Source organism: Somniosus microcephalus, chromosome 12 (assembly GCF_052327205.1).
Source record: "Somniosus microcephalus isolate GS21.2 chromosome 12, FLI_Smic_1.0, whole genome shotgun sequence".
NCBI classification, from domain to species: domain Eukaryota; kingdom Metazoa; phylum Chordata; class Chondrichthyes; order Squaliformes; family Somniosidae; genus Somniosus; species Somniosus microcephalus.
In genome coordinates, this window is record NC_140998.1 from 188,310,900 (window position 1) to 188,382,988 (window position 72,089).

Here is a 72,089-nt window from a genome sequence, read left to right on the forward strand (position 1 = left end):
TACTCAACGCTGGTAAGGGTGCAGACCTCCAGACAATTTGGGTCACTCTTCAGATAGAAGGAGTCCAAGTAAAACTGGAATTGGACACTGGATCGGCATTGACGGTCATAAATAAGAAAGATTACGGGAAGTTATTCCAACATATTCCCCTACAGGATACGGGGATTAGATTGAAAACATACACGGGGCAAAGAGTGTACCCCATCGGGAAAATAGAGGTTGCAGTGGTCCACAAGGGCGAAGACAGTCAAATAATGGACTTATATGTGATATCTGAAGGAGGTCCTCCACTACTAGGACGGGAGTGGATTAGGAAAATGAATATGGACTGGCATTTCCTACAAACAATAACGAGTGAGAACTCGGTGAAGATAGTCGGCCCAGACTCTGGAACGGATGATGGTAAGCCCAACTCAGGTGCAAAAGACAAAGTTTCAGCACAGAATTCCACTGAGCAACAACAACATAGTTTAACTGTGGATTCTGAGTCTGGCAAGTCTACTGATGTGCCCATTTCTGAGGGACACCGGGCTCGAACTCAACTCCATTTCAAACTACAACAGCAATTAGAACAAATGCTTCGCCGTTTTGAGCAAGAGTTGAATGCAACGAAAGAGTTCTTTGATATAGAGTTGGAGAATCTGGAAAGACAACAGAAGCAGCTGATGGAGAAAATGGAGCAGGAGCACACAAAACGTCTGATGTCAGAGGAGTTAACGGTCAGCCAACTCCTGCATATGCTGAAGGACAGGACTCTGAAATGGGAAAAACTTGAACATGAACTTCAATATTCAAACGAAAGGGGTTCGGAGCTCTCAAAGGTTATTGGAAGAGCTGAGGTGGCAACACAGACTGAGATGACTGCAACAGAGCAGCCATTGGATGCCAAAAGTACGCTGACTCACGTCAACGTAGAACAACAGACCGCTGAAACAGCTGCTCCGGTAGAGGGATTGCATAGTCCGATCAATCAATCTCCAAAGGAAGTTGAAGTATTAAAATCACAAATGAGGTCACTAGTAAACGACTTGCTGAAAGCCCAGAAAAAGCTGGATGCAGAGGTACACATGAAGAAGTCTCTTCAGGAAAGATGTCTGGATTTGGAACAAGAGCTGGCTAACGTCCAGCTGGGTATGGAGGAAATAGACGACCCTCTCACTGGTCTAGCTCAGGACGACACCGAATATTACGATGTCCTGTCCTGCCCAGCTTGTAACTTCGACTCCCAAAGTGCAGAAATCATGGAGGAGCACCAAAAGTCTACGGAACATCGGGAGAAGCTGGCTCTACGACGGAAACAGGAGGAAGAGAAGGAGGAACTGCGCATGCAGCTGGCAGCTGTGGCAGCTGACAATGGAGCCCAGAGAGTCTCCAAGAAGCAGAAAAGGAAAAGTAAAAACAGAAGATGACCCATCTGAACCATTATCACCTCTACCAGATCACACACGTGGTCCCTCCGAACGGAGCCAATTCAGTTCGGAAGTTCAAACTGTTAAATCCATGGAAGGACTATTGAATGAGTCACTCCAGCAACGTGAACCGACTACACCACAGAGATTGAATCTGTGAACTGTTTTCCGCAGAGACTGAATCTGTGATCTGTTTTGACATGAAGTTATCTATGTATCTATGTTATTCTGTTATGTAAACCTGAAGTTATATATGTATATATGTTATTACGTTATGTTAAATGGGGAGATGACTGTAAAGCTAGGAAGGGAGGAATGTTGTGTATGTAATATGTGTGCTACTTTGAACCTATGGACAGGACTGCACTACTTGTTGGGCGTAGTGATACGCAGTACCACTCCTGGCCATAGGGGTATAAATAGTACTGTGGGTACTGATTCCCCTCAGTTCCCGCCTGTGGGCATGAAGTAAAGACCTATGTGCAGTCCCTACCTCCAACCAGTAAAGGCCTGTTTGAGTTATACGTTTAAGTCTTTGTGTTAATTGTTCAATACAATACACATACTTAACAGATAGTAGCCCCCCATGCAGAAACAATCAATACAATTATTGATCGACTTGACAATGCTTCTCGCCAAACCCATAAGGAACTAGTATGTGCCATGTATGGCTCATGGCTACTGTCAAATGCTCAGCACAACATGAGGCAAATAAATAATGGACAGATCCCTGACTGGATTACTAATGAGGATCTGAAACCTTGGATTGACACAAATAAAAGCCTATGTAAGGGGCGTAAAATGGGACAAGTATACCGGGCAGGCAATTGTCTGACCCCATGGACTAAGGCTTTGTACTAGCAATCCCACAACTCCCGAAAGAGGGACAGCCCCTATACGATGTGATTAATATAAGAGAAATACAAAGGGAAAGTTGGGTTAAATATCATGATGTCCCTACCAAGGCACTTTGGGAAGGGGATGAAGATAATAAACAGAAGAATGGAACCTTAAAGGGGGTGGTAATGGACGGGTGCCACCACAAGGGAAGGACATGGGTGCGCACACCACCCCCCCACCGTGGGAGACACATCCGAGTGCGGATTCACAAGAACCACCAATTGCACCCTTGAGGTACACCCAAGGGGGATACACCGGACAAGGGTAGCACCAAGGAACAACGGGACATGTTGTGTCACCACAACTGAACAGAAATATGAATATCAAGATCTGGCTTGTCCCATTCCCCAACCAAACTTTTGTTTTGATCCAAAGATATCTACACAGATAGGACATCAATATATACACCCACCAAGACCGCAGGAAGCGAAAACATGGTCACTTGATAGTATGGTACTTAATAAAGAGGTTGAAGCTCATGTCATACCAGAGCCCAAGGCAATTCCTAAGTTAGAGGAAGAGGAGGCTTGGAAGAAATTACGGCAGGAAACAAAGGAAATTTTAAAATATTATCATAAAATAGAGGAAGACTTAAAGAAACAACAAAAAGACATTAGTACAACATTAGCGGAAACTCCTTGGTACAATAAGATCTGGAATTGGGGGCTAAATGTCGATATACACCCCTGGATCAGGATCATGTCACACGTGCTGGTAGTTGTGCAAGGCGCCATATTAATGATCCTTTTGTTCTTACTTTGTGGATATTGCCGATGGCGAAAGAACCGCAACCTAGCACAGGCCATAACCAAACGAATAACAAAGGAAGAAGAGAAAGAAACACTGTTGCTAACCACCAACAAGCAAGGGGTAGGGCGTGAGGAGAATTATTATGAAGATTGTGTTTAGGATTGCGGAAGTATGAGCACTAGACACCCTGGCTTGGTACCACTAGGGCGACGGTCCTCATAGCAAACAATCTTAAACTGCAGCATATTGGCCGTATTGGGTCAAAATGACCAATGGGCATAAGGGGGGACTGAAGTAGCCAAATTACTGTTATACCTTAGTTTGTATGTTAGCCATAGGCGTAATTAGTTTTAATATTAGAATATGTATAATGCAGCACCAATGTACAAGGTGGAGATAATGGGTTAATCCCTACCCTGAGTTAAACGATATAGAGGTCTGTATTTCCTTTGTTCAGCTAAAGGTTTAAACGTGATTAAATGACTTCAAGGCTGGAAGATTAGACTGCAGAGGGAAGATGAGGGAGGAGTTGGGTATTCAGGCGAGCAAACACATATGCAGATAACGCCATTTAAAACTGGCTGATAGTAAATCACACAATAAGGTTCCAGTCTTCAAAGTCTAATTAGGATATGCTTGCTTTGCAGAAAGTCACCCGAGACGAGGCCGAATGTATGGGCCTCGCACCCTTAACCAAGTCTGCTATCTTAAGAAAACATTCAACAAGCGAAACCACCTGGCTATGGGCAAATGGCTGGCTGTAAAGTAATAAAATGAGGCCCATGGTCAGGAGGTGACAGAATTAACTGATAACAGAAATGTGGGAATATGAGCGCAGGAAGATGAAATGTCACGGTTTATAATTGCCATTTGGCTATAACTCTGTATATACTGATGAGCTTTATCCCTGCCCCTAGGGAGGGGAGTTTGATTTTTGTATAACTGTGATTGTTGCTCGGGAACCGGTGGAGTCGGATCTGAGGAGAGACTCAGAAGGTTCTCCCCAGTACTGTGAATAAAGACCGTTTTGAACCATCCTTCACTCGAAGTCTGTCATCTGTACCAAAGCTAAGCGTCGACTTTGTATATCACTTAGTCCGCTCTGAGGGGGAAAGGGTTAAGTGTCGACCTGACAACACCAGGTCCACTTTTCAGGTTACAACACAAAGCAAAATAATGCTGAACAAATATACAATTGTAAAGAAAAGATATTCAAATTCACAAGTCTTTGGAACAAAAGCACTTGATATTTTGCTGAAATGGCTCTGCAGACAGGTTATTTTTCAAGCACACTTTGTGGAAGGGAAAGAGCAAACGCTTAGTTCAAAAGCAGAGCAGCAAATTATTCTTTAAAATGTTATTACCAAATGGAGGGAGGTCTTTAAATTGCACGTTCTTGTGTGATGGATACAGTGATACAGCTGGGACCTGGAGGGCCTGATTTACTTTCTGCTGCTGCTTCTGATGCTGTGCCCCTGATCTGGGAGCAACTGGAGATGTATCTGAAAGTTTCCCTGCTTTCTTTTCTCCTCTGCTCTTGGCTACTAGATACCAATGAAGAAAAAAATTACATATGTACAGATTTCATTGAAAAAGCAAGATTCCAACTGACAATTTTTAAATCACTTAACTTGCTGTCACTTATAAAGATATGTATTTCTTGGAATGGGGGAATGAAACATGCTGCAATTCAGCTTTGTTTCAAATGCTTTGGTATTAGTTGATTTATTTTTATTTTTGGTCCCTGCGGTTTTTGTTTCAGAAGTGTAACATCTCGTGCAACAATGTCATCACGCTGCAGGTCACAAGACTCACAGCTGCAAAGGACAGTTTGTAAAACTATAGTTGTCCTTTAGTTTTACAAGTTGTGGAAAGGAATAAACACAAAAAAGGTTGAAAAATCTTTTCCTCCACCTCAGGTGGAATAAAAAATATATAGTTTTCAGTTTTACGTTTTAAAACATTGTTGAACTGGTGCAATGAACTGGAGCACCAGTGAGCTGTACCAGAGTGAGCTTTTAATTCCAGCCATGTACTCGCTTCAGAGATACGTCCTGAGCAGAGTGAAGACAGTTTTCTAACCCAGTGAACTACCTATTCTCCATACTTTTGCATCAAGATATATAAGAAATAGTGCATATCGCACATGCCCCTGTCCTCATATCTTGGGTGTCACAATTGCACCTGATTGGCTTAAATTTCATATTCATATATTATGGTCGATTTTAATGTTTTTCGATTTACTGTTTTAGCCTTACCTATTTTTCTCTTTGTGTCTCCATCTTTTTTCTCTGTAGGGAACATGCGTGTGGGCCAGGGGGGTCACGCAGCTGTGGACCAAGGGGGGTCACGCAGCTGTGGGCCAGGGGGGGTCACGCAGCTGTGGGCCAGGGGGGGTCACGCAGCTGTGGGCCAAGGGGGGTCACGCAGCTGTGGGCCAAGGGGGGGGGGGGTCATGCAGCTGTGGGCCAAGGGGGGGTCATGCAGCTGTGGGCCAGGGGGTCACGCAGCTGTGGGCCAGGGGGTCACGCAGCTGTGTGCCAGGGGGGTCACGCAGCTGTGAGCCAAGGGGGGGTCACACAGCTGTGGGCCAAGGGGGGTCACGCAGCTGTGGGCCAAGGGGGGTCACGCAGCTGTGGACCAAGGGGGGGGTCATGCAGTAGTGGGCCAAGGGGGTCACGCAGCTGTGGGTGAAGTGGTTTACGCAGTTGTGGGCCAGGGGGGTCACACAGCTGTGGGCCAGGGGGGTCACGCAGCTGTGGGCCAAGGGGGTCACGCAGCTGTGGGCCAGGGGGGTCACGCAGCTGTGGGCCAAGGGGGGGTCACGCAGCTGTGGGCCAAGGAGGGTCACGCAGCTGTGGGCCAGGGGGGTCACGCAGCTGTGGGCCAGGGGGGTCACGCAGCTGTGGGCCAAGGGGGGGGTCACGCAGCTGTGGGCCAAGGGGGGTCACGCAGCTGTGGGCCAAGGGGGGTCACGCAGCTGTGGGCCAAGGGGGGTCACGCAGCTGTGGGCGAACTGGGTCACGCAGCTGTGGGTGAAGTGGGTCACGCAGCTGTCGGCCAGCGACCACCGATGAGAAATCAAACCTGATTTTATTCTTGGCACATCTGGAGTTAGTCTTACTTTACATGCAACCCTTATTTGTTTCTTTCTTTTCACAGCAGTTTCAAAATGTTTTTTCACTGCAGTCTTTACAATTGTGCAAGTCTGCAATGGATTATATGCAATTTGTTTCTATGGCATGCAGAGAGCCAAGTAGCCAGGAAAAGGGATGGGCAAAACAAACTCCACAAAGACCAGCACAGAAAACAGCCAAGTACATAAACATTGAATAATTTTTTTTGAAACAGCAAAAATATACCTAAAAATAGTGCAAGGAATAAATTATTTTAAATAAATTATTTTACATTTATTTCTTGCACTTATTGTATATTTTTGCTAGTATATTTTTCTTTTCTATTTTATGCACCTTTTTCTGTTTTCAATGCTGATCTTTGTGGGGTTTTTAGCCGACCCGTTTTCTTGTCCAATATCCCGTGTGCTTTGCCATGGACGTCTTACATCCAGTGAGAATGTATCAGAGTTAAAAGGTTGCACTTCAAAAGTGCCAAAAGTATTTTAAAAAAAAGAAAAAGAAAGCTAGCCAAATCCTGCTCTTTTTTTCCTAACAGGGCCTACCCTCAGTGCAAGAATCAGGGATTTACAAACACGGTCAATTTTAAGCAACTGCAACCAATAATTAGCCTTTAATTGATCTGAGGATGTGACTATTCTAAACACTTCCTCAGAGGATGTGTCTGAGCAGTGGCCTTAAAAGGACGTTAAACACAGATCCACATAAGAATCTACACATTACAACCATGTGCCAGACCTTGGACTACCCATAAACAACACCATTGGAAATCAGTAGTTACCTGTTAAAAATCAAATCCTGGGCCATGTATTTCACTGTCTGGTACTTTTGTGAAGCCACCATAATATGTGTCAACCACTCCAGGTCTCATGAGCAAATTTTACTGAATTAATGAGTGCAGCAATAGAATTTATTAACTATACTGATTTGTACTGTTTTCAAGAGACACATATTCTGGTAGATGCTAATGGTTTAAAGGAAATCGAGCTTTAAAGTGCTATTTGTGTCCAAATGCTATGGGGCATTATTTTTCAGTCACATCAATGGAAATGTGAACTAGAGGCCTGCAAATTATTGACACAAGAAAAACTTTACCAAGGGCCATTTTTTCCAACTTAGTCCCAATACAGCATTTCTGTTATTTTCAAGTCTGGTTATAACCTTTTCATGAAATAAAGATTCCATTGCAAACATTCGCTGTGCCTATTTGTTCCATGGAAGTAAGCATTCTGCCTTTTTGTGTGTACTATTCAGCCTTTATATAACAATTTACTGAAAAAATGAATCATGCTTTATTTACAATATAAAATCTCTTTTGTGGTTCTCCAAACTGCAAATCCAGTTGGCTCGAGAATTAATGTGGATGTGTATTGCTAATCCAAGTAACTCATTGTTTTCTCCTCTTTGCAAGTCACATTTTATGGATACAGATGAAACACGTTTTCATTTTACTGCATAATCCCATTTGAAATATTGACCGCACTTCTCCATGATTGAAGACATCTGTTACCCGGTCCCTTAGGTTTACAGCTTGCCAATTGATACACCATCAGCAATGTATAATATACTCAAATGTGTTTCTATTAATTTTTTATATAAATTCCATGGCTGAAACAAAATTCCACATAATTAATGCAGCTACAGTACAAGACAGTCAATGAATCTGCTCTGTAAGCATTATCTTAACCATTTAACTATCAAATAATCCAGAAATTGAGATTTTAAACGTGTACTTTTGGCAGTATAGCATCTACAATTACAATATAACCTGTCTCTATATTACTTGTTAATTGTAATACTTACAAAAAAATAAAATAATTAACAAAAGGGTTAGTGTAACCATATTCAGAGCCCATGAAGATAATTACATTAGATAGTTTCTACCCTTGTCATTATATTGGTCCTCACCAATTTGGAAAAGTATCACTCTCAGGACCTTTCGAAAAGAAAAACTTTAAAGGATTTCTCATTAACACATTTTTGCATATTTCAAATCTATCTGTAGGTATTATGGACATTGTGTTGAAATAGTCAAGGGATCTGACTTGGAGTTGTTGAACCTGCACATGTAAATGAGATTATCGCAGCCTCATTAATGATCAATGCTCACAAGAAGATAAAACATGGAACAAGGAAAGGTAATACGTCCCATTTCGCCCATTCCTTTCTAAAACCATGTCAAATCTGCACTACTGTGGACTCAACCCAACCCATGCAACTCCCCAAAGGAATGTCCTGCAAAGTTTCATCCAAAGGTAAAGGGAAAAACACCAGAACACCGATGTAATCTTACATCCGATGCTATACACTATGGGCAGGATTTTCATTGGGCCGTGGAGGCGGGATTGGAGGCGTATGGGGGAGTTAAATTGCAAAAACTGGCGTGCGGGCCAAACCCGCCTCCAAGCAATTTTCATTAATTCGTGTCTAATGGTCAAGTCTCCGTCCCGCCTCCAAGATGCGGGATAGGCCATTAAGGCCCTTACCAAGCACTAAATTGCCTCTATAATGCCATTTTGAAAGGCCTTTGCAATTTTAACCTTTTTCCCACGTGAAACACGCCTGTTCTGAAACACGACGGTGAAAGCTGGTGGGAGCACAATTGGATTGCTGACTATCAGCTGCAGCTCAACCATTTAAGTGGAGATTTGATCAGCCATCATTTGCAGGTGGTAGGACTTTGTAGTCTCAGGTCTGGGGGAACTTTTAGAAGGCATAACCACAGCTGTGGAAGTTTGGAGCCTGACACCCATCTCCAGTGTGACCTCCTGGGAAACCCCTCTCGCCACCTTCACTGAGCGCTTCCTCAACTGAGGCATATACCAGAAGCATGGGAGCCATTTATTTCCTTCCCTTCTGGACATTAGATGAGGACGAAGACCAGCCGCAGCACCAGCAGAACCAGGAACAACAGCAGCACCAACAGCAGCAGCAACAACAAGAGCGCCAAGCTTCTGCTCACCCACCTGAAGATGCACAGGCCAGAAGGGGCCAGCGCATGGAAGCCTGTCAGCGCAGGAGATACCACCCAAACAGGGTCTACAGACACAGGGTCAGCTATCTCAACATGTCTGAGCAGCAGTGCCAAAGGCGGCTCCGACTTTCACGGGAGGTAGTGGGTGACATCTGTGCAATGCTGCAAAAAGACCTGCAGGCCAGAGGACCAAGTGGACAACCCTTAGCAGTGGCCATCAAAGTCACCACCGCACTCAACTTTTTTTGCCTCAGGCTCATTCCAGGGATCAGCAGCAGACATCAACGGCATCTCTCAGGCGGCCGCACACACTTGCATCACGCAGGTAACCGATGCCCTCTTTGCCATCGCACACAATCACATCCATTTCACCAATGATCAAGCAAGTGTCACGGCACGTGCGGTTGGAATAGCTCATCTGGCAGGCTTTCCAAGGGTGCAGGGCGTCGTTGACTGCACACATGTGGCCCTTAAGGCACCCCATCGCAATCCAGATATTTTTGTCAATCGCAAGGGCTTCCACTGATTTAAAGTTGCTCGGAGTTGGGAACCAGGCGGCGGGGTCCCGCCCGCCAGTTTTCGCGATTTTAACCCCCCCCCCATGCCTCCAATCATGCCTCCAGGCCCCATTGAAAATCCAGCCCTGCGTGTCTCAGTGAGGATTCTTCAATCTGATTGGTTGAATAGCCTTGCTGTTACCTGACCTGCTCACAGACGCCACAGATCCCCTGTAGTGGGCGGTGCTCTGGGAAAAACGTCGCATTAGAGCAAATCTGTAGTCTAAAGCTGGTCAAAACTTTGTGGGCAGATGTCAGCAAGGTGAACGGCAAGTGCTGTTCCTTCGCCGCTGATTGCAAAATCCGAGTCCTCATCATGCTTTTTATAGGAAGATACTGCTTTATCATATCTCTTAAAATCATCCAAAAAACATTTTTTTGGTTTTACTTCAAAATTGGTCCCCATGGGAATACTTCTCATTAATACCATAAATAAGAATTAAATATTTAACATCGTATGTTTTTAATTAAGTGTTGGTTTATTGCAGCCTTTCTAGTGTTTAAACTGTAATATTAGTGCTAAATACTTAAACCAGTTCACCCAAGGTGATTGTCATTTCACTGGACCTGCAAATTGAACAGCAATGACAGCAGCTTCAACCTGCTGAATGGGATTGGCATATTAGTCGTGAATCGGGAGCACTCAATTGATACTTAAAGGTTGAAGTTTTAAGTAAACATTCAGGCATTATTTTTAGTTAAAACACTGCATGTGAAAGAATGTTATAGATTGCTCCAGATGTTCTATCACAAAAAGAATTTAAAATCCTAACTTCATAATGGATTATCTCATTTTAATTATACAGAAGAACCATATTATAAATTATTTCTTTTGTAACAAAACATCATATTTAAAGTCAAGACTACTAGTATTTTAATAAACCATTTCAAAATTGTTATTTATTGTTTTTCACAACTGGAAGGAAATTGAATGTTTCCTTTAACCCACAGCCTAATGAAATCTGAACTACTGGTTGCTTCATTTGTTGATACAATGCAAATTAATTAACGTTTTCTCAAAGAATATAAAAAAGTTCCGTGACTTACATCTTTTAGTACTTGGCTCACACTGCAGTGACAAGGCCTGCAGGCTTTCTTCATCCATGTCAAGGTTAAGGTTTGCAAGGTACTGTTTTACTTTCCGAGCCATCTTTGCATCTTCGTAGAGATCCTTTGCATTGAGAAACAAGCTGCGACGTACCCGTTTCTCGTCTAGCATTGCAGCATTTGTATTGCCGTAGCTCAACAACCTGCTGCAGGGGAAAGAGAGATGCCGCTGGTTTCAGCATGGAAGGTCAATGACTGGGACATGCAAAAGTCAGATTGAGGTCAGTCTTGTTCAAGCTCAAAATAACACTGCCTCATTCCAGTAAGTCAGACAGACAAAAATGAAGGAAACGGAATGAAGAGTGAAAGGGAAATAAAAACCAGCAACTACTCTGCAGATAGCCCTATCCTGCTTCAACTTGGCAATCAAACTTTACAGCACTATAAGCATCTCTGCCCACTGGTTTAAAAGAAGCTAAGACTCCGGCAGAACAGTTGGAGCAGGAGTTGAAGCTCATGCAGGGCTGATGTTAAATAGCAGTTATAATAAATCCTGACAATATTAAAAACAAAATTAACTCAATATTTCTCTACACCACTTTATGATCAGAAGGAAGGTACAATTTAAGCAGCCAATCTCTTCCACTCACAAAGAATGGAACTTTTCCCTCTACATAAGATAGATAAAGAGATACTGGGACTGCAATCCATCAGCAGCTTAGCCCAAAAATCACTGAATGCTGAGACTTCAAAAATCACTCCCATCATCTGAGCTACCAGGATGCCAATAAATACAGATAAATATTTAGAATAAAACTTTTCCACTACAGTGGAAGTATTTAACAAATTATGTATAAATATGTGGTTATTTTCCCTGTAAAAGTAAATTAAGTTAAAAAAATAAAATCCAATTTTCCATTTATAAGTACCTAAAGTTTATTAAAATGTATCTCTATCAACTACTGTCAAGGGAGATACAAACCCAACATTAAGCTGAACCACTGATGAAACCAGAAGTCAAACTCAATCCCTAATGCTGTAGGAAAGGGGAAGTATATTGTAATTATAATACTTAATTGTCCACATAATTATGACTGTCAATTTTTTTAAATGTCTATCTTTAAAAAGACTTTTTAAACAGTTACTGTTTTTCAGGGCTAAAAATCTGACAATTTATCATATATATTGGCCCAGAAATTCGGGTCCCCACGGGTGAGTACGCGCTGGGTACTCACGCGTAGGCCCAACGGAAGTGCCAGTTTCGTGCATGCACAGCGCATGCGTGGGAAACCAGAACTTCCGTTCCCTTAACTGAAGGGGTTCAGAGGTCGAACACGTGCGCCGGAGAGGCAGCGCGTGCGCATGGAACTTTCGGGGTTTTTTCAGGTTTTTCCGGGAGTCTAAGGGCTAAAAATTCAGTTTGGGGTGCCAAGCTTGCCTGGGCGCCGGAATTACCACTGCGCGCGGAGCCACTTGCGCCATCGGGATATTCAGTTTCTGCGCCCCAAATGGAAGCCGGCCGCTAAACGAGGCTTCCCGCGCCCCGCTTGGGGCGCTGAAACTGAATATCGGCGCGCAAAGTGCCGCAGCGCCACCCGCTGCGGCACGGCACGCAGCGGTACTGCAGGCCTTCCTCCCACTGTTAAGGGGGAGGTGGCTGCAACAGCGCGATCCCCGCTCGCGAGTGCCGGCAAATGAGCCCGGCACCAAGGAGAAGTGCCGGGCTCTCGGGAAACAGCCGGCAATGCCGCGGGCGGGGGGGTGTGTAGGAGGCCGGGGACGGAGGTGCGGGCAGGCGGCCGCCAAAAAAGCGGCCGGCCGCACCTCCACCTTAACTCGCTCCACTACCGCCACAGGTTGGCCCCTGTGTACCGGTCGCTATTTGCGGCCGGCGCGGAAGAGGCGGGCGCGACCTAATATGGCGTTCGGGGCGGTAGCGGGGCGCTGCGCACACCAATGACGTCATTGGTGGCGGCGTAGCGCTACAGGCTAACGCCGCCATTAGCGCCCCGCTAAATATCGCGGTGGTTGTGGCCAATGGCGCTGAAGCCTCTGAGTGGCCTCTTTGGGTGCAAACTGGTGGCGCAAGCAACTGAATTTCTAGGCCTAAGTCTCCAGCAGTTACACTTTTAAAAAGCAGGCGCAAGGCCTGCTTTTAACAAGGTAAGTGGTGAATTAATGAAAATTAAAACATTTTTTCCACAGGTTTATTATTTTTAAATACTTTAAAGAAAGGTAAGTTTATTTTTAGCCCCGTTAGAAACTGTAATTAATTTTTCAAAAATTTAAAATATTGTTTAAAATAGTTATTTTATGTAATTTATAGTGATTTTTAAAATGTGATTAAAAAAAAAATTATTTGAAGTTTTAGTTATGTTTTGGGGGCTTATAGTATTTATACTTTTGACAGCTCTTCCTGTCAAATTTATGAATGGGCATTCCCTGCTACCATTGGTTCTCCATGGCCCACGTGATCCCAGGGGATGCATCGAACTAACTGCGCCCCTGGGTTACGCAAGCACTGCGCGTCGGCAGTTGGAGGAGGCCCAGGATCGGAATCTAATTTTTTTGAAAACGGTGCACATGCTAGCTTGCTGCATGCAAGTCCTTGCTGATACACATGTATGTACTTTACCACGATCTTTTTTTAAAGAGAGTTCCAAGAGGAACGAGTAAAATGAGTGCAAGGACGCTATGGGAGGGCTTTTGTTATTCAAGTTACTACAGCTGTTCTTTGGTCAGTACTTTCAATTTCTCACCATCATGGGTTTACAAACTTGAACTGATTTAATACTTTTGATTTTGGAAAATCAAAACAGTGCATATGCAAAATACGGGACTGTACACAATTTTGTCAGTTATAGTAACAAATAGGAGCTATTTGATGCATTCATTTAGCTCCTGTTCAATGGTATAAAATATAAGACACTTCTGAATTGTCGTCTACAGACTGCTAATGTAAGACCTGCATTGCACTGCAGAAGAAAGAGACATTTCAAAAAAATTTGTGAAACACTGTACACCTGGATGAAACACCAAAAACATACAGCGCCAAAATAACTATGATTAAATAACTGTAACATAATTACACTTCTTTTTTTGCTGATTATGCAATTCTTAGCACTTAGGTATCAGGCAGGTTACTTCAATGGAAAGCAAGGTGTTTGTGTCCTCAGAGCACCAATGCTGCTGTGTTTTCTGGATTGAAACAATCTGAATTGTGCTTATTCTTTTAAGAACAAAAAGCAATTTTATCCACATCCAGCCTTTCTGAGGAGGTATTTAATTCTGTACAATGAATAATTTTCATTGGCTCAATTTACATCACTATGGATTCCATTATTCTGTGAACAGATAGCACTAACCTTGTTCTGAACATAAAAGCAGGATTGATATTAACTGAAGCCATACAGCCAACATTACGGATTTCTTTAGCAATCATCCGTAGCTTTTCAAAATTCACCAAACCTTCCACTTTGGAGTCATTCCCTAAGGGAAGAAAAAATAAAATGATTCCTGACGAGGACAGCTAAACAGATTTCAATTTTACACATTAAAATGTCTATTTAACATCCAGAGAACCCCATGCGAAGGACTGAGACCCCATCAAGGTTGAAAAGGTAAATCAGGAAGTAGGGAATGGATGACAGCAAGCTTGAGTTTTGAATGTCTGAAAATTGTAGGAGGAAGGAAAGACTGAGTGAAATAAGGAATTCCAAAGTTTTATAACAGTGAAGGAATGAGTCAGAGTATGAGGCTGCATGATGAGTATTGCTTTCAATAATAGGGATGTTGGTAGGAGGACGGCACCGACCGTAAATCAGGATAGAGCTATTAATGGTTAGCAGCTATGCTAACGTAGACGTTGCAAATTAATTAGTGAAAATGGAAGGTTAAAGGGAAATCACACCGTAATTATAAATACATGGCATTCTGAAAGATTAGACTGTGTAGTTAGACCTATGATTTTCCTGTGTTTTACTTTCTTAAGCTCAATTTCTTTCCCAGGATTTTACATCATCCAAATGCCTGCAAACACTATAAAAATGTAAAGTTAAAAAATTGTTTTGATAGTGGATTTGGTAGCAGCATGGACCAGCATAGAGTCATTTCAGCTAAGGAACCTCGGTCTGAGCTCAGCCGAGACTGACGGGATGAAAGCTTTCTTCAACTTTATAACATTCTTATGTAAAATGAGCTTTAGCAACCTCAACTCAACAAAGCTCAGTCTGAAGGGACATAAGGATGTTTGGTGAGAATGCTGGAAAAAATGTATGAAGTGCAGTCGAAAGTTCTCTTCAAAGATTTGAGTTAACCAAAAAATAGAGGAAGCTTTACTGTGCAGTTGAATGTGGTGCATCTAATGTGGGATTAATTGATGCTGAGACGATACACAAAGCAGGAAAGAAGCCATTTCCCAGCACTAACATCCCTTGCCTTGCTGAATGCAAAGATTAACCAATTCTACTTTCAAGTCATGATTTTCATGTGTTTTGCACTCAGCTCAGAATGGTAGAAGTGAATGTCACTGGGGACAGAAAGCTTTGCTGGGCTCACTTCCATCATTTCAAAAGCAGGGCATCATAAATAAACATAAGAAACTAATGGGTTTGTAACCTCCAGAGCTCAGTTCTATCATCACCTCTCAACTAGGCGGCCCAGGGATGTTGACCTAGTTTTTTAAAAACCTAGGCCCAATGGCGTGCAGTTTCCAGTACCATCAGCATTTCTCAGCTTGACAAATAAAAGTCACCTTAACAGTCATTGATCTTTCAGTCTATATTTCGGTATTCTTTGAAAGTTAACTGTTACAAAGGATAAAGAACAATACAGAAATCTTTTGGGGGGTTTGTGAGTCTGCTGCTGCAACTCTGCTAGGAGACCAGCAGAATCTACCAGAAAACAAAGACCACGATGGTGGCTGGAAGCACCAGTGCCTGTCCATCCTGGGGGGAGGGGTTACCCAAGCACCCGACTGCAGCCATATGCTGTGTTAGGAGGCTGATCACTTACTTAAAAAAATAAGAATTTGTGGCATTTTCTTCTGTGGAGTGCAGAGTGTCCAGGCCTTGTTAGGGACAAAACCTTCCTTCACACTTACCAGGCAATTGACTGCAATGGGACAAAGCCAGGGGCAGGGATTCCTACACCGGCAGTACCTACACCTTTGGCTCAGTTGGGATCCGGTGCATCTGTGGAGAGTTGTACGCCCAGTGAGGTGAGGAGTACTGGCTTCCACATCGGTGGATGTGGGCCCCATCAGTAGGGTTCAGGCCAGGGTAGTGGCCTGGAACCCCTTCACCCAATAGAAGAAAGATCCTCAAATTCTTCTTATTTTCAGTCCCCATATCACAGACTGTTATTGATAAATACCAAGTCATATTGTGACTACATAATTTCCTCATACTTGAAGAGTGATGGGCTTGCACAAGCTCAATGACAAGAGTAAAACTTTGTTTTCAATATTTCCCTTAGTTAGCATTCCGATGTATACAAGATACAATATACACAAGTGTACCTTTATTGGGAAACAAATAAATTGACCTGTGGTGACATAGCTTCATCTAGTGGAGAATAGGATATAACTAGAAATGATCACAACACAGTAATTTAATTGAGTGGTTCAGATAAATTCATAAAGCTCGAGTTATTTATATTAGTTACCTAAGGCCCGAGATGAAATTGAAATTACTGCTGAACACGCAATAGCGTGGCATAAATAGGGGTCAGTGCAACAGTCATGGCGGTCCTCGCCTCACTGCAGCTACCGGGAGTCCTGAGGCCTGGGATTCCCGGCCAACCACAGTCAAACCTGCACACCAGCTTAAATCATGAGGCTTCCAGACCTCATTATCATAGTTAAAGTGCCAAACCACCTCCTGGCAGTGGGTTGACTGCCCGTGACCCCTCAGTTAAACCCAGAAGTGGGCGGGTCGGAGGCAGGTTGGGGTCAGGATTTAGACTTTTAACACTTTAACTTCCCCCTCGCCCCAAGTTTTTTCAGGTTAAAATTCCCCACAAAGTAATTAAATGGTAATGCAAGATGTGCTACCGTAACAAGATAATTGACAAATCATGAGCATGGTGTGAAAAAAGTACTGATATTTAAAGTAGAGAAAACTGCAAAAATGAAACCACAGTCACAATTTTTTTTTTAAATAGAGCTACCTTCATGCAGGAATGTCAGATATTTCTTGATCATAGGGAAGAGAGGAATAATGGGAGACTGCAGGTTCTGGTTATTGAGAACATTGCAGTATTCAGCCATATTTCTGGAAGGGTCCAAGAAATCCTGAAGATCCTGAAATAACTTCTCATATTTGCGTGGAAGTTTTTCCCATGTATTCCGCAGTCGTGCCACCGGTGCAAGCTGTAGACCACTAGGTTTTGAGAGAAGACAAAACAAAATTACAATATGTATTACTTACAACAAAATCTAAACAGGTCTTTTAAGAAGTAAACCGCCAACTTAACTTGAAATTTAGCCACCTTTAAAAATTTTTTATTAAACCGCAATGTTTCAATCTCTAAAACACTGGACAGAAATGATGTGTATCCCCTTTTTTATATGAACCATTGAATGTTTGCCATTATGGGTTGAAATGAAGATTGTGGGTAGGTTTCAATTCACAATATCAGTAGCCAAAACCATTCAGCAAGGGTGCAGCACACATTTAGCAACATAACCGGTGAACACGTCCTGCAGAAACATTTCTCATTTGTAAACACAGCATCTTTATAAGACAATAAGATCCACAGCACAACTTAGACCATTAGAATTTCATATTTTCCACGATTGATTCAAATAAACTTTACATTTTTCTGAGTTTAAAGCAGAAATATATTCTCTGTTTGTATTATTCAGCTCTAGCTTTAATATTGCTAACAATGAACAGAAAAAACGTAACAATCGCTACACCCCACTTTCCATTTCCACCTCGAATTCATTGCAAAAGTCAGTAATGCTGGTTAATGAGGAGTCCTTGGCTCACTGTCATTTTCAGCAAGCACTGGGGATTGCCAGTGTAGGGGGTGGCGTGCGCCCAGTCAGCTTCACCTCGGACTGCCTTGGAGCGGTTCGAATCGCTCCCACACCTCTGGGTTCCAGACACCGGACTTAGGTACAGGCGGCGATACAGAAAATCGAGTAGACAAGTGGTTTGGTGCAAGAAAACCAACATTTTATTAAAAGCAGAATAAAACAATCTTATGAAAATTACTGGTATGAAATACAGGCATAAACAATTACACTTATATGGGAATGGGGAACACACGGCACATCGAGGGAAAACAACTACATTAACAATCCCCTTATCCTTACCCCACCCCCTATACCTAACTAGATTAAGCTATGAGGGGCCAGGAATTCATGCTCACCAATCCAAAACCTGTTGCTTTAAATGGGTTGATTTTGAGGTCCGCTCTTGCTGTCCTTTGGGGTATCCCGTCACCACATGGTCTCAGGGCGCGGCGCTGAAGTTGTTGATGCGTAGCACCCTCCTTTTTCCTCAGCTACCATCATTGTCGAGTCGTGATGGGTCTTCTTCTTCCCTGGGCGGCCGTCAGCGGTAACGTTGTGGTTGGGGGTCGGTTAGCGGTTTTTACCGTCTAGATGATTTCACTACCCATGCTTAAAATACCAGCTTATTCATAAAACTGGGCTCTTACACTGGGGTTTTTACTGTCTATACACACAATGCCAACTTATTCACCAAACGCCAGCTTATAACTGGGCGTTTTGTCCCCCAATGCGTCTTTCCGCTGCCCTTCTCTGCCTTTACCGGTTCACCTTCTTCTTCGTCTCGTCTCGTCTGCCCGTTTGTGGCCTGTGTGTTCTGTGCGATTTCGAATCGGATTTTGTTCTCCCACGTTTGGCCCCGGTGTAATGGGCATCCTTGGTTGTTGAGCAGCGCGGGGAGCGAGAAGAGAGCCCGCCATGAGGCCAGGGTACGAGAACGAGCGGCAGCAGGCCAAAAGCCAAATGATAAGAGGGCAGAGCAAGAGAGCGATCACCACTGATGGGCCTACAATTATACCCGTTCTTCAACTCCTTATCTGCGCGCCAAATCAGGTCAGTCCTTTTGTCTAACTTTTGGTGGGCTTGTTTAAATGATTACAGCCATTTATTTTAACGACTACTGGAGCAGTTGTCTCCAGGTCTAATGGCCCCGATGTCCTGGTTGTTTGTCATGGATGAAGCTTAATTGTCCCCATCCTGACTTGATGGCTACTGTGAGCTGTTACTGATTAAATATGCAGAAGCCTAATGGCCTCGATTCTAGGCCCATTCTAGCTTGATCTATTTCAAGGCGAATGAATGCATATTCTGTGTATACTTTAGCTGTCTGGCTCCAGAGTGTCCTTTTCACAGATTCCTGCATTTTAAGTTTCGTTTCGGGGCCTGCCTGTCTGCAGGGCCTTGCTTTCAAAAATCCTGTCGGTTTTGGTCACGAGGTTACAGAAGCCATTTTGGGGACCCTGTTTTTAATAACTTGTCCAAACAGGGTCCCTTGATCCATAATTTTGGGGGAATGTGGGAATTTTGAGAACCCTACACAGGAGACTTCCTTTGCTGGTCTAACCCACTTATCCTTTGCCCCTACAATATTCTAGCACTGGGACTACAATTTACAAACTTTTTCCTTGTAACTGAAACTAGTTACATAATCTAAATATTTCAATCATAATAAAAGATATATTCCAAGCAAATATTTTAACTTATGTCAGAGGTTTACTATTTATATAACTCATTAAAATTTTGTACACTAAACATCCTTAAGTAGGGTTGCAACCTTTGCACAATATGCACTTGAACAACTTTTAGTGTTAACAATAAATCTTGTTTTTTTTAATGTTTTTCAGCTTTTGTTACTTTTCAATACAATTTTGAAACTTATAAAAAGGCGTAACATTTCACATTTGAAAATGCTCTATTTAACACTAATTCCCTTTTCTTACAATAGTAAAAGCAAAGGATACATTTGTGTCCCTCCATTTAGAAGCTCATCATTGCCATTGTTCCATTTCCAATAGAAAGAAACACATTTGCCGAATCAAGCTTTACTACAGCTTTGTAAGTGAAGAATTACAACTCCTTCAGATTACTCTAGTAAGTCATCATTTGAAGGGAAATATGATACTCATCAGGTCAAGCTTCACATTAGAGTCATTTGGAAAGGATAGTGATGCATTTAAATTTTTGTCAACAGAGTAATTTCAAACCAATATAGGACTGCTATTAAAGTCTACAGTACCGCAACGTCTTTCCATCTTCTGTGATATTTCCACTAACATATGATTCATTTTTTTTAACACAACACACAGAATAACGATAGATTTCGGTTGCAACTTCTACATAATACAATTTTGATGAAAATTCATTTTTATGCAAGTGCTCCTAGCACTGTGTTGTGGTTCAAGGATCCCAGCGTGGCAAAGTGAACTACAAAAGAAGGTATTTTAAATTTACAGCTCTCTCTGCAGGCTTCTCCTACATATGTGCAGAGGTAGATGTTGATGCTGCTGCCTGACCTGCTGAGTATTTCCAACATTTTCTGTTTTTACTTCAGATTTCCAGCACCCGCAGTGCTTTGCTTTTGTGTTGTGGTAGCGTGTAGTAGATGTTTAATTTCAGCCTGAGTCATCTATCAAGCATGGCTCATTTTCCATTTGCTACCTCTCTCGCCATCATTTTTACATTCTCCCTAATCCCCTTCTGCTCTTGTTTCCATCCTTATAGTTGTATTAGTTGGTTCTTTACTGGGCCAACTGCACCATTCCACTGTCCTTTCATAATCTGCTGCCCATTAAATTCAATAAAGCCTTGCAAGGTTTACAAATTATCACACAAAGTACCTGGTGAAATTGAAAATAAACATTCATACATGCCAGTAAAACACTAAAAAGGGCTTTAGAGAAAAATGTTAGTGTTCTGAATACGGTACAAAGAGGCCTTGTGCTCCAGCTCAACACCCACCTCATTAAGTGCTACTTTGAGACTGTTACGGTTTTCAGTTCAAGCCAATGAAGCCTTCGCTCAGTTTTATACCCTGGGATGTTTTTCTATATTAAAGCTGCTATATAAATGCAAGTTGTTGTGCTGTTGCTGTTGAACTTGTCTCCAAAGTACCTATTGCCATACACCTCACCATATTTCAACCATCTTAAGCTTCTCTGTTGACAGATATTGCAATGCCACATGGCTGAATACTTAAGCCTAGAAATTGCAGGTGTTAGCGCTGGCCGTTAAGGCCTGTTTTGTTGAAAAAATTGGCGGCCACCCCACTTCTGGCGGATCCCACGGCGGATGCCATTTTCAGCAGGTCAGCAGCACTGCCGTTGCCTGTGCTCAGGCAAGTATTTTAATTAGCGGAACTGTGACGTCAATTGCCGTGCAACACTGAATTGACGCACGCTATTCATTTTGGAGCTTGCCACTCTTCTTACAGCCCTCTCCAAAGCACGCCAGTGCGTGAAGACGTTGACAGCGAGTAGAGGCGGGAGAAAGCAGCTGTGTGCTACAATCCATACAGTAAACAGCTGCTGCTGGATAACTGTTAACTATGCAGCGCTATTGGAGTGAAAATTGCTTCCAATGAGATGCATCAAATCTCCCCCCATGTCAGTCAAACAGTATCGGAGATAAATACTTTTAAAATAAACTCTACTGTACTACAATTGTAATAATATCAAGAAAAATCAAAGCTGCATTTCCTTAAATTTTAAACATTGGGGCCTAGAAATTCAGTATAGCCACTTTTGGGGCGGTAAAGTCGGGCGGTCGCTAAAGTTAGCGCCCGCCGGAAAGTGCAGGTCACTTCGCCGAAATTCAGTAGATTTGGCCAAGAGTTTGGGCGAGCGCTGAAACTGGCGTTGCACTCCTATCTTTAAGCGCTAAGCCGGCGGTGCGGACTGATAACGCCGAGGCTGGGCGCAGCGCAGGTGCGGTCATGTTTTGATTGACAGCAGACACCCTGGCGCCGGCCAGCTCTTAAAGGGGGAAGGGTTGACTTGGTCTGCAGCCACGCCCTGGTTAGTGGAGCCCTGCAGCTAGGCCTGAACACTGCTGGTGGACCCAAATAGCGCCTGAAGCCATGGAGAAGGCCCGTGAACGAGCGCAGCGCTTCTCCCAGCATGCTTTGAGGGTGCTGGTTAGGGGGTTGGAAAGGTACAAAGAGATCTTGTGCCCGGACAGTGGCAAGAAGGCTCCCAGGAGGCAGTACAGGAGAGCCTGGAGGAAAATCGCCCACAGGGTGTCAGTCAACAGCGATGTCCCCAGGACTGGTGACCAATGCCGCAAGAAGTACAACGACCTCACTCGGATGGTCAAGGTGAGTACCCTTTCCAGTGTCCTCCTCATCCTTGCATGTGCACCTCACATTATGGGCAAAGGGACCTCAAAGGCCTAATGGCCAGCCCTCCTCCCGCAGCTATGGCACTGGCATGATCCTCAATAGCACTTTCTGCACTTAACACACTGGCCAAGCTATTCCACCATGGGAGGCAGTGCACACAACAACAGGCCACCACAATGTACTTAGAGGCCATCCTTTCTCTTGCAGGCCAAGATGGCCCGGAATTTGAAGAGCCAGAATGTCACCGGGGGAGGCCGTGCCCAGTTCCAGGAGCTCAGTGAGCTGGAGGAGAGCGTGGCTCGACTCATGCGTGGCCGGGTGGTTGGCCCTGTTGCCATTGGAGATGCCGACCCTGTGCTGCGACCCAATGGTAAGGACATGACCGTTTGGACCTCTCTCGTTCCCCTAGCGCATCACATCTACATCCTTTGCCACTGTCCGACCAATGCGCTGAATGCCAACACTCATGCCTCCCTCGCTGATGCCCTGTCCTCACTCTAAAGCTACTCTTGTGCCTTCCTGCTTTCAGCTGGTGAGGAGGAGGTCCTTGAAGCTGAGAGTGCCAGTCCCTCGGAAGAGGAGGACGACGAGGACCAACAGGAAGGCGGCACATCGGGGGAAGCCTCATCCGCGCCAGGGGATGGCAATGGAGGGGAGACGTCTTGCCTGGAGGAGAGCCAGGGGGAAGTGCTGCAGGGGGGGTGTAGCTCCTGGGCCCAGTGGCGTCCAGGCACGTGGGAAGGGTCGGGCAGAACGGCGGCCTTCTCCCCAGAGGGAGAGTCCGGCCTCCAGTCCGGAGACGGTCCTCGCCCAGGAGGTGCGCCTCCTAGATGAAATGTCCGCGGATTCTGAGCGCCGCCACAAGGAGTTCATGGGGGTTGTGGGACAGTTGCCTCAGGCCATTGAGTCCCTGGCTCATAGTGTGGCCGCTTTTGGGGACTCGCAGGCCAGGGGTGTCGACCAACTCGCGGCAGCACAGGCCAGGGGTGTCGAACAACTCGCGGCAGCACAGGCCAGGGGTGTCGACCAACTCGCGGCAGCACAGGACAGGGGTGTCCATCAACTCGCAGCAGCGCAGGACGCGAGTCGCGAGTTCATGAGTGGTGCCGTGCAGACACTCACTGATCTGATGCGGGCACAGACCACGGCAGTTCGGGCACTCACTTCTGCCACACTCGCTGTGTCGCGGAAGCATCGCCAGGGCACCCGCCGCCCTGCTGCAGCACAGCGGTCTGGCCTCCACCAGATTGCTGCGCTTGCTGCACTGCCAGCCCGGCCGAGTGCCAGTGTCTCTGGCGACCAGCGAGCGCCTGGCATCAGCCAGCTTGCCCCCATTGCTGCAGCCGCCACTGCAACTCCCCCAGCCAAGGTGCGACGAGCTGCTGCAGACACTGATGCTGCCCAGCCACAGCCGCAGCAGTCAGCAGCCGGCCCCTCCAGGGCCGGACCTCGTCTAGGCCGACCCCCAAGGGCATCTGCCGTCACGCATTCTGCCCCTCAGGAGCCTTCCCCCAGCCTTGCAACACCCACAGGGCCCAGGTTGAGGCGGAGCAACAGGTCGGGCAGGGGCCGCACAAGGCTGCACAAGGACTCGCCCTCTCGGCACACCCAGTAGAGTGTGTTGGCAACGGTTTTTTTTATATGGGGGTGTTTGTGTTGTGGGGGGGGCTTCTTTTGGTAAGGCCGAGGATGAAGGCCAATTGGATGGGCAAGTTTTGTTATTCCTCCCCAGGTTGTGGGAGTGAGATATTTTTGCGACTGTTTTTTGGGGGTCTTGTCTGTTTTTCTGTTTCATGTGGGAAGGGCCCTGAGTTTGTTAAATAAAGCTTTTTATTTATTCAGCTTGTCCAGGTGTCATGTTTCCAGTGGTTGTTGCGTTAAGCGGCTGAGGGCTTGCGGAGCGGCTGCATTCAGGTGCGTTCATTGCCACAATCCATTCCCTGACAGGGGGCCTAGAAGTGTCGTTCAATAAGCCGCCGGCGGACGGCCCTTGGACCTTGTGGCTCCCTCCTGGGCTGGTACTCCTCCTCCTCATGGTCCTCCTGCGCGTCCTCCCGAGGTGGTGGTGCGACGTCAGGTGGCAGTGCCTGAGTCCTGCGGATAGCCAGGTTGTGCAGCATGCAGCAAACGACAACGAACTGGGAGACTCTATCCGGCGAATACTGTAGAGATCCGCCGGAGCGATCCAGGCAGCGGAACCGTTGCTTGAGGACGCCAATCGTTTGCTCTATGATGTTCCTTGTGGCTTGATGGCTTTCGTTGTATGCCTCCTCCGCAGGGGTCCTGGGCGCGCGGAGCGGGGTCATGAGCCATGTACACAAAGGGTAGCCCTTGTCCCCAATAAGCCATCCCCTTGGTGGAGGCTGTGCCTCGAACATGTCAGCCACAGTAGTCTGGCGCAGGATAAATGCATCGTGGCTGCTTCCTGGAAAGCGGGCATTGACAGCTAGGATGCGCTGCCTGTGGTCACACACCAGCTGTACATTGAGGGAATGGTAGCCCTTCCGGTTGCGGTAATCCTCGGCATTGTCGATAGGTGCCCGCATAGCCACATGCGTGCAGTCAATGGCGCCCTGCACCATGGGGAAGTCCGCGATCCTGCCAAATCCGACTGCATGCTGCTCCTGCCTCTCTAGGGTCATGGGGAAGGAGATGAATTGGTGTCTCCTCGCGAAAAGGGCATCGGTGACCTGCCGGTTGCAGCGATGCGCGGCGAACTGGGAGATGTTCGCTATGTCCCCAGCAGCGGCTTGGAAGGAGCCGCTTGCATAAAAGTTCAGAGCCACCGTGACCTTCACTTCCACCGAGAGAGACGTCCTGCACATCAGCTGTGGACGCAGATCTCTGTGAAGCAGCTGGCAGATCTCTGCAACCACCTCCCTTCTGAAGCGCAGCCTCTTAACACAATGCGCGGCAGTCATGGTGAGATAGGACACCTGCTGCCGGTATTCCCTGAGTGGGTAAGGCCTACGTTGCCGACGCCTGATGGCCCCTCTGCGTCTAGGCATGGCTGGCCCTCTCACACAGCGTCTGCGAGCCCTTCGCACATAATGCTGGAACTGAGGGTTGGAACCCCATACAGCCCCCATAATAAACTTGCAAACAGTGAAATCACAATCATTCAAATTTCCAAGCTCTGGCCAGAAGCCAAAAATACCTCTCCTATGTTGTCCCAAATCAGTAAGCTCTGTTCCTTGGTCTCTGTCCAGAAATCCAAAGCACTAAAGTCATTGCAGCAAAATGGCTGGGCTTTATAGGTCAGTGTAAGTGCCCTTTAATTAGCGCTCCCCGAGGCCCACAGGGCCTCTGTTGCGCTCCACTTCACAGTTCTTAACAGCGCCACGCCCACATTGGGCGGGCGCCACTGAATTTCCGGTTTGGGGCGCACAAACAGCGTTGCACGACGAAATGACGTCATAAGCTGCGCGTGCAGCTGTGCGGGCGCAAACACTTTGCGCCGGCGCTAAATGTCAACTGAAGTTGGGCGTAGGCGCAGATCGTTCTGCGCCCGGGCGCTAAGTGCCTAGCGCTGGAAATCTCCCCCTCTTATGGCGTTAGCGGCTGGCGAACGCAACTGAATTTCTAGGCCTGGGTTTTTCTAGTGTAGGAACTGATAAAATGAGATGCAAAGTTTGGAAGTCTGCTTTTAAAAAGCTTGACAGCATATTCTCACCAAGAGTTTCTCAAAAGTCTGCTGTTGTTAAAAATTTAATTGAACTCTCTTCTGCACTATTTACACCAGTAAACTCCTGACCAAGAGTTCATGTTCCCCATTTTAAAATTTATTTCCATTGATGCCTCATGCAACGATTTAAGGACATCTGTATCACAGTCTTTATGTGGTGTTTCCAGTCACAGTCACTCCAGATCTGAGCCTGTGCTATAAGACCCACTCACCAGGGAGTGAATCACCTATGTGGTATGCAGGCTAGTGCATTGTCACTGCTAGCTGCAAGCTGGTGCATCACCATCCCTCTCCAGCACCATCAGCAGACTCAATAGCAAAACCCAGGAGCAGTCAAAACCCCGCACCGATCCTTCAGACGCGATCTTCAGCCTCCTGCTGAGGTTAGCGCCAGAAAGAGCACATTGCACAACAGCTTCTCCACTCTGCTCATGTCAATTAGCAGGCAGCACCAAAATACCTGTCTGCGTTCTTTCAGCGGGCGGCCATTAGCTTTGGCCTGCGCGGTTACCGGCACGTTTTCGGCCTACTCGAATTTCTGGGCCTTAGTTAACAGCTCTAAACCCAAAGGTAGTTTGGGTAGGGGTACATTTTCGCTGAACTTAATGATAGAGTTGGATTGTGTACTAAAATCGAACATTTATGCTACTTGCATTCTATTTACAGCAAAAGGTGATTAGAAACTTGTACCATTATCAGAGTTTAGTCCTTCCTACAAAGATGTGCGTGTTAGGTTGATTGGCTATGATAAATTGACCCTTAGTGTTAGGGGGACTAAATACGTGGGGTTACGGAGATAGGGTGGGATATGTGTTGGTGTAGGGGTTACGGGGATCGGGTGGGATATGTGTCGGTGCAGGCTCGATGGGCCGAAATGGCCTCTATCTGCACTGTGGGGTATCTGTGATTCTGTTCTGTGAATACAAGAATTAAACGTGATTTAAAAAAAAAACATTTTTTAGAAGTAAAAGTTTCTCTTACTGGTATATATATTTTTTACCTGATAATTGCAAACATGGAGTTAAAGTTCTTGCAGCGCAGTGCCATCTTGATAAAGTGTTTAATTATCTTCATCCTTTTCAGTTGGTTTGGTTCTCGAAGAATCTCTGTTGCAACCCAAAATGTTTCCTGATTGATAATGTTCTCAAATTTCTTCAGATTGACACATTCAGTTTCTGACTTAAGTTTGAACAAGTCACCTATGTACTCTGTGGGTTCAATGTTACAAAATAGTTCAAAGTTTCTCATGGAGAGCTGGGTGGCAACTTCAATAGTGCTTCGTTGTAGCAGCATGATATGACTCTTCCGGAGCAATTCCTGAGCATCTTTATCTGAGCAGAGTATCCCTGTCTCCATGTTGTTCTTCAGGTAGTACCTTAGGGAGGCAAAAATAATCAACGTTACATTAACTGAAAGGAAAACAATACAGCAACAACACTTTGATCAGACTTATTCCAGGTGTGTAAATCGTTTCTCTTTTCAATTTATTTTATACCAGCTAGCAATTAACTGTCATCCTCCCCGTCCCAACTTTTTTTGCACTGCATTCAGATCAATAGTCGAGCAGAAACAGAACTTCCTATGATGCTCTAACATTCTCACAACTTTTTAGAAATCTCTCACATCACCCACTATGCTATCCTCAAACTGGATTTGCAGCCATACATTTTCTTATGCAACATCGGCAGCAACAGCTTGCCTGATGTCTGCAACCTTCTTCTTGATGATTTGCCAAACTGAGTTTGAATTCCATGAGGGGCAGGCCCTGAAAAAAACATCAAGCAGTAAATGAACTCTGGTGCCTCTATGCACCTCCCAGTGGCCAGCCCCTGAAAAGAGGACTGGGAACATTGGGTTGGGAGCAATCGGAGGGGGAAAAGAACACTTTACAAAATGAGACAAAAAATAATTCAGAGGTTGACATGCTGCTATGCTTGTATGCATTACACCTATAGATAATGCTCTAAATATATCTTCAAACTTGGTGTTTCCCCATCCAAATCCAACGTAAATAATAGTTTATTTTAATTGGTTTCCTTGCAGGAACATTGATTCTGGCATTTTAGTCATCCTTACCTGCCACTAAGTTGGATTCGGTCGGCGAGCTTTGATAGCTGATCCGGAAGTCGTTTTTGCTTGATAACACCTTCAGGAGTAACGGAGACTTCACATAGCGAGTATGATTCAGGAGCAGCAGTCATTGCAAATTCTCGAAGTGCCTGAATTACCACTTCCTTTGCGGCGGTATCTCTGCTGATCATTATGTAGCAACTTTGTTGGTCTGCCTTGAAAACTCTTAATACTTGATCTGGTAGCTCTGTTCGAAAAACAAAATAAACTGAATATGTGAGAAGCATAAAGAAAGACCGCTTTATTAAGATTATTATACAAACATGTGCAATCAACGGGCAGGAAAAGACCAGCTGGTTTATCAAGCCTGCCCCACACTATATTATACAACAATATTATTTTCTTTTTGTTCATTAGTACGCAGTTACAAACAGGACAAAGACTACATCAGTTTGTCAGTTAATGGCACAGTGAGGTAATGGGGCTGAATATTCCATCTGAACTGTATTCAGATGCTGATAACCTTCAATAATGAATGCATCATTTAGGTGCTACTTCTATATCTGACTATATTGCTGCAAATAAAAATATGTTGTTATAGACGATTTTTTGTTAGCAACAGAACAATTTATTTTTGTAAACCCATTCTTTACATAAAATTATTTTCTTAAAGATCCAATTTCCAATACATAATGGCCCGGATTTTCCATTAAGACTATCAGCGTTCACCGCTATGATGGAGTAAATCGGACAGCAAGTTCTGGCATCGACACATGCGCAATTAAATGCAGAAATCCAGAAGCTGCTGTTCGATTTGCTCTACTCCTCCACAAGCTTCACTACACCAGTACCTCGCAGATAGATTCGGCATTAAAATACATGAAGGGCATGAAGTTTCCATATGTGCCCACCAGTTACCCACTAAACCTGCCAGAAAGAGTCAGGGCCTGTGCATTCAGGTGCAAGTAAAATTTTAACAGCATGATAAATCTTAGTTACTGCTGAACAACCTCTCTGGCACTGAAAACGTACTTTTACAAGTGTAGAGTCTCATTCCATCAGATTTTAGAATTTAAAAAAAAAACTTTTTCCTTCTGTCTTTTTTATCTTTCTCTCTCAATCCCATCTCTCTTTCCCTCACTTTGTTTCACTTTCTGTACATGATTTTATATTGAATCTTCTAATTTATACTTCCTGGTTTAGTCTGCGTGTCTCGGCGAGGATTCTTCAATCCGATTGGATGAAGAGACACACTGTTGCTTGCTCTACTTACACGCACTACAGATCCCCGCTAGAAGGCACCATATTGAAAAGGATCTCGAGTAACCGTAAGTTGCCACTCAAAAGCCCATGAAAAGTCTGTGGGCAGCTGTAAGTGTAATGAACGGCAAGCGCCGTTCCTTCGCTGTTGACCTCAAAATCTGGGCTGTTAAAGTAACCTTTGTTGGTCATCTAAAATTTGGTACTAGACTTTTTTTTTTTTAAAAGCCATATTGTCTATGCTACCTTCCTGCAGTTTTAGCATCATGTACATTCTGGTCTGCATTTAGTAAAACTCATTTTTAATTACTCTGGAGAAATCATCTAATTTTAAGGAGGTAATAGCAATTTTCTCACTAAATTTAAATTTGATATACACTCGTGAAGATGAAGGATAACAAAGCAGAAAAAGTTTGTAAAATAACAAGCAGCAGAGATGAAGTCACATTCAACAACATGTATTTATATCGCACCTTTAACATAGTAAAGCGTCCCAAGGCGCTTCTCAGGAGTGTTAAAAATCCAAAACTTGACTTCGAGCCACATAAGGAGATGTTAGGGCAGATAACCAAAAGCTTGGTTAAAGAGGTAGGTTTTAAGGAGCGTCTTCAAGGAGGAAAGAGAGGTAGAGAGGCGGCGAGGTTTAAGGAGGGAATTACAGAACTTAGGGCCTTGACAGCTGAAGGCACGGCCACCAATAGTTGGGCGATTAAAATCAGGGATGCTCAAGGTGCCAGAATTTGAGGAGCGCAGATATCTCGGGGGCTTGCGGGGCTGGAGGAGGTTACAGAGATAGGGAGGGGCGAGGCCATGGAGGGATTTGAAAACAAGGATAAGAATTTTAAAATCGAGTTATTGCTTAACCGGGAGCCAATGTACGTCAGCGAGCACAGGGGTGATGGGTGAACGGGACTTGGTGCGAGTCAGGACATGGGCAGCAGAGTTTTGGATGACCTCAAGTTTACGGAGGGTAGAACGTGGGAGGCCGGCAAGGAGTGCGTTGGAATAGTCAAGTCTAGAGGTAACAAAGGCATGGATGAGGGTTTCAGTAGCAGATGAGCTGAGGTGGGGCACAGTCAGGTGACGTACTGAAGGTGGAAAAAGGCGGTCTTAGTGATGGTGCAGATATGTGGTCGGAAGCTCATGTCGGGGTCATATATGACAACAAGGTTGTGAACTGGTTCTGCCTCAGACAGTTGTCGGGGAGAGGGATGGAGTCAGTGGCTAGGGAACAAAGTTTGTGGCAGGGACTGAATACAATGGCTTCGGTCTTCCCAATATTTAATTGGATGAAATTTTTGCTCATACTGTACTGAATGTCGGAGAAGCGGTCTGACAACTTAGAGACAGTGGAGGGGTGGAGAGAGGTGTTGTTGAGGTTGAGCTGGGTGTCGCCAGCGTACAAGTGGAAACTGAGGTAGTGTTTTCAGTTGATGTCATCAAGGGGCAGCATGTAAATGAGAAATAGGAGGGGGTCAAGGATAGATCATTGGGCAACACCAGAGGTAACGGTGCAGGAGCGGGAAGAGAAGCCATTGCAGGTGATTCTCTGGCTACGATTAAATAGATAAGGATGGAACCAGGCGAGTGGAGAGGCGTTGGAGCAGGATGGTGTGGTTAACCTTGTCAAAGGCTGCAGATGGGCAGTGAACGATGAGGAGGGGTAGTTTACCATTGTCACAGTCACATAGGATGTTAGTTGTGACATTGATAAGAGCCACTCCGGTGTTGTGGCAGGGGTAGAAACCTGATTGGAGAGATTCAAACATGGAGTTCCGTGAAAGATGTGCATGGATTTGGGAGGCGACAACACATTCAAGGACTTTGGAGAGGAAAGGGAGGTTGGAGATGGGGCGTAGTTTGCAAGGACGGACGAGTCAAGGGTTGGTTTTCTGAGGGATGGGGTGATGGCGGCAGATTTGAAGGAGAGGGGGACAGTACCTGAGGAGAGAGAACCGTTAACAATATCAGCTAACATGGGAGCCAGGAAAGGAAGTTGGGTGGTCAGCAGTTCAGTGGGAATAGGGTCGAGGGAGCATTAAGTGGGTCGCATGGACAAGATGAGCTCGGAGAGGGCATGAAGGGAGATCGGAGAGAAACTGGAGAAAGATGTGAGTTCAGGGCTAGTGCAGGGGGGAACCTTAGAAAAAGTTTGGCCCAGTGGGCTAGTGGAAGAGAGGGAAGTGGCAGAGGCAGCTGATCAGATGGTCTCAATCTTAGTGACAAAGAAGTCCATGAGCTCCTCACACTTCTTGTTGGAGGTGAGTGCGGAGGAGACGGGGAGAGGGGTTTAAGAAGATGGTTTGTAGTGGAGAGAAGAAGCCAGGATTATCTTTAAATTCCAGAATGATCCTGGAATAGTGAGCAGTTTTGGCAGATGAGAGCAGGACCCTTTAGTGCTTTATGTGGTGCAGCCAGATCTGGTGGTGAATGGTTTAAGAAGATGGTTTGTAGTGGAGAGAAGAAGCCAGGATTATCTTTAAATCCCAGAATGATCCTGGAATAGTGAGCAGTTTTGGCAGATGAGAGCAGGACCCTTTAGTGCTTTATGTGGTCCGGCCAGATCTGGCGGTGAATTGCTAACCCAATTGTTCGCCATATCTGTTCAAGTTTGCGTCCCTTGGACTTAAGGGAATGGAGATGCAGGCCATACCAGGGGGAATGGCCAGGATGAGAGAGAGTAATGGTTTTAATGGGGATTAGGGCATCAAAGGTGGTGCTGGGGGTATGGTTGATCAGATCGGTAGCTGCAGAAATGTCATGGTGAATGGAGGACCAAAGACTAGACAGTTGGGATTTTGAAATTGCAGTTGTAAGTGAATTGGGAGAGAGCTTATTCCAGGGGCTGACACAGAAGGAAGTAGGGTTGGGAGGGGAAAGGGGTATGTGGGTGGAGAGCGATACAAGGAAGTGATCAGAGATGGCCTTATCTGTGATTGACACAAATGTGATTGACATTTGCCCTAAGAACGTACGGGCTAATTCCATGATTCCGTACAGACTAATTCCATGATTCAGCACTCCTCACAGGGTGCACATCTTGGGAACTCATGCACTGTGCGCCCGTGATTTCCTGAAATGCACTCACTGTGAGCAATGTTCCCTGTTGGAAGTCTCAGATTATGCAATCATACTTATAATCTCAAGAGTTATTCTTTGAAAAGTATTATTCTTTGAAAAGTATTGAAATATAGTATTCTTGTTACTGTCTCTGTATGTTTTTCATTTTTATTTTTGTCTGCGGGATGGGATAGTGAATAAAATATGGGCAGCTACTTACAGAGAATAAATTTAGTGCCGAACTAATATTGATCGACTTTACCAGCTGAAACTGGAGAACATCACCGTTCAATATACAATACTTCTCAACCAAAATTACAACCTCAATCACTGTAGGCCACGTGCAAAGCACAGCTTCTCTTCTACCAGCTTTCTTGAAAATGCATCTTAAAGCAACCATTTTACTAAGTTAGTATAAGATTTCCATTTACCACTGGGTCTTTCTTTTATCCTTTAAAAAATCATTGTTGAATTAATGCCTAATTCAGAGTAGCAGAGTGCTGTGCAGGAATGTCCATAGGAAACTGGATTGAGCCCACTCAATCCTTTTCACTTGAGACTAACAATGGAGCAAGCAAGACTAAATGTCAGTCATAGGTATAAAAAAACACATCAGCCCAGAAATTCGGCTCTCCACGGGTGGGTTCGCATGGGGTACTCACCCGTAAGCCGAATGGAAGTGCGCATGCGCGGGAAACCGGCACTTCCGATCCTCTGAACGAAGGGGTTCAGAGGTCGAACGCGCGCGCAGGGGAGGCTGCGCGTGCGCTTTGAACTTCGTTTTTTTTTTGCAGGTTTTCACGCGAGGTTAAGCCTGTAGGATTTACACATTTAAAAAGCAGGCGTAAGGTCTGCTTTTCACAAGGTAAGTGGTCAATTAATTAAAATTAAAACATTTTTTCCACAGCTTTATTATTTTTAAATACTTTAAAGCAAGGTAAGTTTATTTTTAGCCCCTTTTTTTATAAAATTATATTTTTCAAAAATTTAAATTATTGTTTAAAGTAGTTATTTAATGTAATTTGTAATCTATTGAAAAAGTGTGATTTTTTAAAAATTTATTTTAAGGTTTACTGCTATTTTGAGGCCCATAGTATTCATAAGTTTAGACAGGTCTTCCTGTCAATCTTATGAATGGGCTTTTCCCTCCTCCGATTGGCTGCCCATGGCTCACGTGATCCCAGGGGACGCATCGCACTAACTACGCCCCTGGGACATGCAAGCACAGCGCGCCGGGAGCTGGGCCAAGCCCCGGAGCGGAATTCCACGGGGCCCTACAGCTCAACTGCCGGCGCGCAAGGTAAGTGCAGGTCGGGGACTTGCACCTGTGGGAAGCCCCTAACCCGAATTTCTGGGCCATCACATTCCCTTGAAACCAGTATGTCAAGATGGCAGCAGTGATTACTTAGTAATAGCTAGGGGATGTTTTACAAGTAGTTTTTGAATTTTTCTTACTCTACAATCAGCTGTAGTCAACTTTTAAAATGCAATGATGTTTTTTCTTGAGATGATATCACTGCTGTATCTCTAATTATACCTTACAGCTTTTAAATCATGTGTTCGAAAGGGAAACAACTCATGAGCACCACGGCAGATTCAGTTAAAAAGAAAAACAGTGCATGCTGGAAACCTGAAAGAAAAGTAGAAAATGCAAGTCATCAGAAAGAGAAAGACAGCTCAACGTTCCAAGTCAGACCCTTCATTCGAATTCTCTTTCTTTCTCTGACACTAACTGACCAGATGTGTGCTTGTAACATTTTCTGTTTTTCTCATCAGAAGTTCTTTCATATCAGTAAACATTAACTAATATAGATGCAATATTGTTTGTGTTGCTTTTTCATAGTCAAATTTACACTTCATATTCTCAGGGAGGGGTTGCCTAAACATATTGGGGTCAATTTTCCCACAGGTGCGGGGAATTGTCGGGTTCCCCGAATGTCAGGGTCCCCACACGAATGTAAATGGGTCTGCCAGATTGATGCAATTTTCCCTCAATTGGCCAATTCATTTCCAGCGTGTGGGAACCCTTGCTAATTGACTATTTCCAGTCAGAAAGCCCCAAAGTATGATGTCATCATTCGTGGTGCTTTTCAAATCTATAGCAAGCATTGCAACCTCTGCAGGCTTCCATACGAACCACACAGGATGGCAGAGGAGCCTGCAGCAGCTGTGGCCAGTGCCAGACCCCGAGCTGGCAGCAAATTCAATGAGGCTTCACTGCAGGCATTATTGGATGGGGTGAGGGCCCACAGGGAGGTCCTCTTCCCTAGGTCAGGGAGGAAGAGGCCTCCCACTGAGACCTAGGCTGCATGGATGCAGGTGGCAGCAGATGTCAACTCGCTAGGAGTCACCAGAAGAACCTGGATACAGTGTCGGAAGCGATTCCATGACCTTCACCGTACAGGAAAAGTAAGTATGAAGTTTCCATCACCCTCAAACTGATCCCCATTGCCTTTCCCCACCAGCACTCAGCTTTAGCACTCTCTTCCTCCACATCCCACTTCACAGTCACATCCATGCACCCTTGCCCATTCCCCCTCTCTCTATGCTAACGTTCACATAACTATTCCACCATGCAGCCCTCACACTCCCTCTCACTCTGATGCTTTGAGCCCAACTGACAAGACACAGGGAGGGCCCTTGGTCTTGCAGCCTCACACCATCTTTGTCTCCCTCTAAATATCTATGCTATGCAATCTCTACACTCACTCCTTCATTCTCACTCAAACTCCACTTGTCTCCCTCATTGCAGGAAAAGAGAGCTCACAACAACAGAGAGCAAGCCAGGACTGGAGGAGGCCCTCCCTCAATAGCCCACCTGACCCCCTGGGAGGACGGAGTCCTGGAAATTGTCGGGGCTGATGTGGCTGTGGAAGGAGAGACAGGGGCAGGCCCGCAAGCTGGTGACAGAATAGTTTTCCATCTCTCTCATAGCATGAGTCGCTGTTATGATTCTGAAGCTACATCATTTGGACTTATGAACATCTGCAAAATCCAATGTGCATGTAACCTTGGCATCACATCTCTAACTCTTTCCTTTACTCCCCCACAGGACCATCTGAAGCCCCCGTCCCCACTGCGGAGGAGGAAGAGGCTGAGCAGCCAGACGCCTCAGAGGAAGCTCCGACCTCTGAGGGCGCAGCGTCAGCAGAATTCAGTGCACCCAGCACCGACACTCACACCTCGGTGGGACCTTCGCGAGATAGAGTAGTGTTGTCACCTGGTGTATCACAGCTCACAAGTGAGCATCAGCAGATGGTGGAGACAGGGACAGCAGTGGAGAGTCCTCGTCGGAGGGCGCAGGACTCTGCCAGCTCAGCTCTGCTGCATGTCAACCCTCTGCCTCTGGGTCCATCGGCAAGAGAAGAGGTGATGGATCTCCATGCACAGATGCAGGAGTGTCTGGCAGGTTTTGTCTCCAGGGTCGCTGCGAGTGTGGAGCGAATGGAGGAGTCCATAGCGAACATGAGCAGAGCATTTGTGGAGTCATTGGCGCATGAACGCATCGCCACGGAAAGGATGGCAACCTCCGCGGAAAGGATGGCTACAGTAGAGGAGAGGATGGCTATGGCTATGGAGGAGCTAAGTCGCCAGAGTGTTGAAAACATGGTGAGTGCTCAGAATAGACTGCCATCTCTGGAGGAGCAATGGTCAGCTATTGAGCAGAGAAAGCAGACCTTCATGGCAGGCCCTCTGAGTAGGACTGCCATTGTAGAAACGGGTCCCCATGGCCCCCCTGATGTGCAGCAAGCTGCTCTCAAGCCACTTGCAGGCACTGAGGGGGACCTGACCCATGAGAGGGAGGTTGGTGGCAGACCTCAAGGAAGTGGGGGCTCCTCTCCAAGCGCTCACACTTCCATGCCACTGCAGAGCCCTCGGTCAGAGCCCCGCCGGAGTCCACACCCAACGGAGATAGACGTCTCAACTCCTGCACAGCCACAGGAGCAGCAGGCTGCTGGTGAACCCTCACAGGCTCGCCACCCCAGAGGACGCCCGCCAAAGGTGTCGAGACAGGAGCAGCAGGAAAGTGAGCAAGGGGCCTCCACATCTGCTGAAGCCACAGGGAATCCACTACGTAGGAGCACGCGTAAGAGAAAAATAAAGCACCACTAATCACAAGGGTAGTCACTTGGGTGAAATGTTGTGTTTATTTTTAAAATGCCATCAGTTGGTTATTGTAAATAAAATTTCAGATGGCAACTTCTGCAGTTGTGGGTTGTGTCATTTCGCGATTGGGGCTGGAGGTCCTCTAATGCCAAGAGGGGGAAGGAAAAAAAGGCCTCCCATGCTTCTGGTAGGTGCCTCAGTTGAGGAAGCGCTGAGTGAGGGTGGCGAGAGGGGCTTCCCAGGAGCTCACACTGGAGAAGTGTGTGAGGCTCCAACCTTCCACTGCTGTGCCTAAGCCTTGAACAAGTTGCCCCAAGCCTGAAACAACAAGGTCCTGCAACCTACAAATGCTGTCTGATTAAATCTCTTCTTTCCTGATTGACCTGCAGCTGAAAGTAAGCAAGCCGACATTGTTCACGCCAGGTTTCATCAGCGGGGTTCCCACCAGGCGTGTTTAGCGTGGGATAAGGCTGAAAATAGCAAGGGCCCCTTAAAATGGCATTGAAGATGTCAATTATTGGTGATTAGGCTCCCGACGACCAGTCCCGCCTCAGTCATAGAATGAAGTAGATGACCCACTGGTTTGAATTGTGTATAGGAACAATTAATGCAGTGAGCAGAATTAGTTTTAATTGATTTTCTGAATTAATTTACGAAGAATTGTACTGGGTTATATTTTAAAATATAAAGCATAAATCTAAATATTTCTGGTCGGGTCAGGGAATCAGGCGGGGGGGAGTCGTGGCCCCCTATTTTTGCGATTTCCCCCCCCCCCACACGCCTGAAACCCCACCCGATGGCTCCAGGAAAATCGACCCCATTATGTGCTTCTGTTACATTGCTAACAACACACTTGAACTGTTTTATTGTTCTAAAATGTACTTTTTATATAGATTAGGTGGAATAACAATAGTGTGCAGCTTGAGACAACTATAACAAGAAAGTCTTTCTATAAATCTGAACCTTTTTTGTTGTAGGGTGCACAAAGCAACTGGAGAAATTGTACTGGGGTACCAAGTGGCTGATTTTGCTTAGCTTGACTTAAGATTCAGCAACCCTACTTGGCAATTAATGGTGTTGATAATCGTACCAAATAAATTGGTATTGACCTGCAATTAGATATTACAACTCCAGGAGTGTAAATGCGACTGCCCATGTAATGACATGAATTCTGTTGACTTATGTGGAGTTATGGACGCATCTTCCCAACTTTACTCCCCAAAAAGCTTTTTTGTAACTAAAGCAGAGAAAACAGATACAAGGACTAAATGCGCAATTTCAGAAACCACTGCGAGCTAAAAGCAAACACTGCATTACTTAGACCAGAATAACATTAATACACACATATGCCACAATACTCACTATAAGAACTTGCAGCTGGCGGAATAGAAAAGAAAAGAAATATTTAGATTTATGCTTTATATTTTAAAATATAACCCAGTACAATTCTTCGTAAATTAATTCAGAAAATCAATTAAAACTAATTCTGCTCACTGCATTAATTGTTCCTATACACAATTCAAACCAGTGGGTCATCGACGTCATTCTATGACTGAGCAAGATCTGTGAATTTGAGTGAGCTCTTTCTCATGAATAAAATAAACTGAGTACAGTATTCCATTGTTTCCTACTGTATATTAAGTTCACTCATGGGATAATCATTTTCTTATTTAGTGCTAAAGGTGGATCATTAAAATGTGAAATGGATACTTCAATGCTAATTGCTTCTCTCCTCAAGATATTCTGATGTCCATCTTTAAAGTTCCCCAGACAAATAATATTAATGGTGCTGTCTCAGAGGGTGGTGAACCTGTGGAATTCTCTACCACAGAAGGCTGTGGAGGCCAAGTCACTGAATATATTTAAGAAGGAGATAGATAGATTTCTAGACACAAAAGGCATCAAGGGGTATGGGGAGAGAGCGGGAATATGGTATTGAGATGATCAGCCATGATCAGATTGAATGGCGGAGCAGGCTTGAAGGGCCGAATGGCCTACTCCTGCTCCTATTTTTCTATGTTCTACGGAGCCAATGTGAAAACATCACTCCATGACCCGAGGTAAATCTTACAAAAAACACGGAGAACTATTTTCAAAATTCATTGTTGGCTGATGTATAGAAACAAAAGCTGTTCCTATCACTTCAGTTTCCGACAACTGGCTAGTAACTGTGATGTTACTGCCACAAAGGGCCTGAATACATGTATGGCAGTATCTAATAAGAGAGCAGTAGTTTCACACTTTAAGGTGTGAAATCTCTGTTGCCAATACGGTGAGCACACACGCATTATGTTAAAAATCAAATTGGTTTGAAATATGGGGTTATCAACCATCAATCTATAAAGCAATCTGGCTGGACATAAATCTAAATGCCAAGAATAATCCCACACAATTGGTTGCCTCTATTCATCATTAAATGGGCTATGCTATACAAACTCAAAGGAAAACAGTCTGAAAAGGAACACTGGGGGCTAAATTGGATAGCCCCGAAAAACGTGTGCGGGGATCACGATGCGCGATTAACCCATGTCTGTTGGATGTAATGCAGACAGGATGCCATTTTCATGCTGCCTGCTCATTTACACGATTTCTGCGTGCAGCCAGCGTTAAACGCGCTGTTGATTGGCTGCATGCATCAGCGTGGGACCCAAAATCGATAATTGCTCGCACTACTTAAAGCTAACCTGCACTGCTTAAAGCTAGCCTGCACCACTTAAAGAGGAGGTGCATTGTGGCTGGAGCAGGTACTGGAAGTCATTGTGGAAGACATTCTGACCTGGGAAAGACTGAATTAACGGCTGAACATGGGAAAGAACGGGCACCCAGATTTGGCGATGCTGCTCTGGGGACCTTGGTGGAGGAGATGGAAAGGAGGAGAGATGTCCTGTATCCGCAAGGGGCAAGGAGGCGCCACAGACACACAGTGAAAAGGCAGTGGGAGCAGATAGCCGTGGAGGTCAATGCCAGGAGTCTAGCCCCGAGGACCTGGATGCAGTGCTGCAAGAAGTTTAATGACCTCACACGAGTGGTCAAGGTCAATGTTCTAGCCTCAACTTTAATCCAGCAAATGCAGTCATCACAATGTCATATAAAGACCCAACAAGAGGGGAATTTACATAGCGCCTTTCACAACCTCAGGATGTCCCAAAGCACTTTACAACAACAACAACAACAACTTGTATTTATATAGCACCTTTAACGTAGTAAAACGTCACGAGGCGTTGTACATGAGTATTTTAAACAAAAAATTTGACACTGAGCCACATAAGGATAAATTAGGGCAGGTGACCAAAAGCTTGGTCAAAGAGGTAGGTTTTATGGAGCGTACTAAAGGAAGAAAGAGAGGTAGCGAGGCGGAGAGGTTTAGGCAGGGAATTCCAGAGCTTAGGGCCCAGGCAACAGAAGGCAGGGCCAATTAAGTACTTTTGAAGTGTAGTCACTATTGTAATGCAGGAAATGTGGCACCCAATAAGCGCACAGTAAGCTCCCACAAACAACAATTAAATGAATGATCAGATTGTCTGTTTCTCAGGTGTTCAATGAGGGGTAAATATGACCGGGACACTGGGAGAACTCCCCATCTCTTTTGGAATAGTGCCGTAGGACCTTTTACGTCCACCTGAGAGAGGTTTAACATCTCATCTGAAAGATGGCACCTCCGACAGTGCAGCGGAGCTCCCTCAATACTGCAATGAAGTGTAAACCTAGACTCGGTGCACACAAAAACATTGCTGTTTCAACACAAACTAGCACTAGTAACCAGCATTAAAAGGTATTTAAAGATGGTGTTGATTAAGTATTCCTTTTATCAATTCAATCAAATCTTCAATCACCACAGCAGTAGAGAGGTAGGCTTAGCTGTATTGAGTTAGTCATTTGAATCATCACAGTTGAGAGCTATTTTTTCATAAAAGCAGAGAATGTGCTTATAAACAATTGAATATTTATGACTTAATTCGCTACAAGTGAAACAATTTTGCAGCACAACTGCAGAATACATTTACTGTACAAGCTTCTTTTTGCTCGAAGTTGCCTGCTGCACCACAGTAATTATTCTTAAACATCTGAAATAGACCATTCCAACCTGTACTTTTATAGGCATTCTGCAGCAAATGGTATGGTTTCCTAAATATGTGAAGTAAATGCAGAAAATGATGGAAATACTTACCAGGTCAGGCAACACCTGTGGAGAGAGAAACAAAGTTAACATTTCAGGTCGATGACCTGTCGCTAGAATTGTTTCAGGTTATCGACCTGAAACGTTAACTTTGTTTCTCTCTGCAAAGATGCTGCCTGTCCTGCTAAATATTTCTAGCATTTTCTGTTTTATTTCAGATTTCCAGCATTTGCAGTATTTTGTTTTTTAGTTACTGTAAAATAAATGAACTGACCTGAAAATAATTGAATGGGATACAACAGAAAATCACTTGTCAGTAATATGGGATCTGGGCTCTCAGAAACAGAAAACCTCAAGACCAGCAAAAGCCACGCGGACATTTTTTGCTTTCACTGCCCCAGTGGTAATCTGGCAGGATGGATCACCCACCCGTTGGAGCACCCGCTTGATTTTCATTCCATTGAAAACAACAGAATGGAAATTGGACAGTGTCTGTAAAGGGTAGGTGATCCAATCCTCCATAGCTCCATTTAATCAGTTTTCCTGCTGTCCTTGCAGTTGTAATCAATGATGGATTTCTCTTCAAGATGCTTGTCCACTTTGAGCTTAAAGATCAAACCTACTTGTCCCTACAACCTCCCGTGGTAAGCTATTCCAAAAACTGACCATCTTCACAGTTAAGTAATGCTTTCTTACGTCTCACTTGAGTCTTCCCTTTTTCAGCTTATACTAATGCACTCTTGTTCTGCAATCCTGCACCAAATCAAACAGTCCTAACTGATCCTCTATATCCCTGAGTCTTATTAATTTGAATACCTTCACTATATTCATCCTCAGTTGTCTCCTCGCCAACAAGAAAAGTCCTAGTTCTGCAAATTTATACAGATGTTTTATCTCTGATTTCCTAATCAGCTCTACTCTGCGCCGTTTCAAGGTCAGTTACATCCTCCCTGTAGTAACGCTTCAGGAACTGCACACAATACTCCCACAAGTGCAAATTGATTCGCACTCTATATAGTGACAGCATAACCGCCTTTGATCGACATTCTATTCAAATATTTACACAACCTAACAATGTTCCCCGTAACATTTTTTTGGATGCACAGGATTCACAGATTCGCGCATGTCTGAACTTTAACATTGCAAAAGCCAGTCCTGGGCAGTGCGGGAACGACAGAGCTGTGCAGCCGCACAGCTTATAGGGAACGTTGCAACTTAACTTACCATTTGTTTTCTTGATACCAGCCAGATATTGGCTTGATGTTTTAAAAGATCAATCTACTATGACCCCAGATCCCTTTCCTGATCTGTTAGTATTTTCCAATCGAGTCCTGCAATTCCTCTGCTTATTTCACATCCCTTGTGACGTGAGAATAATGTGGTTATCAGGTAATCTCCCAAAATTGTTCATCTCTGTAAGCTATGGACAATATCAATAAGGTGAATTTAATAGATATTAATCAAAGGTTATTAGAAAATAAGTAAGAGGAAGATAGCCATGAGTACCTGAGTTACTAAGGAAGTCGTATTATGCTTCCCAGTAGCAGTTGTCTTTGGCTAGGATGGGTAAAAAGAACTGCGCAGCAACTCACAGTAAATGTGCAGATATGTCATGACTTGCATCCTGTTCCTGTACAGCTACAACACTGGCATCTACCTGACAAAGTGAAAAATTGCCCAAGTATGTCCTGTCCACAATAAACATAACAATTCCATCCCGATCAATTACCACCCCATCAGTCTACCCTCAATCATCAGCAAAGTGATGTAAGGTGTCTTCAACAGTGCTATCAAGCGGACCTTACTCACCGATGCTCAGTTTGAGTTCCACCAGGACCACTCGGCTCCAGACCTCACTACAGCCTTGGTCTAAACATGGACAAAAGAGCTGAATTCTAGAGGTGCGGTGAGAGTGACTGCCCTTGACATTAAGGCAGCATTTGACCGAGTGTGGCATCAAGGAGCCCTAGTAAAATTGAAGGCAATGGGAATAAGGGGGTAATCGCTCCGCTGGCTAGAGTCATATCTAGCACAAAGGAAGATGATTGTGGTTGTTGGAGGCCAATCATCTCAGCCCAAGGACATCGCTGCAGGAGTTCCTCAGGGCATTGTCCTAGGCCCAACCATCTTCAGCTGCTTTATCAATGACCTTCCCTCCAGCATGAGCTCAGAAGTGGGTTGTTTGCTGATGATTGCATACTGTTTTCATTCGCAGCTCCTCAGATAGTGAAGCAGTCCATGCTCACATGCAGCAAGACCAAGACAACATTCAGGCTTGGGCTGATAAGTGGCAAGTAACATTCGCGCCACATAAGTGCCAGGCAATGACCATCTTCAACAAGAGAGAGTCTCACCACATCCCCATGACATTCAACGGGATTATCATCGCCGAATCCCCCACCATCAACATCCTGGGGGTCACCATTGACCAGAAACTTAACTGGACCAGCCACATAAATACCATGGCAACAAGAGCAAGTCAGATGCTAGGTATTCTGCAGCGAGTGTCTCACCTCCTGATTCCCCAAAGCCTTTCCACCATCTACAAGGCACAAGTCAGTAGTGTGATAAAATACTCTCCACTTGCCTGAATGAGCGCAACAACACTCAAGAGGCTTGGCTGCAGTGTGTACCATCTACAAGATGCTGCAGCAACTGCCCCAAGGCTTCTTCGACAGCTTCTTCCCAAACCCGCGGCCTCTTCCACCTAGAAGGACAAGGGCAGCAGGCGCATGGGAACACCACACCTGCAAGTTCCCCTCCAAGTCACACACCATCCTGACTTAAAATTATATCGTTGTTCTTTCATCGTCGCCGGAACTCCCTCCCTAACAACACTGTGGGAGTACCTTCACTGCACGGACGGCAGCGGTTCAAGAAGGCAGCTCACCACCACCTTCTCAAGGGCAATTAGGGATGGGCAATAAATGCTGGCCTTGCCAGCGACATCCACATCCCATGAATAACTTTTTTTTAAAGATGGATGACAGTCCATTAGCAGTTTCAACAGAACAGGCACCTACTACTTCATATATGACAAACTCCCCAAACATACTCCGTCAATATTGCTCAGTCATATTGCTGCTCCCCCCATACATACTAATGGAGTCAGCAGGGCAGCCAAAGTAATCAGCTGGATGGAGCAGCAACAGGATCAGTTTGGAGGTTTGGGCTTGTTAGCTACATAAGAAATGGTAGATTAAAAACAGCAGAAGCAGTAGTTGGCATGGCAGAAATAGTGATTATCAGGGTTATTCATGTGTTCATGAAATTCAATTGAGGAAAAGTGAAAACACAAAACAGTGTAAATCATTTGCTTTCTATACAGTACATTGATCACGTCGAGAGGACGAGGCATATTTGCCAGGAGTGAGACATTTACAGGTCTGGCAAGGAATGGGATTGTCAGGAAGGGATGCTATGCGTATAATTCAACACATGGTAATTCGATATGCAGATAAGCGACACTTGACTATATTTATGTTTCAAGATTTAAAAACATTCATTATCAACAGTGATTTTATTTTCAATTACTTCTAACTTACACCACTCTATGTTATTTTTAACATCCTTGATCAAACTCTAGAATTAGGGTTTTGTTTCCACAAAAAAATTCCATGAAGGATTTCTGTATTATAAAATAGCAGGTCACTAGTTACACTACAAAAGTAGAAGAAATACATGGTGATGTCACTGTGTTTCTGTAATAAGCAGAGTGTTCTTATCTAGTAGGATAACCTGTAGAATGGATTCCTGGACTAAATGCACATTAAGCAACAAATGCATCTACTTTTACGGAAAAGTGGTTCTTTCCAGAACATGACTATATTTTGTTGTGACGCGGGTGCATTTAGAGCACAGATATTGTATATGGAGATCTTGAATGTCTAGTCTGTGTGCTAACATCCCACCCAGTAAAAGGCTGTTTATTAAGGTCACATCAAACACTTCTCACCCTGGACTGCAAGCAATTCAGTTCGTTAGTACGTGAAATTAATCATTTATTTCTTCTTCAATTTAACAGGTTAGAAGCATAAAATGATGGTGAGTTATTCAAAAGCTAGCTAAACAGATTTTTGAAGCTCATTAAGGTGAGAAATTGGATTACTAGGGAATAAATAATTAGGCATTCAGCAATCTTTACAGATATAGCATGTGGTAGATGTAGAGTAAAAATTCTTCTGTTCTGCTCCAACACTGGGGAAGATTTCCTCTCTTCACTGTAAGGTTCACAAAATTCTACAGACTCCCCCAAATCAAGAAGAGAAGAGATTTTTGGACTGTTTAAAAGAATAATGGGCCAAAAGGGGCTTAAAGTCAAAACCCCAGGATTTTGGCTGTTTTAAAAAGGCATGTCCAGGCCTGTGGAAGGCTGCGACAAAGGAGTTGGGATGAGGCACTGTAAAACAAACAGTTTGAGTATTTGGCATAGGCCAGATTGTCTGGGAATGTTCTGGACCATCTCAGTCATTCATACATAAAGACAATAGGCCTACAGAAGGACAGTCCCCACCAAAATTACAGAACCATCAAGAATATGAATAATACAGTTCATGCCACTAATCAACAAAGGGGACCCTGGCCCCAGCAGGAGAAGACAATCGAACAACAGTTTAAACCACTCAGAGAAACATCCAAAATCATTTCACACACTTAAACCGATTTCGAAGCAATCCCGAAACTAGTGTAAAATCAATTAAATGTAGATGGGACCAAGTCGAAACTCAGTAAAGAATTTAAAACTATTAAAGGTAACGAGCCCACCAAAATTAACAATGGGCCAGAGAAGATTTGGCGGCAGATAAGCAAAGCCTCAAATGGTAAAATTGAAGCCTGCTTTTAAACAGAAAACAGTTCATCCAGCATCATCGAACATTCATCCTCATCATCACAGCAGTCGGAGAATCGGAGGCTTGAGGAAAGGAGAAAGGAATCGCGGCAACCAAGGGCCCCAAGAAACCAACAATTAACAATATTACCAACAACTAGGTAATATTGGGCCACCGCGACCAACAAGAAACCAACCTGGAAGAAACCGAAGATTCGCAAGTTTGTTTCCACTCTACAAGCTATCCTGACTTACCCCTGGGTAAGATTTGTTGAAAAAGACTCTAAACCCTATACCTAACCAAAGGAAATTGGGTACTTACCCAATAGATCCAATACACACCCGACCGCATCAGCGGACACGCGAAGACCGAAAAACCAATGCAGGTGAAGTCTTCCACCACATCTGGGGTACGGCAGGCCCCAACCGCCACACCTAAAAAGAGAACCCCGAAATCGCGAACCTCTACAACTGTCAAGAAAGTCATTTGGTGAGCATTTCCCTGGTCCTCTGGAATCCAACCTAGTTAGTGTAGTGGGATTGGGAGGGGTGAAGTATTTTGTCTATTGTCATTCTCACTCGTATATTCCGAAGTGTTCCCCCTTTTAAAGTGATAAGATTATTGTATTGTATATTTTCCTGTCTCAAATAAAAATCCAAGTTCTTTTCACCAGCTCAGTTGTCTGTTGCAATTTCATTACAACCCCCAAATAAGTCCAAAGTCTAGAACCAAGGGAGTGGGAGCGATTCAAACCGCTCAGCGAGTCAGAGGCAAAGCTGACCATACACACCACCCCTTACATCACTATTTGTGAAATTGTAAACAAGAGTGTAAAAAATGCAATTATGATTTTACAACAAATAGCAAAAAAGAAATCAGCCCCAAATATGTTGTAACCCTATTCAAGAGAACACCCTTTACTGCACCAGCGTGAGTTTTTCTATTTCAGACACGACTTATACTTCTCCATTTTAGTGAGCTTGCCCAGTTTGAATGTTTTGTGCTGCCGATTTGCAGCCACTAAGCATAGCCTGCGCAGGTTCAAACACTTAAACCCTATACAGGTAAGAGAGATCATTCTAACCCCATCAGTCTACACTGGACTCAAAAATGAAGTGAGAACACAACATTCTAACCTGCGGCAACATCACGATTCAGTAAAACCAAAGTTTACATGTTACTCTAAATCTATATCTCTGATGTACTTACCAGTAAATATTTATACATTTTTTGTCTCAAGGCTATTAATCTCTTTTTTTGCCAATTGAATAATAATTTACTGGTCGGCAAGGTCAAAAGAAGTAGAATAATTACATTAATAATTCAAGTAGCCGTTTGGGTTCATGTGGTGCCTCACTTTTACCATTAGTGTTTAAATTCTAACAATTCTCAGGGATTTTTTTCCCCTACGGATAAGAGTTAATCATATTATCATTCAGTTATAATAGCCCATTTCTTATTGTAAGAGAGTATTAAAAAATTGCAATATTAATCCAATGCCGAATTTGCTGTAGGGGAAGTCATGTTTGACAAATGTGCTCGAATTCTTTGAGGATGTAACATACAGGGTGGATAAAGGGGAACCAGTGGATGTAGTGTATTTGGACTTCCAAAAGGCATTTGACAAGGTTCCACACAAAAGATTACTGATCAAGATAAGAAATCACGGGATTGGGGGTAATATACTGGCATGGGTGGAAGATTGGCTATCTAACAGAAAACAAAGAGTTGGGATAAATGGTTCATTCTCGGGCTGGCAATCAGTAACTAGTGGTGTTCCACAGGGGTCAGTGCTGGGACCCCAACTCTTTACAATCTATATTAACGATTTGGAGGAAGGGACCGAGTGCAACATATCCAAGTTTGCCGACGATACAAAGATGGGAGGGAAAGCAGTGAGTGAGGAGGACATAAAAAACCTGCAAAAGGACATAGACAGGCTAAGTGAGTGGGCAGAGATTTGGCAGATGCAATATAATGTTGGAAAGTGTGAGGTTATGCACTTTGGCAGAAAAAATCAAAGAGCAAGTTATTATCTAAATGGAGAGAAACTGCAAAGTGCTACAGTACAAAGGGATCTGGGGGTCCTGGTGCATGAAACACAAAAAGTTAGTATGCAGGTGCAGCAGGTGATCAGGAAGGCCAATGGAATCTTGGCTTTTATTGCGAGGGGGATGGAGTATAAAAACAGGGAAGTCTTGCTGCAGTTATACAGGGTACTGGCGAGGCCACACCTGGAATGCTGCGTGCAGTTTTGGTTTCCATATTTAAGAAAAGATATACTTGCTCTCGAGGCGGTTCAGAGAAGGTTCACTCGGTTGATTCCGGAGATGAGGGGGTTGACGTATGAGGAAAGGTTGAGTAGGTTGGGACTCTACTCATTGGAGTTCAGAAGAATGAGAGGCGATCTTATCGAAACATATAAGATTGTGAGGGGGCTTGATCGGGTGGATGCGGTGAGGATGTTTCCACTGATGGGTGAGACTAGAACTAGGGGGCATAATCTAAGAATAAGGGGCTGCCCTTTCAAAACTGAGATGAGGAGAAACTTCTTCACTCAGAGGGTAGTAAATCTATGGAATTTGCTACCCCAGAGAGCTGCGGAAGCTGCAACATTAAATAAATTTTAAATGGAGATAGACAGTTTCCTAGCAGATAAGGGAATTAGGGGTTACGGGGAGAGGGCAGGGAAGTGGACGTGAGTCTAGATTCGGATCAGCCATGATCCTATTGAATGGCGGAGCAGGCCCGAGGGGCCGTATGGCCTACTCCTGCTCCTACTTCTTATGTTCAAATTCACAAACATTGATTTGAAATAACTTTCTATGTACCACATAGAATAAATTTAGTGAGAACGAGGTTTCTTCCCCCTCATAACATAAGAGAATGCATATGGAACATCTGTCCAACTGATACAACAAGCAGTAATCTCATTTTGGAGTTAAACTAACACTCACCTGGTGTGGTGTTAAAATCAAGAATGCAATTATGAGACTGCAGCAGGTTAGAATTACTGGACGATGAGGTGCTGCTTGCAGGCAGTGCAGGTGCTATATTTCTAGACTGCTTCAGCCCTACTATGCGGTCATCCTGGGACTGACCAATACCAATATCACTGTAAGAAGCAATAGAAACACAAGTAAATAATGGATCAATGTTGCAAATCTTAAACCACAAATCTAATGTAAAAAAAACATATCACATAGTATTTACAGCACAGAAACAGGCCATTTGGCACAACAGGTCCAAGCCGGTGTTTATGCTCCACACGAGCTTCCTCTCACCTTACTTCATCTCACCCTATCAACATATCCTTCTATTCCTTTCTTCCTCATGTACTTATCTAGCTTCCCCTTAAATTCATCAATGTTATTCGCTCAACTACTCCATGTGGTAGCAAGTTCCACATTCTAATCACCTCTGAATAACAAAGTTTAGATGTGGTGTGGAGATGCCGGAGTTGGACTGGGGTGGACAAATGTAAGAAGTCACACAACACCAGGTTATAGTCCAACAGCTTTATTTGAAATCACAAGCTTTCGGAGCGCTGCTCCTTCGTCAGGTGAAGTAGAGAAATGCATAAAGACACAGCTTATATAGTCAGAGAATAATGTCAGATGTTTACAGAAAGATTACCTGTAAACATCTGACATTATTCTCTGACTATATAAGCTGTGTCTTTATGCATTTCTCCACTTCACCTGACGAAGGAGCAGCGCTCCGAAAGCTTGTGATTTCAAATAAAGCTGTTGGACTATAACCTGGTGTTGTGTGACTTCTTACAAAAGTTTAGATGATTACAGGTACAACACCGGTAATCCGGCACCCTCGGGACCAGGCCGGTGCCGGACCACTGAAAATTCCGAACCACTGAAGGTGTTGAAAGTCACCACAAACACCGCCACCACCTGCTCCTCCTCTTCCTACTGCTGCCCTTCCTGTGCCGCCGCCGACCCCGCCGCCCACGGGCTGCTCGGGCTTGGGCTCCATCGCTCCGCCGAGCCGTCGGTGATGCTGCGCAGTCCAGGCGCTGATCCTGACCTGGCGGCGGTCCCGGGACCCGAGCCGGACCCATCCCAGGGAGGTAATGTGACAGCAGGACCTTCCTCGTGCCGGACCACTGAAGGTGCCGGACCGTTAGGTGCCGGATTACCGGTGTTGTACCTGTATCTTATATTTCTGGCCCCTAGTTTTGGACTCCCCCACAAGTGGAAACGTCTTCTCTACATCTACCCAATCAAACCCATCAGGTCACCTCTCAGCCTTCTCTAGAGAAAAGAGTCCCAAGACGGTTCAGTCTTTGCTGATAGTTATAACCTCTCAGTTCTTGTATCATCCTTGGAAATCATTATTGAACCTTCCTCAGTGCCTCTATACCCTTTTGGTAAATGGAGACCAGAACTGAGCACAGTACTCTAATTGTGATCTGACCAAGGTTCTACATAAGTTTAACATAGAATTCAAAAGTAGGAAAGTTATTCCTCTAGAAATGAACCAGAGGTTTGTTTAAATTTTTTATGGCAGGTATATCTGATTCTACTTCTTTTAAACTGTCAGCAACTTTTAATTCATACTTGCAAAGTCATTAGTAGCAGCACATTCATTCGTTTTTCCTGCATTGATACATCCACAATCTCTAATCTAAAGCACATATGGCAACTTTGTTTAAGTCCCAGTGTCTATCTCTCCCTTTGTGTCTACAGTTAAGTTGTATTGTTTTAATTCCTAGATTTATGCAGTTTTCCCAGAAAAATGTGACAACTGGCTTCTGTGTTCCTAGACTAGCAAGATGAAAAACAATCAGCCAGACTTTCCACTGTCAAGACCTCTTCAGTGACCCTTGCTGAAATGGGCAGATGTGTGGACACCGGATAAGAACAATGATGTTCCGGCTAATAAACCACCTGTCACACTCTTTAGGCTGACACAAGAAGAATAGCCAATGTGAGGACCGATGACACTTTCAAAGAAGGAAGGGAGATGGAGGAGAAAATTGAGAAAATAAAGAAAGCAAAATATACAGGCAAACCCTGAAGTTCTACTGCATTCATTTAAAAATATTTTTCATTCATTTTGAACTTGGAAGAAATACGAGAGTTAGAAACATTTTCCAAAGCAAATCAATGTAGAACTTCAAAGGAAACACAATGATTGGTCCTGAAATTCCGTTCCCTACGGGTATGTACGCAATGTGTACTCACCCGTAGGGCCAACGGAAGTGCCAGTTTTACGCATGCACTGCTCATGCGCTGGAAACTGGAACTTCCGTTCAAAGGAGAAAGGTCTTCACAGGTCAAACGCCTGCACCGGATAGGCAGCGCGTACGGCTGCAACTTCCGTTTTTTTCAGCAGTGCTTCAGTCCAGGTAAGTCTGAAACAGCTGCGCTTGGAATAGCAGGCGCAAGGCCTGCTTTTTACAAGGTAAGAGGTGAAGAAAGTAAAAGTAAAAAAATGTTTCCAGAGATTTATCATTTTAAAATACTTTAAAGAAAGGTAAGTTTATTTTTAGCCCTGTTAAAATCTTCCCTAGATGCGGGTGAAGTGCCTGAGGATTGGAAAGTGGCAAATGTGACACCATTGTTCAAGAAAGGGTGTAAGGACAATCCTAGTAACTACAGGCCAGTCAGTTTAATATCAGTGGTGAGTAAAGTTTTAGAAACAATAATCAAGGAAAAGATAATGGGCACTTGGATAGGTTTCAGCTAATTAAGGAGAGCCAACATGGATATGTAAAAGGCAGATCATGTTTGACTAATCAAATTACATTTTTTGATGAAGTAACAGGTAGGATTGATGAAGGGGATGAAATGGATGTTGTCCACATGGATTTTAGGAAGGCATTTGACAAGGGCCTAGAAATTGGGTTTTGGCTTAGCCAGGGCTTTAGCGCCGGAAGTTAGTGCCGGCGCTAAGTCCCCTGCGCGCGCCAAAAATTCAGTGGCGCCGCGCCCAAACGGCTGCCGGCGCTACTGAAGGGTCTTTGCGGCGGTACATCGGCGCTAACTGCCGTTTCGCGCCGCAATTCCGGCGCTGCGGCACCCGATGCGGTGCGGCAGGCTGGGGACGTGCAGGGCTCCTCCTCCCGTTAAGGAGGAGCTGCCTGCACCTGGCCGCGGCCCGCGCAAATCAGCTTAAAAATGAGCCCGGCACCTCGGACAAGTGCCGGGCTTGCATCTGTTCCGGGGGGGGGGGTGAGAAGTCCGGGGAGGGAGCTGCGGGCAGGCGGCCGGCGGGAAAGTGGCCGGCCGCCGCGGGGCCTTTAATGCGCCGGCGCAAACTGGAGTAAGGCACCTCTGCCAGAACGTTGCTTGCGGCTGCCACGGGCGAGGCGGCCGCAACTCAATTTCGGAGTTCGGGCGGGTTACCACGGCAACCGGGACGCTGCGCACACCGATGACGTCATCGGTGCCGGCGCAGCGCTACCGGTGCAACGCCGATTTAGGGCCCCAGGGAATTTTAAAACTGGCCATTAACTCTGGCGCTAGTCCCTCTAGCGCCTCAAAAGCGGCGCTAAGGCTAGTGAATTTCTAGGCCAAGGTATCACATAGAAGGCTGGTTAACAAAATTGAGGCTCATTGAATAGGTGGGTCAGTGGCAGCTTGAATAAGGAATTGGCTTAAGGACAGAAAACAGCAAGTTGTGGTAAATGGCTGTTTTCCAGACAGGAGGATGGTAGACAGTGGTGTTCCCAAAGGGTCAGTGCTGCGGCCACTGCTTTTTTTGATATATATAAATGACATGGATATTGGAATACAGAGTAGAATTTCTAAATTTGCCGATGACACCAAACTTGGGGGTGTGGCAAACAGTGAGGATGATACCAATCGACTGCAACAGGACATAGAAAGGCTAGCAGAATGGGCAGACAAGTGGCAGATGGAATTTAATACAGAGAAGTGTGAGGTGATGCATTTTGGCAGGAGGAAAAGGGAGAGGCTATATACACTTAATGGCACAGTTTTAAAGAGTGTGCAGGGACAGAGGGACCTGCGAGTTAATGTGCACAGGACCCTGAAGGTGGCGGGACATATTGAGAGAGTGGTTAGCAAAGCATATGGGCTTCATAAATTGAGGTAATGAGTACAAAAGTAGAGAAGTTATGCTGAACCTTTATAAAGCGCTGGTTAGGCCACAACTGGAGTGTTGCATCCAGTTCTGGTCATCACCCTTTAGGAAGGATGTGAAGGCCCTTGAGAGGGTGAAGAGGAGATTTACCAGAATGGTTCCGGGCATGGGGGATCTTAGCTACAAGGACAGGTTGGAGAAGCTGGATTTGTTTTCATTAGAGATTGAGGGATGATTTGATAGAGGTGTACAAGATTATGATGGGTTTGGATAGGCTAGACGGGGAAAGGCTGTTCCCACTAGTTGATGTTACAAGGACTAGGGGACACAGATTTAAGGTTTTGGGCAAGAGATACAGGAGGGACGTGAGGGAAAAAGTTTTTACGTAGCGAGTGGTGAGGATCTGGAACTCACTGCCGACGGAAGTAGTGGAAGCGGAGACACTCAGGCCTAGAAATTCAGTGGGCTGCGCCACCAGTTTGCGCCCAAAGAGGGCACTCAGTGGCTTTAGCGCCACTGGCCACACCTCCCGCGATATTTAGCGGGGCGCTAATGGTGGCGTTAGCCTGTAGCGCTGCGCCGCCACCGATGACGTCATCGGTGTGCGCAGCACCCCGCTCCCGCCCCGATGACCATATTTGGTCGCGCCCGCCTCTTTAACGCCGGTCGCAAATCGCGACCGGTTCACAGGGCCTACCTGTGGTGGTAGTGGCGCTAGTTAAGGTGGAGGTGCGGGGCGGCCGCTTTTTCGGCGGCCGCCTGCCAGCACCTCCGTCCCCGGCCTCCTAAACCCCCCCCCGCGGCATTGCCGGCTGTTTCCCGAGAGCCCAGCACTTCTCCTTGGTGCCAGGCTCATTTGCCGGCACTCGCGATCGGGGATCACGCTGTTGCAGGCACCTCCCCCTTAACAGTGGGAGGAAGGCCTGCAGTACCGCAGCGTGCCGTGCCGCAGCGTGTGGCGCTGCGGCCCTTAGCGCGCCGATATTCAGGGTGAGCACCCCAAGCGGGGCACAGGGAGCCTCGAGTAGCGGCCCGCTTCCGTTTGGGGCACAGAAACTGAATATCGGGATGGCGCAAGTGGCTCCGCTCGCAGCGGTAATTCTGGCGCCCAGGCGAGCTTGGCGCCCCAAACGGCGCCCAACTGAATTTTTAGCCCTCAATGTTTTCAGGGGAGACTGGATAGGCACTTGAGGGAAATAAACTTGCAGGGCTATGGGGATAGAGCGGGGGAATGGGACTGACTGGATTGCTCTACAGAGAGCCGGCACGGACTCGATGTGCCGTTATGACTCTGTGACATGAGATAACAACCTCACATGGAGCTACTTCACCTCAGGCCACCATATATTTAAGAAAGGAGTGAAGCTCAATGTTAAAGCTCAATGGCAACTAACATTAGCTGTAAGCTTTATTGTGGTGTCGCTTTCAGAAGCAAAGCACCCTCGCCATATAGTGACCATCATATGCTTATATAGTGTATCTGAGAACACTGCTTTGTGGTGATGTGTACTATGCAAGAGAAAAAATAAATAAATACTGGACCAAGACTTTAAAAGATAAATTTAAAATTGAAATGAAGGTCACATACACATTGTATAAATGTAATACTGCATATTTGTTCTTGTGACAAAGACCTGTACAATTCATTATGAGTTGTGTTCTCCTTCATTCATAAAGAATTGTGTTCAGTAGCAACTTGTGCATAGTGCTTCCATAAATAATCTGCTTTTTGTTCACCCTGGAATTAAGGATGAGTAAATGGTACTTAAGAAAAAGGATCTATGATCGATTGTATTTTGAGGGAATTTTATGTGAACATCTCCATAGCATAATAACCTAATAATTGCTAGGTGAGCTCAGCTTTTCTCAGTGCTGAAATCTCTTAATTAGTGTGATTATTATATAAGCAGCCAAATTATTCACAAGATTAGCTTCATAAGCTTAAAGGACAATGTTTTGTCCTCTTGTCTCTGTATGTAGGGACTTGCCTTTGCTTTCAACCTGTTAGCATAAATTTTCAAAAATTCCCATTGAAAATGCTTGGACTATTCTAGTAGCGATATCACTGTTCTCAAATGACACAGAGGCCAATACAGTTTTACAAGGGTGTCACCTTTACAAAATAATGACACCTGATTAAATTAATATGTTGAGTGTAAATGTTAAATTTTAAGTGTGAATTATATGAAAATTTGTGAGCAGTTTAGTGATGATACTATGAACATTTGTTATATTTAACACCTCTGCTTATAGGTGTAGGAAATGCAATTTAATTATTTCTATTATGAAATTTTAAACTGCATCATTATTATTTGTATATATCTTAGTTTTGTTTTGTATTAGCATGGCACCAAAGTACTTTAGTATGGTACCAAATGCTGCAGCCTTACCCATTTGAAAATTTTCATTTTCTCTCCTTCATGGTATATTGTGCCACCCACCATGAAAATATAAATGGATCACTGTTAGCGGATTTTCCCGTCGTAACTGTCGTAATAAAGGGTTGTTAGTCCAGCGACAATAGCTCTGCTCAGCTTTTAGCCCGAGTAGTTTTATAATCAACAAGCTTTATTTGCATTGACTAATAAGAGTATTAGGTTTTATATAACTGTTCTACAATATTATATTAAATGGACAAGGTGACATGCAAATAATATAAACTGGTTCCCAGGCCTGGAGTAATCACGTTTGGCTCTCTAGGCTGCCTGCATTGCTGTGGCTTCCGACTGACCCTGAGAGTGCTCCAAACCCCAAGAGAACAACAGATTTTGGTTCCTAAGGCCTCAAGCGACCAGCTCCAGCCCTCCAGGCTCCTGACCACCCCGATAATGCTCTGCTCGTGGAGGGTGGGAGGAGCAGGTCGGAGGGAGAAAGGTTCTATTCTTATACTATCGGACACCTTGGGCTGTGCCTACGTACAACATAATATGTAGGTGCACGTTTGCAGAGGCCGCATATTTAGGTGTTTACCCCGCTTCTAATCTTTTCGGCCTCCAATTCTGTTCCACAAGTTTTGTTTATTGTACTTTTAAGTATGTAGGCCAATCTTTATCCTTTACTGTGGTATATGGTGTCTTGGTCATTTCTTGACCTGGGTGTTTATTATTCTGTCTACTTTCCAAACGGTCTTTGGTCATAAATTAGCTAGAGAGCTAGAAATGCTAACCAAAGCTTGCTGGGATACTTCGACCATTTTAAGATATTCTAACAATCACCAAATTCATCTTCATGGGCCCTACCAATTGCTGTATGAGTCTAGCTGGGAATGGGTGATAAGGTTGTGAATCATACAAATTAATTTATTTTTCTTTCCTCTCATTAGATATCTTTGCACTTCTGCCAACCTAGAAAACCAGCAAAAGCTGGCCATCAGTTTAAAAAAAAATTATGTTGTCTCAGAAAAGCTGACAATTCAAGAACAGCCCCTGATTATAGGGAATCAAGTCTGAAAACAAGTAATTGTACTGAAATTGCAATGGGACACTTGCTTTTTGTAACTTAAGCTGCAGATGAAAAGTTTCATCACTTCTAGTGCACAGAAAAAATATAATTCCATGGAAATGTATTTTGCAACAGTGGTGAAACTGGACATTGCGGAAAGCATTTGCAAGTGCTGAAGGTGTAAGATTTATTTTCTGCAGGGAATCTGGGGGCGTGCCACCTCTGGAAAAATTTGATTTTTCACACTTTTTTTGATGCACTATCAAAAATGTTGGAGTACACTTTGCGCTAAAAATAACTTATCCTGTAAGGGTTAAGGATATTTTAAATATGAAATTAAAACAGCAGTTACAAGTGATGTATAACCATCAAAAATTATGCATTGAGTGGAGGACTTAAAAGCTGGCTGACAGAAACACTACATATGAGACAGGGTTATTTAGTAATCTCAAAGTAAAGGATCCTCTGGGGAAGAGTAATCATAATATCATAGAATTTCACATTGAGTTTGAGAGTGAAATACTTCAGTCCGAAACGAGAGTCTTAAACTTAAATAAAGCCAGTTACATAGGTATGAGGGGCGAGGTGGCTAAGATAGATTGGAAAATTAGATCAAAAGGTATGAAGGTAGATAAGCAGTGGAAAACATTTAAACATCAACATTCTCAATGAAAATACATTCCATTGAGAAGTAAAAACTCCACGGGAAAAGTACTTCATCCGTGGCTAACTGAAGAAGTTAAGGATAGTATTAGATTATAAGAAGAGGCTTATAATATTGCGAAGAATAGTGGTAAGCCTGAGGATTGGGAGAGCTTTAGAAACCAACAAAGGATGACCAAAAAATTGATAAAAAGGGAGAAAATAGATTGAGAGAGTAAACTAGCAAGAAATATAAAAGCAGATTGTAACAGCTTCTACAAGTATGTAAAAAGGAAGAGAGTATCAAAAGTCCCTCAGACACTGAGACTGATGAAATTATAATGGAGAATAAAGAAATGGCAGAGAATTTAAACAAATATTTTGTATCTGTCTTCCGAGTAGAAGACACAAAAAGCATACCAAAAATAGTGGGGAACCAAGGGGCTAATGGGAATGAGGAACTTAAACTAATTAATATCTGTTGGGGAAAAGTACTTGAGAAACTAATGGGACTAAAAGCCGACAAATCCCCTGGACCAGATGGCCTACATCCTAGGGTTCTAAAGAGGTAGCTGCAGATATAGTGGATGCATTGGTTGTGATCTTCCAAAATTCCCTTGATTCTAGAACAGTCCCAGCAGATTGGAAGGTAGCAAATACAACCCTGCTATTCAAGAAAGGAGGGAGAGAGAAAACAGGGAACTACAGGCCAGTTAGCCTGACATCAGTCGTCAGGAAAATGCTGGAATCCATTATTAAGGAAGTAGTAACAAGGCATTTAGAAAATCATAAGATGATTAGGCAGAGTCAACACGGATTTATGAAAGGGAAATTGTGTTTAACAAATTTTTTTGAGAATGTAACTAACAAGGTAGATCAAGGGGAATCAGTGGTTGTAGTACATTTGGATTTCCAAAAGGCACTTGATAAGGTGCCACATAAAAGGTTGCTAAAAGGATAAATCTTCATTTAGAAAGACACGGATTAATCAAGGATAGTCAGCACGGATTTGTTAAGGGAAGGTCGTGTCTGACAAATTTGATTGAATTTTTTGAGGCGGTAACAAGGAGGGTAGATGAGGGTAGTGCATTTGATGTAGTGTATATGGACTTTAGCAAGGCTTTTGATAAGGTTCCACATGGCAGACTGGTCACGAAGTTAAAAGCCCATGGGATCCAGGGCAAAGTGTCAAGTTGGATTCAAAACTGGCTCAGAGTCAGGAAGCAGAGGGTAATGGCTGATGGGTGTTTTAGTGACTATAAGGCTGTTTCCAGTGGGGTTCCACAGGGCTCAGTACTAGATCCCTTGCTTTTTGTGGTATATGTCAATGATCTAGACTTGAATATAGGGGGTATGATTAATAAGTTTGCAGATGATACTAAAATCGGCTGTGTGGTTGATACTGAAGAAGGAAGCTGTAGACTGCAGGAAGATATCAACAAATTGGCCATTGGGTGTTTTATCTGGTTTTTCGCCTCTCCCGGGAGATCACATGGGTTCGGGTGGATGGAGAGTGATAGAAGATTTGAGGTTAGGATCAGATCAGCCATGATCTTATTGAATGGTGGAGCAGGCTCGAGGGGCCGATTGGCTTACTCCTGCTCCTATTTCTTATGTTCTTATACCATTTGCCTTCTTAACCGCCTGCTGCACCTGCATGTGTCACCTTCAGCGACTGGTGCAGAAGGATACCCAGGTCTCATTGCACTTCCCCTTTTCCCAATCTATTGTCGTTCAGATAATAATCTGGATTGGACTTGGGCCCTGTGCCACAAGTAGCATTCACACTCTGCATATGTTGTTTAGAGCTGTTGTTTAGAGCTGTAAATTGGACTGGGCTTGTTTGCGGATTACCTTCTTCCCTGTAAGTAGAAATGCTTAACAGCATTGTAGATAATTCAAGTGAGAACCTGAAATACTCATGAGCTGCTGTTCTAACTTCAGGTACTTGTGTCTAAAACATCCAGGCATAATTTTGTTTTAAGCTTAACCAATTTGGCTATGACTAACCAGAGAAGCTTGAACTAGAGCTACCCTCTTAGGCAGTCTGCTTATGTATAATTTGTACCAGAAGTCCTTGAATAAAGTGTATGCACCTTTGAATATATCGACCACATGAATCCAAAACATTTCAACACAGTCTCAGAAGGTAAAGTCATAGACATTTTGCATGCCAGATTTTTTTAACATTATATAAAAACATGGAAAACCACTGGATATTCAGCAATAGGTTGTATAAATGGGGCCTCCTTCTGATATCATAGTATTCCGATACAAACTGTCAGGAGTTGCTGCCGCTGAAGCAGCCTAGGCAGAAATAATAATTTTAACAGCCCACATCGGAAGAGGGAGTTGAAAGCTTGAAAAGGCTTGACACAGCAGAATCGCCATTAGGTCATAGGTCAACTAAGTTCCTCATTAGCTCAGTTGGTAAAAATGCTGAGTCACTAAGTCAGACCAACAGGAAGGTCCAGATTCAATTTCTGGTTTGTGGTGAGTTAGGGGATTTAAGCCAGGGCATCATAAGGGACGATACAATTGGCCTCAGTGCCTTTAGGCTGGAGAAGTGAAAAATATTAGCCTCGATCCCCAGTCCTGGTCATTATCCAGAGTCTCTTGCTAAAAAGTGCATGGTTGTGAATGTGGAGTGAAGACAGGGTAAAGCTTCATTATGATGTCCCTATAGTTGAATAATCTGTTGACATTTACTATCTAGGGTCACATCAGGAATGGCTACTTGGACAAGATACTAGAGCACAGTTGGTGTTCATGGAACTATACTCCAACATAAGTGAGTGGCTTCAGAAGAGGACAGAAGGAAAAAATAAGGAAATGATTTCTTAAAGAAGGGCTCTCACTATCTGGATCCACAACTGGGGAAGAGAGTTAAAGGAAATGCTACTAGAGTCAAGAATATAAATGTACTGCAAAATAGTTGCCTGCGTCTGCCTTGACTACTCAGAAGGTACATTCCCCTTCTTCCTCACCTGCTTCCTCATCATGTTTCAAGATAGAATAAGCACTGGTAGCTCAGGATAATAAACACTAAACCCCAGGTGAATTGACTTGGTTCTTCAGCATCAGATATCAGTGACCATCTAATGACTTTAAACACTGATGTCAGTGCTCGTCTGTATCATGCATGGTGCAGAGGTTGAGACAATAGCTGCCAACAGAATCTGCCATTTGCTTGAAGAGCTCAGTAATAATAACTGAAGCCACTGGCTCCAGAAATTCCTTCTCAAGTTTCCCAGTAAAGGGGTCCTAAGCGTATTGAAACTTGCAAAACAAAAACAGCAGAATTAAGAAAAAGCCTGAAAAATCTACATGATGGAAATCAAACTTTCCATTGGTATCAGTAGGATTTCAGTGAAGCACTAGAGTTGGTATCATAGAATCATAGAAAGTTACAGCACGGAAAGAGGCCATTTCAGCCCATCATGTCCGTGCCGGCCAACAAAGAGCTATCCAGCCTAAGCCCACTTCCCAGCTCTTGGTCCATAGCCCTGCAGGTTACAGCATCCCAAGTGCACATCCAAGTACTTTTTAAATGTGGTTAGAGTTTCTGCCTCTACCACCCTTTCAGGCAGTGAGTTCCAGACCCCCACAACCCTCTGGGTGAAGAAATTTCCCCTCAAATCCCCTCTAAACCTTCCACCAATTACTTTAAATCTGTGCCCCCTGGTTTTGACCCCTCTGCTAAGGGGTATATGAAACGTGCATGTACTCTGGTCTCTTATTGCCAATAGTACAATTAAGATTTTGCCCTTCGGTTGCCCTTAGGTTGCATCTGGAGAAAATATTTTCAATTGCACAACACTAAGATAAAGTACTGTGGTTATAGGTCTGTCACTAGCGGTAGTAGTGAACAGGAGCAATTTTAGGTGATTAAGTGCATTGCACAATGAGCATATCTCACAATGTTAAACTGTATTGCCTTAAGTACCACTTCCCCTGTATTGGTAACCATGTGCTAAATAAGCCTAGTGACAACAACTCTTTCTGTTACAACAGTTGAAGCAGCTGTTGGCAACAGAAGAAGGATGTAGCCAGTTGAGGACCGATACACAGCCAAGTGGAAAAGATCATCAGGCACATAGCACATTGGGGAAGAAATTCGGATCGGGGGCTTGCCGCGCGTGCAAGCCCCCGATCTGCACTTACCTGACGCGCCTGCCGTTCACCTCCAGGGACACCTGGAATTCCTTTTTGAAAGAGAAGAATCCCGGGCAGTGTCTGACGTCACGCCGCCCAGGAATGCAGCCAGCGCGAAGCCTGGAGCACGCAGTGCAAGTGAGACACGCCCCTTGAGGTCTCAGTTTAATAGGACACGCCCCCAATGTTTCTCACAAGCTGCAAAGCATTTTTACATGCAGAGCAGCATTTCAAATAGGTTTTTGGTATTTTTATGAAGCTTTTGGTAACTTTTATAAACTTTTAAAAACGTTTACATTATTTTGAAGAATCTGAAGTAGTTTTAAACAGAATTAAAGCAATTTAAAGACTTTTAAAAGCTCTGAAAGAATTTTTTTCATTCCATTTATTTATTTAGCAACGTCGTCGTCATACGTGTCTTCACACTGTTCCCTTTGGGGAACTGTATGAAGTGGTGGAAGGATTTATGGCCATGATTAACGCTCCTTCCGTGACCATAACCATCTTTGTACCAGCCATTAGGGTGGTTAGTCCTATGGCGGGAGGGTTTTACGGGCTCCCACAAGCTATACGAGGAGGGGGGGGCCACCCACACCCACGGACGCAAATATCCCACTGGATGTTAACCCAGGATTTAGAGCCGGAGCTCCGACTCCATTTGCTGGGTCTGTCTGGAGCGGGGTTCGAAACCCTACCCCGTCTGGCCCAGCGGCGGGGATCCTACCGCTACGCCAAAGGCCCACTCCGATTAGCAACGTGAAATGGCTGGAATGAGCACAATTCACGGCATTAAAAGAACTCACAATTGAACTGATGATGACCTCAGCAATCGCCTCAACGAGGTGGAGGCGCGGCGCAGCGCCTGCTCATCATTGGTAATGAGAAGTCCAAGGCGCCACAGAAAGGACAGATGATAGCTTGGTCTTTCAAGTGGCAGCATAAGGCTCCAGTCACGGGGAGGGAAAAGGCGCAGGAAACGTATGGGTGTCACCTTTTGCGCGGAGTGGGCCTTTTGCGTAGCGGTAAGCATCCCCGCCGCTGGGCCAGAAGTAGGGTTCCGAACCCCGCTCCAGACAGTCCCGGCAAGTGGAGTCGGAGCTCCAACTATAAATTCTGGGTGGACATCCAGCGGGATACTTGCGGGTGTGGGTGGCCCCCCCCCCTCAGATGGGTTATGGGAGTCCATAAAACCCTCACGCCATAGGACTAACCACCCTAATGGCTGGTATGAAGATGGTTATGGTCATGGAAGGAGCGTTAACGTGGCCAGAAATCCTTCCACCACTTCATACAGTTCCCGAAAGGGAACAGTGTGAGGATACGTACGACGATGACCTCTTGCGCAATGCACCTCCTTGGACCCTCAGTCGCAGATGCGAGGGGGCAAATCGTGCAATTGTTAAATTTTTCATTTTGACATGTAAAATGTTGGCCCAGTAATTCCGTTCCAAACGCGTGAGTACGGTCGGGGTACTCACGCGTCTGGCCAGAGGAAATGCCGGTTTTCAGCATGCACAGCGCATGCGGGGAAAACCGGCATTTCCTGTCCTCTGAACGAAGGGGTTCAGAGGCAGAACGCGTGCGACTGCACAGGCAGCGCGTGCGCAGTAAAATTCGCCGGTTTCATTCATGCTTTCAGTGAGGTTAAGTCCTTACAACTTACACATGAAAAAAGCATGAGTACAGTTGCTCCAGAGGCTGCGGAGGAAGATATATTTTATCGTGGAGCTTTTGAAAGGCAATATTTTTGTTTGGGAAAGGGAGGAAAGTTTTTTTAAGAAATGCTGAGGTAAGTTTTAAAGTTTATTTTTGTTTTTTAAAACGGGTTTTCAGTACTGTAGGTAGAAGGAGCAATTGTGGCTATGTGAATTGAATTTGCTGTGTTTATTAAATGTGAAAATGACTCCAACATTTTTAAGAAAGAAACTTTTCATCAGTAATATATTCTTTTAAGTAATTATGTATGTATGTCTGTATATATTCCTTTACGTATATGTATGTATGTATATATTCCTTTACTTATGTGTATGAATGTATGTATTTAATTATGACTTTCAGAGAAAGTAACTTATTGGAAAATCATAATTAAATACATACATTCATACACATAAGTAAAGGAATATATACATGCATACATATACGTAAAGGAATATCTACGGACATACATACATAATTACTTAAAAGAATATATTACTGATGAAAAGTTTCTTTCTTAAAAATGTTGGAAATGTTACATTACTCATTTTAGAACAGTCATTTTCACATTTAATAAACACAGCAAATTCAATTCACACAGCCACAATTGCTCCTTCTACCTACAGTACTGAAAACCCGTTTAAAAAAAAAAATTAAACTTTAAAACTTACCTCAGTATTTCTTAAAATAACTTTCCTCCCTTTCCCAAACAAAAATATTGCCTTTCAGAAGCTCCACGATAAAATATATCTTCCTCCGCAGCCTCTGGAGCAACTTTACACATGCTTTTTTCATGTGTAAGTTGTAAGGACTTAACCTCACTGAATCCATGAATGAAATCGACGAAGTTCACTGCGCACGCGCTGCCTGTGCAGTTCCACGCGTTGTGCCTCTGAACCCCTTCGTTCAGAGGACAGGAAATGCCGGTTTTCCCCGCATGCGCTGTGCATGCTGAAAACCGGCATTTCCTCCGGCCAGGCGCGTGAGTACCCCGACCGTACTCACGCGTTTGGAACGGAATTACTGGGCCATTGTATTTTAAGGGTAATATCTGGAGATGACCTTTGTTGTGAAAATAACAGTTCTCCTAGTTCAGTGCTGTCCAATATGTTATCCACTAGCCACATGTGGTTAATTGGGAATCCAGCTAACTGCATTTTTGATTAGTAAATAAAAAATAAATAGACACTGTGGTGCATGTAACCTGTTCCACCTTAAGAGAACTTAAGCCTGTTCCACTTAAGAGATGTACTACTTTCTCTGGCTGCTGTATACGTAATACCGGTGGTGACCACACCGGTATATAAGCACTGTGTAGTAATAATGTATTCAGTATAGTCCCTACCTCCAACCAGTAAAGACCTGTTGAATTTACTCTTGTAGTCTATGTAGTAATTATCACTATAACACACAGACTTAACTGTGGCGACGAGTCCGATTCTTACCCTGTGGCAGTTATTTCCACGGCGGCTTCGTCCACAGACAGGACGTCGAAGAGAGGTTTCCACCCTCATCACCCTACTGGAAGACACGTCGAGCGGCAGGCATCGAGAAACCGGAGTGCAGAAGACATCCTGACCTCGAAGCCTCCATCAGCGACTGTCAGCTTCTTCTTTCTACCTCGGTGGTGGGTAAGCCGGGCAGCGACGCGACAGAAAGTCAACCGCGTTGGCTGTACAGACGGGGCTGGGAAGACGGAGGAATAAGGGCGGTGAGATCGATCGCGACCGGCGATAAGGGCCGGGCCGCTTTTGAGCGAGAGGCGCAGCGCGGGGACATCGATCGCGACCGGAGATAAGGGTCGCATTCGGGCTAAAAGGCGCAGCGTCTGGGGAAACTGAAGGCGAGAGCCGCGGTGAAGCGGAGACAGCGTCGGGGGACGGTTGAAGACCGCCAAGTGCGGGAAAACAGCCATTTTGTGGGCGGAGGACGACGACAAGAGCGGGAAGCCGCCATCTTGGATAACATAAAAATACAATAAATTGCAACGATGCCTAAACATGGGAACATTAATACCTTTGATAGTGACATCGAAGATTGGGCCATGTATGTAGAACGCATACAAAATTATTGTAAGGCAAATAAAATTCCTGATGCAGATAAAGCACTAACATTATTAAATTTAATGGGTGCGAAGACATACGGGCAATTGAAACACCTTGTATCACCAGATGAACCGGCGGATAAGACGTTCAAGGAGATTGTTACTGTCCTGAAAAATCATCTAAACCCCACGCCGCTGATGCTAGCGGAACGATTTAAATTTTACGACAGAAGGCAGCTGCAGAATGAAAGCAATGCTGAATATTTGATGGAATTACGTAAGCTAGCAAAATATTGTCAGTTTGGAACGGGACTAACAGAGGCACTACGAGATAAATTTGTGTGTGGTTTATTTAAACAGGATACACAAAAGCGACTGCTCGAGGAGAATGAGCTGACGCTTGAGAAGGCGGTCACTATGGCAGCAGCACACGAAGCCGCAGCGAGAGGCACGGCAGTAATGCAGCTATGGTCACCGGAACTCGGTACAAACAAATTGGGTTTGAGTTCTGTCAAATGTTATCGTTGTGGAAAGACAACGCACGATCAGAACCAGTGTTGGTTTAAAAACCAAGAATGCAGAACGTGTGGCAGGCTTGGCCACATAGCTAAAGTATGCCGGTCAGGAAAGAAGACCAGCAACAAAAAGTCACCGCAAGGAAAATACGCAAAGGTACACAAGGTGACAAAGAACAGTTTGACCGAACAGAAGTCAGATTCAGACGCTAGCAGTAATGAACTGGATAGCTTAAGAGTACACAACGTTGGTAAGGATGCAGATCTCCAGACAATTTGGGTCACTCTTCAGATAGCAGGAGTCCAAGTAAAAATGGAATTGGACACTGGATCGGCATTGACGGTCATGAATAAGAAAGATTACAGAAGGTTATTCCAACATATTCCCCTACAGGATACGGAGATTATATTGAAAACATACACGGGGCAAAGAGTGTATCCCATCGGAAAAATAGAGGTAGAAGTGGTCCACAAGGGCGAAGAAAGCCAAGTAATGGACTTATATGTGCTACCTGAAGGAGGTCCACCACTACTAGGACGGGAGTGGATTAGGAAAATGAAAATGGACTGGCACTCCTTGAAGGCACTAACAGTAGATTCCGGGGAAACAGATGTCAAACCTAAACGATTGTCCAGAATATTGGATGATGCTAAAGAGGTGTTCCAGCAGGGACTGGGAACACTGAGAGGAATTACGGCAAACATCAAGATTGATGAACATGCACAACCAAAATTTTTTAAAGCCAGACCGGTACCCTATGCAATACGACCTACTGTTGAAGCGGAACTGGAAGCACTAGAACGTTCAGGTGTACTGTCTAAGGTAGATTGGAGTGAGTGGGCTACGCCCATTGTTCCCGTTATGAAACGTCCTGCGAGCAACAAGCCAGGCGATCCAGGGAAGGTTCGCATCTGTGGAGATTTCAAAATCACCGTTAATCCGGTGCTTCACACGGTGCAGTATCCGCTTCCACGGATTGAGGATATTTTCGCTTCATTGTCTGGCGGGAAACCTGGCGCAGGCGTACTTGCAGATGGAGGTTGAGGAAGAGTCATGCCAATACCTCCCGATCAACACGCATCGAGGGTTGTACCGGTACAATAGGCTGGTTTTTGGAGTGGCATCGGCTCCATCAATTTGGCAGAGGGCCATGGAGCAGGTATTACAGGGAATTCCAGGCACACAATGTTACCTGGATGATATTCTGATCACAGGTGATAGTGATGAACAACATCTCGCAAACTTGGAACTGGTGCTCAACAGACTGAAAGAGTATGGACTTAGAGTAAATCGGCAGAAATGTGAGTTCTTCCAGAAGCGGATCTCGTACTGTGGCCATGTCATTGACCGGGAGGGGCTTCATAAGTCTCCTGACAAGATTGAGGCAGTTGTAAAGGCTCCCGCTCCGGAGAATGTCTCTCAGTTGAGGTCGTTTCTAGGATTAATTAACTATTACCATAAATTTCTGCCAAATCTATCCACGGTACTGCACCCGTTAAACACTCTTTTACAGAAAGGGGTACCATGGGAATGGGGCGAAAACTGTAAGAAGGCATTTCGCAAAAGCAAAGAATTGATCACCTCAGAGGAAGTGTTGGCTCACTTCAACCCGACACTGCCTATTCGGTTGGCTTGTGATGCTTCTCCATATGGTATTGGGGCAGTACTCTCACACAAGTTGCCAAATGGCACGGAAAGGCCAGTCGCGTTTGCATCCAGATCATTGACCTCCGCTGAGCGCAATTATGCGCAGATCGATAGGGAGGCTCTTAGCCTTGTATGGGGAGTGAAGAAGTTTAATCATTACCTGCAGGGCCAAAAATTCACACTTCTGACAGACCATCAACCGTTGGTATCCATTTTTAACCCTAAGAAGGGTGTTTCGGTGATGACAGCGCAGCGTCTCCAGAGATGGTCTCTTTTCCTAGGGGCACATCAATATCAAATAGAATTCAAAGGTACGAAACAGCATGGCAATGCTGATGGGCTGTCGCGCCTGCCACTACCTGAAGAAGAAGACACGACGAAAGTTGACCCTGTTGAGTTATTTTATTCGACCATCATCGAGTGTTTACCAGTCACCAATGCAAGTATTGAAAGAGAAACCAGGAACGACCCGACACTGTCCAGAGTCTACGAGGTGACAGTGAAAGGATGGCCAACACGGGGTGATCCTCTGTTACCGGCATTTTCGGCAAGGCGAGAACAGCTGTCCGTCTGCCATGGTACCTTGATGTACGGGACAAGAGTGATTATTCCTCCCAAGTTAAGGGAAAGAGTTTTAAACGAACTGCATGAAGGTCATCTGGGGGGAGTTAAAATGAAAAGTCTTGCTAGGGCTTATGTATGGTGGCCGGGTATTGACCAACAGATTGAGGAGTTAACGAAAAGCTGCGCTGGGTGCCAAAAAGTGCAAAATGCACCTCCGATAGCACCGCTACACCCATGGGAATGGCCTTCAGCCCCATGGCAACGCGTACACATTGACTTTGCTGGTCCATTCGTGGACTCCATGTTCCTAATCGCGGTGGACGCACATTCCAAATGGCCAGAAGTCATCAAGATGAATACCACTACTTCAGAAAAGACAATTGCAGTGTTAAGAACAATATTCGCAAGGAACGGATTGCCAGAACAGATCTGTTCGGACAACGGACCACAGTTTGTATCGGAAGAATTCCGACAATTCTTAAAGAAGAATGGAGTAAAACATTATACCTCTGCCCCATATCATCCGGCGACAAACGGGTTGGCTGAAAGATTTGTCCAGACATTCAAAAAGGCAATTAAGGCCATGAACGATGATCAGATTCTGCTGCAACACAAGGTCGACAAGTTCCTGATGTCATATCGAAATGCCGATCATGCAGTGACTAACCAAAGTCCTGCCATGATGTTTTATAACAGGAGGTTGCAGTCCAAGTTGGACTTGTTAAAACCAAATGTGCGGAGGGAAGTGGAAAACAAACAGTTTCGGCATATTAACAACAAGACCACTCGAACTTTCGACGTAGGACAACCAGTGTTGGCAAGGGGCTATGGAAATGAAAAATAGCAGTCCGGAACAATTCGGGCCAGACAAGGACCTCTGATGTACACAGTACATATTGGTCATAATGTGATAAGGCGTCATGCGGATCAACTGGTAGAGTCGAGAGCAAGGGTCGAACCCATGGTTGTGACAGAGACAACTGTGGAAGACGTTAATGAACCTGAAGCATCTACCTCGGCAGGGAATGTACTTGATGATGATGACACCCAATACATTGGAAACCAAATAGAGGAGGCACCTCAACAACAAGAATCAGAGACTACTGAGAGGCGTTATCCAAGCCGCATCAGAAAGCCTCCTGAGAGACTGAACCTTTGAACTGTTATAACTGAAGTTATATATGTATATATGTTATTATGTTATGTTAAATGGGGATATGACTGTTAAGCTAAAAAGGGAGGATTGTGGTGTATGTAACCTGTTCCACCTTAAGAGAACTTAAGCCTGTTCCACCTTAAGAGATGTACTACTTTCTCTGGCTGCTGTATACGTAATACCGGTGGTGACCACGCCGGTATATAAGCACTGTGTAGTAATATTGTATTCAGTATAGTCCCTACCTCCAACCAGTAAAGACCTGTTGAATTTACTCTTGTAGTCTGTGTAGTAATTATCACTATAACACACAGACTTAACAGACACCCTTATTGGGCATCTCAATACTCATATCCACACAACGTATGCACTTGTACTTTAACCTTTCTGGTCATTTATTGATAAAATTGGTAAGACTAAAAGCAGAGTGTGCAAGTGTTTTTTGATTGTTGGGTGTGCTTTACTTCCTTAGTTACCATTTACTGGATATCTGCTAAAATGTTGTGCAACACGGGAAACACCAGCAACATTATATAAAGAGAGCTGTCAACATGGTCAGTTTGACGAATTGGAAGAACAGCTCCAAGAAGCTGCACTAAGATGTACTGTGTCTGATGAATTCATATCAGAACTCCAAACTTTGGTGAAAGAGAAAGAGTGCAAAGATGCGGAAGTACATCTACTTATATTATGTGTAATCCTCTCTAACTTTTACCGCTGCACAATAGAGAGCATCCTGACGAACTGTATCACAGTATGGTATGGCAGCTGTAGCTACTATGACCGGAAAGCCCTGCAGCAGGTAGTCAAAACTGCCCAACGCATTACCGGCACCCGGCTACCGACCATAGAGCACATATGCCAGAAACGCTGTTTACGGAGGTCACGGACCATCATCAAAGACCCTACCCACCCCAGCCACAGTCTGTTCGCCCCCCTGCCATCTGGGAGACGCTACAGATGCATTCGCACCCGAACGACCAGATTTAGGAACAGCTTCTTTCCCAGGGCTGTCATCCTACTGAACTCCACAAATAAACTCTAAAGCCTGCACATCTGTCAATGCACTTTATTATGTTTATGTTAATGTATTACAAGCCAAATGAATGTTGAATGTTTAAATGTCTTAATCTAAATGTACACTCTCGGGAGCCGCAAGCCTACATTTCGTTGTACTGCACTTGTGCACTAACAATGGCAATAAAGTTGATTATTATTATTATTATTACTAATGTTTCCTACACTTCCTACATTACAACAGTGACTACACTTCAAAAAGTACTTCATTGGCTGTAAAGCACTTTGGGATGTCCTGAGGTCGTGAAAGGCGCTATATAAATGCAAGTCTTTCTTTTAAAATTAGTGCATGTGGCTAAAATGGTGCCACCGTAGCCACACCTGTGGGTAATCAGTGATTTCTATTGGACAACACTGACCTAACTGTATATATGAAGAAGAAAAAAAATGCAGAATTCCTCAGAATGTTTCTCTACTTTATGGCCTTTATCGGTTTCTATAGAAACAGATTTTGTGTTGGCAATCCTGCTAAAAGTTAAGCTGAGCTTGGCTCATTTAGTCATACTGTCCCCTTTGAATCAGAAAATGTTGGGTTCAAGCCCATTATGTTTTGTGCACATAACCTCGGTTGACATTTCAGTGCAGTACTTACTGCGCGAGTGCTGCATTGTTGGAGGTGACAGCTTTCAAATGAAAATTAAAATCAAGGCCTGCTCATGTGGAAGTAAAACATCACATGCTACTATTTCAAGAAACGCAGCAAATTCTTCCAGTGTAGTCACCAATAGACTCCCTCAGCCAACACCACAAAACATAGATTCTCTGGTTATTCATTGGCTGGTTTTAGAATCTTGTGTGCAAATTGGCTGCCACGATTGTTTACATAACCGTGATTCAAAAGTAATCCATTGGCTGTAAAGTGCGTTGGGACGTCTTGAGGAAACGATAAGGCATTACATAAATGCAAGTTCTTTCTTTGCTTAATTTACTGGATTAATGCAGCAAGTGTGAATGCAAAGTACTTTGTTAACAGGATGGGATACAGTAAAGTAGCCCCAGCCATTAAATTCAGAATTAGGAATTGTTTATATTAATTTCAGCATTGTGATATTGGATTCAAATGCAGATTCCTTGTGGTTAAAAGGCTAACTAATATGTGTGAATGTGGGCATGGACTGTCCTAAAGCTACAAAGCATCATTTCCCTTGTATTTTTGTTTGGTATTAGTTTTAAAGCAGCTGCCTTTCTTCTTCAAAGAAAATAAAAGAGTGAAGTGGAATTTTAGTGAAGGGTAACATAGGTGCCCTTCAGGACTTAACGGGTTAACAGTGCAGCTTGCACACAGGATGACAGCGGAGACAGAAGCACCAGCCACGAACGAGGGAAGTAAAATCACGTAGGGAACAACTGATGAGATCATAAAGATCATGTGACAATCAGCAATTGTGCATGCAGGCTTCAAGCCAATTAGAACAATGTACCGAATTGTGCATGTGGGCTTTAAGCCAATTAGAACAATGTCATGAGCTGTGCATGAGGTATCCACGGCTTTTGTACACTTAAATAACAGAAACTGAAGTCAATCGAGGAGACAGCCAGGAACGAGCTAAGGAGCTCTAGCTGTACTCCCTGATCAGCCTTTAGATACCGCCGCGGACTGTTTGTATTGTACTGTTGAATAGTTTTGTGTTTTAAATAAACTGCTTGGCCTTTTTACCGTTTACAGACTAGTGTGCGGATTTAATTAATTTTATTTCGCCACAACAAAGAGAATAAAAGTAAAGTCTATCTTCAGATTCTGTAGGTCTTTTTGAATTCTGATGGCTATGCATGGAGCATATGGTTTACATATTTCATATGAAAGCTCCTACCTGAAGGATATGACAGGTGATGTCAGGTATGAGGGATATGACAGGTGCTGTTATCAAGAAGCATGAGAAGTACTGTTAATACTTATTTTGCCTACTCAGGACTTTGTTTTATTCCAAGAAAATATTCTAACTGTAGAGGGAAGGAACAGGTTAGGGAGGACTACAGAATCAAGGTGAGGAATGCCAAGAGGAGACACAAAGAGGAAGCATGGGCAGGATACATCAGAACATATAAAGGACAACAACAAAACATTCTTTAGATACATCAACATCAAGAGAAAGGTGCATAGTGAAGTTGAAACATTTACCAATGGCAGTATAGAAGTGGCGGCTGAGGACAGAAAAGTGACAGAATTATTAAATCATTATTTTGTGGTCACTTTTAGCACTACTAAAGGTGGAGGAGATTCCTGAATTGAGGGCACAGCATATGGGACAGGACAAACTGGAAATCTTTAGCATCACAATGGAAAGCATAGTCAACAAGTTAAAGAATGCTTAAACTAAATGAAGAACTCTGACAATTTCTATCCAAGGATGCTGGTGGAATTGGCTGAGGAGATGGCAAGTCCCCTTGCCAGTATCTATCAAAGAACATTAAAATTGCGTGAGGGGCAGGTGTGGCAGGGAGTCAGAGGGGGCAGGAGTTTGGTAGAGGAGAGGGAAGCCACCTAATCTAATCGCACCCCCGTACCCTTTAATACTCCTCGTTTTCAAGCAACTATCTAATTCCCTTTTTAAAGAATTTATGGATTCTGCTTCAACAATGATTTATGACAGAGCATTCCATATTCCACAATCTAAGCATCCTCTGTGGAAAGAACATTCTCCCCCCTTCCCCACCCCACCCAAATTCTTTGTTGGATTATCTTAAACTCTCTAACCAGTAGAAACAATGTTTATGATCTACCGCATCATAGCCCTTCATGATCTGGAAATCCTCTATCAGATCACTTCTTAACCTTCTCAGCTTTAGTGGGGTGAAAAAAGCCTTAACTTCTCAAGTAACCATATCTGCTCATT

At 44.3% G+C, this 72,089-nt stretch overlaps 1 protein-coding gene across 1 annotated transcript; it reads right to left on the bottom strand.

Annotated features, from left to right (window-relative positions):
- Positions 1-4,363: 4,363 nt before the first annotated feature.
- On the bottom strand, positions 4,364-49,243 carry LOC147109775 (rap guanine nucleotide exchange factor 2-like). The gene is made up of 8 exons (XM_086002370.1): positions 49,162-49,243; positions 48,211-48,432; positions 27,887-28,127; positions 26,811-27,185; positions 16,940-17,151; positions 14,137-14,260; positions 10,772-10,977; positions 4,364-4,603 (listed from the first exon to the last, which is right to left on the bottom strand). The coding sequence occupies exons 1-8, from the start codon at positions 49,241-49,243 to the stop codon at positions 4,383-4,385; spliced, it is 1,683 nt and encodes a 560-aa protein (XP_085858496.1). The 3' UTR covers positions 4,364-4,382.
- Positions 49,244-72,089: the final 22,846 nt, after the last annotated feature.

Bases quoted from the DNA above. Each gene is read 5' to 3' on its own strand.
- LOC147109775 (XM_086002370.1), bottom strand. From the start codon at position 49,243: ATGGAGCCCAAGCCCGAGCAGCCCGTGGGCGGCGGGGTCGGCGGCGGC. The intron at 48,433-49,161 runs GTGGTGGCGGTG...TTTTTACATTAG, and splicing joins AGTAGGAAGAGGAGGAGCAG to ATTTGTGGTTTAAGATTTGC. The intron at 28,128-48,210 runs GTGAGTGTTAGT...TTTTTCGAACAG, and splicing joins TGATTTTAACACCACACCAG to AGCTACCAGATCAAGTATTA.